Raw genomic sequence first — 72,089 nt, 5'->3', positions numbered from 1 at the left:
AAAATGCTCACTGTTGTAATTTGTAAAATTCGCATATCAAGCTAGGGTGTATGAAATTGAAAAGTAGAAGGTCAACTAAACTTGAGGTGGAATTGGTTTAGAAAATTTTGAGGAGCCTGCATCACACATGTTTTACTGCAACAGCAACCATCCTGTGTTTCCCCTTAGCTACCCATGAAAAATTGTTCAGATAATCAAGATTGTAAAGAACAATATCTATGTCTTTCCACACTACTCTTATCTTCCCTGAGCAGTGAGCACGATAATGGGGGCAGGGTGGGAGGGAATTGATGGGATAAACATGGCAAAAAAGAACTAAATCAGGCTTCATGGAAATATGGAATAATGAAGCAATTATCACCCTGATGTTTTGGGACAAAAAAGACATGTAACGGTAAGAACTAAGAACGAAAACAAAAGTGAATGATGAAACTGAGTATTGCAGAACTTCCATATATTGAAAATTTGAAATCTTTGCTTTGGTATCGTACACTTATCACTGGGTTTCATGTACGGAGTATTAAGATAATATATTGGGAAGTTTATATTGCTAGGAAGTAGTTTGGTCAAAGGAAGCACTCGTGTAACAGACCTTAGAAAGATTAATAATATGACATTTTTCTATTACCTCAATTTCTTTTTTTTTTTTTTTTTTTTTTTTTTTTTTTTTTTTTTTGGAAATTATCAATGGCACACCCAAGGTTCGGGCTTTTATCAATGGTACATCAACTTAGTTTTTGTTTATCAGCGGTACACCCAAGGTTTCACACGATTATCAACTATACACTTAACGTTAAACAAACGTTAAGTAAAGGTTAAGTTGGGGTTTAATTCGATTTTTTTAACTTAAAAAATTCCCTCCCTTTTTTCCCCTCTTCATTTTTCCCTCCTTTATGTACTCTACCCTACCCACCCCCTCTTCCTCTATATATAGTTTCCCTCCTTTCTGATTTTCCCTTTTCACACACAAACATACATATATCTACTCAAACACACCCAATTCGAATTATTTGTGCAAAAAAAACAACAATAAAGCAACAAATAATAATCACAGGCTCATTGTGCATAATTTAAACCATAATTCGCTAACAATTGTACATGGAAACCAAAATTCAACCATTTAAACAAAAAATTCATATACTACCAAAACTAAGCGAAAGTCAAAAAATCAAAAACTCAGATGAAAACTTACCTTAAGCGATCAACAATGAAGTGCAGAATTTGCTAGAATTTTGTTCAATTCGCCCGTCGATTACGGAACCTCACAGTAGCAAAAAAAGGGGAGAGAGTGAGAAGGAAGAAGAAGATGAACGATCTTCTGAATTAGGAATTTTTAATATAGGTAGTTGAGGTTTGAAAGGAGCGATTTAATGTATTTTGAGTAGGGGGGCAAATTAGTCATTTCATTTTAAGTGGATTAACCTAAAATTAACCTTTAATTAACGTTTGATTAACGTTAGGGTTATTGTAGATGAGTGTATTAAACCTTGGGTGTACCAGTACCGCTGATAAACAAAAACTAAGTTGGTGTACCATTGATAAAAGCCCGAACCTTGGGTGTACCATTGATAATTTCCCTTTTTTTTTAAAAAACGAGAGTAGACAACCCTGATTCCTTGTATCTTTTCTTCAGAAGGGAAAAAAAAACCAACTGCTTGATTTTTTTTTTGAGGGAACCAATTGCTTGATTATCTTTTCAATAAATTATTAAAGAAGAATAATAGGATATCTCCCAAAAAAAAAGAAAAAAAAAAAAGAGAGAGAGAGAGTTTGATAATGCTTTATAAATTATCCTAGAGTCATAAAGCAGAGGACACAGTCTAATCATGGGTATAAAATAATGTTAAGTTCCAACCCTTTTATCATAAATTATTAGGAAAGATATGATAATATCTTTATGATATATTATTTGATTATGCAAGATATATTTTCTAGTTTATCTTAGGAAAAGATAATTTGTTTCCTAAGCTAGATAAGATTTGATTTTCCTTGTTGCTCATAATATACGCAAGACACCACAATCGCGATAACACACATTTGATTATATTGGTGTGACTTCGTATATTACAAGCTAGATAACAATATACGCAAGACACCACAATCGCGAAGTCACACATTTGAGGAAATCGTCCCACATACATAACGCCTGTGTCTGTCTTGCCGAACCATCGACTCTGATACCACTTGTTCAACCTAGGTCACCCACCTTGATGAGTCGCACGCATACTCCACTCCATATTAGTATAATATTGCCCGCTTCGGGCCTTACCTGCACGGATTTGTTTTTTGACACCTTCCCAAAAGGCCTTATACTAATAGAGTGTGCACTCACTGATAAAGAGCTCTTCATCTCCTTACACCTTCCATGTGAGACTTGGGATGAACTACCCCAACACATCCAACATAAAACGCCAAATAATCCATATAAAAGCAACATTGTACAAAACGACCGACATACTACGTACATGTAAATCAGTAAGTTCAATAATGCAAATCCTCTAATGTTACATAAAAACCCATTCAAATGTAAAACGAAATTATGCTAGACTATGGAATTATCATACTTCATATGTGACAAATTCTATAATGTATAAATGATATCTTATCACAAGCATGGTGATGGTGCTACGAATATTGTCAATTTGTCATAATGTGTAGGAATTCAGAAAAAACTAAACTCTCTTTCAAAAGACATAAGCCACGTAAACTCTTGGTAGGGATGTTAACATATATAGTGCATAAATTGGACCCTCAATTTCCTAATAATCCAATAAATATAATCACACTATACCATAGATAAAGAATTTTAAGACATAATTAAAAAAAAAAAAAAAAAAACAAAGGCTACTACCCCATCCATGCAAGATTACAAATGCGTATAACAATATAGTCCATAGGGAAATTTGAAACAGTTTATACACCACAAACTTGAAAAATCTCTATCTCCATATTAGTCGCAACACTATAATCTGTATAGTATTTTACTATTTTAAATATTTTGATAAACCAGATATCTTATTAAGTGATTGTTTATTATAGGATATTTTGTTTGATGAATTTTTTTTAATTGAATTGGCTTCATATTCTTTAAAGTTTTATAGACTACTACTCCTAAATAAAGTGGTTCCATAATAAGTGAGAGAAATAATTACAAACTTTAAGACTCATATTTTTAATAGAAATGTTGTAAGTAATTTAGGATCATTTTATTATAAGAAAAGTAATGCAAGTAATTTGGAACAAAAATAATACTCCCTTCGTTTTTTAAGAATCGCTCCATTAGCACTTTTTGCACTAATTAGTTGTTTGGGCTACTTTGACTAGACTTATACATAAAAAATATATATAATCTTGTGGGTATTTGTTGAAACTGTCTCAACGAAAAAATTATTAACTTTCAATTATTATAATTTATAGTTATTGATAATTAAAAAATTTATTGGTCAAATATTTACATTGACATATGTTCCTAGGCCGAAAAAATGGAGCATTTATTAAAATAAAATAAAATAAAATTGAAGAATGTTTTCTCATAATATCTCCCCTTTCCCTATTTAGCAAAAAATATCAGCCCTTACCACTAAATCTCCTTACTATATATAGAGATAGCTTTACACTAGTTTAAGTGCATATTTTCTCAACAAAACAACCCTCAACTCAAACAATCATACAAAATGTATCATCTTAAAACCCTTGTATTCATCTTTCTCATGCTCAACATGCTACTTACCCCATCTCTAGCTCGCCATAATGCCGCCTTCGGCGAAAGCAAAGGACAGAAAATGGAGAAAATAGCGATAATAATATCATTACCACCCTCCTCACCCTCACCATCACCCTCACCTTCAGCAGAAGCAGCTGACACTCAACTCAATGAGGAGACAACAACTGGCGCCACGGGCTCGGGTCATGGCCAGAACTGGTCTTACGGGTGGGGCTGGACATCCGGGCCTACTAGTGGTTCCGGATACGGTTATGGTTCAGCCCAATCCCCTAGTGAATCCAAATATTCACCTGGTGCTGGGTCTGGGTCCGGGTCAGGGTCTGGTTCTGGGTCAGGATCTGGATCAGGATCCGGGTCAGGGTCTGGTTCTGGATCGGGTTCAGGTTCCGGGTCTGGATCAGGGTCAGGGTCTAGGCCTGGTCCAGTCCCTAGTTCTAGAAACTAATATGGGAATCGGTCACGACTAATGGGCGGTTGTGCGGGTGGAGGCGGTGAAGTGGCGGAGGAGATGGGTATGAAATGGAACCCTTTCAAGTTTCAAAGTTGAAATCTTGGCTATATGGATAAATCATAATATTGTATGCATGCACTCAATTTAAATACCAAGTACTGTATGTATTATGCATGTCACTTGAGTGCTTTCGTGCATCATCAATAAATCATGATATTGTATTAAATTTTTACATGTACTCTTTTCTGTAAATTCAAGTTGAATTTGAACGTATGTATTTCCTATTATATTGTTTAATGGTAAGTCTTGCAACACTTTCTATTTTTATATTTACCAACAAATAGTTTAACAATAATTAATTTGTATCCTTGCTAATGCACTTTAGCTTGGAGATTATAAAAGTATATAACTACGGAGTATTGAATTTATATATTTTCAGTTTATTAATATTTTCTTTTTACTAATAGCAATGTTGTAGTTCATAAATCATAATGGTCAAAAATTAAATATAATATTTTTCAATTTGGTTTTAAAATTAAAATTAAATTTCTTCTATCTCGAACTCGCTTTTAAATTCTTAGATATTTATTAATATATTACTAGGTTAGTCCCGTGTAATGCACGGTTTTAACCACAGGCGGATGCATTTGGCTTCTAAGGGGAGCACTTGCATGCATCCCATTTTGCAAAAATTAAATGAAATTTATGGCTAAAATATAATATGCAATTTGTATTCCAATAGTTTTTGCTCACCCATTTCCATAACATGATCTTCTAAACGACAAAAGGCATGTTCACATTTACTGAACTAAGCTGAACTGAACTTAACTTAACTGAACTGATTGAAGCTGAACTGAACTGATTGAAGCTGAACTGAACTGATTGGAGCTGAACTAAACTAACTGAACTGAACTGAACTAGCTTATTGGAGTCGAACTGAACTGAACTAAAATTAAGCTGAAGTGAATATGTCCACACCTAGCAATAAAAATAAATTTCAAATATTTAGGCCCTGCTATTTTCATCTTATTTTATTTTGCTAAACTTATATTATTCTTATTGAATTAAAATTAACACAACCTTCGTAATTTCTACAAAAATCAACATTTGATAAATATTTTATCCATATAACATAAATTATAGTACTCCCTCCGCTTCGGATTACTCGCAACACTTTCTTTAAATGGGTGCTTCACATTACTTGCAACAACTTCTTTTTTTCCTTTTTTAGTAGGTTTTTTCCTACAAATTGACATATTTACCCTTACTTTTTATTATAACTCCATCTTATTACTCTTAATCTAAATTTAGGAGAATTAACCTAACTTTAGTTTTCTTAACCATTCCCACCATATTTACCCAAATTTTTTTAAAAATTACAATTTCCCAACTACCTTTTCATTCAATGAATCAACATTCAATTGAAGATGAATGTGGTTGGATGAATTAAATTCTGGGTTTGAAACTTCCAAAACTCACACTCAACCCTAGTTCTTCCTATACCCCCAATCTCTCTCTCTCTCTCTCTCTCTCTCTCTCTCTCTCTCTCTCTCTCTCTCTTTCTCTCTCCCAATGCTCTCTCTCTCTCTACTTCTACTGAGTTTTCACCTTTCTCTCTCCTCATTTCTTCGTATTCTTCTCTCTCTGTATCAACCTCTCACTAAAATGGCTTCCTCATATGATGAAAACCCAGATCTGATGGGGTACGAGTCCCTTTCTGCTGCTATTAAAAGGTTGAATCCTCGTCCTTCTTTTGCTACGACTTACATCCCCCGTCGGGGTATTGGTGTGATGAAACCACTACGCCGCGCTTCCATAATTGCGCGTAGGAGGATCATCGGTGCTAAATTGGCTGAGTTCTCCAACGACGAGGAGGAGAAACCAGTGGCTACTTCTAGATCTAAAAGGCCCGCTCCACCTTCTGCCGTTGAAGATCTAGGCCCAAAACTTATCGCCGTCGTTCTTCCTGTTGAAAAACCTGTCGGAGATGATGTTTCTGTTGCCGTTGTACCTGATGCTGGGGTTCCAGCCACCGGATCTGAGACTGGGGAGTCTGAACTCGTTGAATTAACTGCTGAGGAGATTTTCTGGCCACCTGAGTCACACCCCATGATGAATGTGATAGATACTGGGCCTAGTTCCGATGCAAAGCGCATAAGGTCTGGGCTCCCTGCTGGTTTGGAGCCGGACGACGTTTACACGGCTTATCACCAGATCTACTATCCCCAGTACTCCAATCCCCATAACTAATTGGGCAGCGTAATCTCTTAAACCCTAAATTCAATTTATTTGCAGATATTCATTTGTTTGAGTTTGATAAGTGGCTACATTGCTGGGTGATAATTGGCTATGTATGTTGTTTGAGTCCTTTTTTGGTATGTGATTAGATTTTGGAGTTCATTTGTTATAATCCTGTTTCATTTGATTAAGCTGTTCACAGGACACTGCTCCTCTGTATGTTGTGTCTGTTGTGTCGGTTTGGTGTATTACCCTCTGTTTGTTGGATTGATGATGTGATGGTAATTCCTATTGTTGTTGGTTGTGTTGATTCTCACCTTAGTTGGATGTGTTGGCTTTGTTGGTTGATACTTTACTTGGCTGTGTTGGCTATGTTGATTCTTACCTTTGTTGGTTGTGTTAGTTTTTACCTTAGTTGGCTGTTGATATGTCCATTTTATATAGTGTTTTACCCCCGTCCCTTGGTCGTTATTAGTAGTGTTTTTGGCTCTTTAGGGCCACTTTTATTACTAATTTGTGTGTTCTAGTGTTTTCGTAGTTTTAGTTGTATTTTATAGGAAATTGCACTCTTGGAGCATTTTCTCGGGCTTTATGGATCAACTACGGAAGCTAGAAGGACACGACCACTTTTGGAGACCAGGATCGGTGAGAGCCGGTGATTAAGGGCTCGGTAATTGGGATCCCGAGGCATTTGGACCAAGTATTCGAGACCCGAGAGGAAATCCGGATAGGGCCGAGAAATCTAGCCCAATCGAAGTCCAAGCCTCAAGGAGAAGCAACCGCTCGATCGGGTTACCCCTAGCACGATCGGGCGCGACATGACTATTAGGCTGAGCGTGCTGAGGCGCGCCCGATCGTGCGAGCTTCTAGCACGATCGGGCGAGGCTGCTTGGGAAGAACGCGAAGAAAAAGGCGCGCCCGATCGGGCGGCCCTTCGCCCGATCGGGCGCGCGTTTTTAGAAGACCTGATGATGTTTAGTTTTAATTCTTGTTTTAGAAAACGTTTAAATACGATTTTGTACGGAATTATTAGGACGACTTCTTCTACCTTCTTTCTTAGACTTTCTCTCTCTACTTAGGATCTTTTCTCTCTCTTAACTCTTCTCTCAACTCTGTTCTTGATTAATTCCATTAATACAGATTAGTTTGGTAACGATTTCTCTTCTCTTAATCTTATTTCCTTTCATCATGACTTATTTTATTGCTTTGATTTGTTTAGTTTTTAATATGTGTGAGTAGTTCTATTTCTAGGGTTTGTAGGGATCCATAAATAATATGAAGGGGTAATTTATTGTTGTTGATTATCAATGCTAGATTAATTTCCTATTGATATGATTGATTTAATGCTCTGTGACTAGATTTGCGCAGATCTTTTATGCATGAGTTTAACAATATTGATTCGAGATTCGACAGATGAGAATTGATGTTTAGGTCTAGTTTCAATAGGCAGGTTACTTTATAAATGGTTAAGTCGAGATTCGAGAGATGAGATTTAATACCGGTAAATTAATTGTGTGATTGTAATACGTAGCGAAAGCCGTTTACAATCTGGTTAATTGATGCATTGATGATTGACTATTATTGATTATTGGTATTGCATGATAATTTCTTATTGAATTGTTTTAACGTTTTACAATTGCGGCTTGTAAAAGTATAGCAATATTAAATTGATGAATCGAGCAGATGTTAATTTGATATTAAAGGCTATTTTCAATAAGAACTTAGATCTAGTAAATTGCGAGAGCCTGTGAGATCTATGTTGATTAATAAATTGCGAGAGCCTGTTAATCGTGTTATTTATGCAATGTCAATGATTGATTACTATGTTTTACCCTGGAGTATTATTTATTGGTAAACCTATGCCCTAGATCCTTTTATTCATTGTTTTCTCCCTACTCTTAATCTTCGTAGTTTAGTTTCTTTTAATTACAATATATTGGTTACTTTATAATCTGGATGATTTTAATTAATTAGGAATAGAAAGACTCGTTTCTCTGTGGATTCGACCCTACTTCCCTATCTACGTTAGTTAGAGGATTTAGGAATTACTTTTGATTAGGGGATACGACTTTACCCTGTCAGCTGTGTTGGTTCTTACCTTAATTGGCTGGACTGATTTAGGGTGGATTGTTGTTTATATGGGCTACTTGTGGACTGTTGATTTTAGTGGGTGTTCTTGTGGTTGCCTGATATGTGTATGTATGTGTATTGGCATATGAGTCCCTAAATAGGCCCCTTAGATGCATTGAGTCCCAAAACATATGCAATGCATCACTGACACTTACCTCCAAATGATAAAGGGACTCAACTGATAGCTCATTGTTCAGTGTGAATGCTCTAGTGACTTCTTTTTGAAGTTGTTGTTGAGGTACCCACTGTCAAGATTGCTTTGAGTGACAAATAACCCTGTTGTAACACCCCCGATTTACTAGCTAATAATAAACAATAAATAAATGAAAAATAGACAACATTTAAATAAAATTACGGAAGCATACACCTAAATCGGAGGTATTACCGCCACACTTAACAACCTGTCAAGTGTTAAGGCTTACAAAAATCCCAATAATTACAACCCAATAAATCTAAGTGAGCTATTTATACAACTTTACAAACTTGTTATAACAAACTAATCGAAACACTTGAGCTTCTTTAGCTACGACCACTTGATCAACCTGCTTAGACAAACTTGACTGCTCACCATTAAGGACAAATTCCAAAATAGATCGTCACAGGGCCACCATGAGAAAAAGACATGACCGCAAACACAAGTAGCACAACAAAACAACACACACGTCAGCAAAAGCTGAGTAATCACCACATACCAGAATATAGAGTATAATATAATAATTAACATTACTAGATCAATTAAACAATGTAGTTCGAAACTACATTACACATTGTACTCTGAAAATAACCTTTAACAACTCAACCTCGAATAATAATATGAACCTTTACTCAACTCATAACCAATAGTGTGCCATGCTCTTTGTTTTATACCTAGCCTTGGACATGGGTAATTCGAATAAAACCAACAAGTATAAAAACTTGAATACTCCCAATAATTAGAAAACACCTTGAACCAGGCCACATACGGGCCAATTCCCACTGTAGGGGACCATAGAAAAATAAATAAAGATTGTACCTCATTCTTAACTCATGATTACCATCTCCTTACCAACATGCCAAGGATTAAGGTATATAACGCCGAACCTCAAACCAAGAACAAAATAATAATCTCAGCCTTTTTGATCTCATACATCGATCAAATAATCAAAAACTTGATAATAAATAGTATCTCAATAATGGCACGAGTTCCCAAATTACAAGACAATTCGATTTATAATATCTCAACTCTTACAAAAATACTAATAACCCAAATATAATCAAATCTCAACCCAAAAACAATACTCCGTATTAACAACCCTAAAACCTCGATAAAACAATACTCTCTATAACAACAACATTAAAAACCCTAACATATTTATACGAGTCATCATATACAACAATAATAACAAGACATTAAATCTGATCAAATCATGAAATTGTATACATTAATCATACATATAAATTAAAGCATATGAACAATTAATCATTCAATAATAATATAAAACAATTATATAAACAACTCTAAAGTTGATACGTGTGATTACCTTTCCGATGAATACCAAAACAATGATACACAATTGAGAACGAAATATGAAATAAATACTCCAACACTTCAAGTAGAATGACACAAAAATTCCACAGCGAGTGATGAGCAAAATAATTGAATAAAATAGTTGTACGCCACTCGAAACTCACGTCCAACAATTAATGTGTAAATAAAAGGCTTGATGACACACAAATTCCACAGTGAGTGATAAATCATGATGATAATCAATTAATCACTATAGCTTGAGGTATTGCTTGATAATAAAATCAAGATTCAATGTTCAAAAGTGACGAGATGAGCAAGCACCAAAAAAGAAGAACAAAAGTGACGAGCAACGGCAAAAGAATAAAAACAAAATAATAAGGGTTTATTAATATAAATAGGTGTTAATAAAAGAGTCTATTTAAACTATAAAGGGTTTTAAAACTTTCCGAACTCTAAAATAAAAAATATGAGATTAGGAAAGTTATTTAATAAATAAAAATAACTTTTTTTTTATTATAAAATATAATATATAAAATCATTAAATATCCGGGTATTACACATGTCTGATGGACTTGATTAATTTTTTCATTCATTCAAAAGATTGTTTTACTTACAAAAGTTAGGACAATAGTCTTTTGAGCCCTAATACATGACTGCCTATAAAAGGAGGACTAAGTATTTACCAAAATACACATAGCCAACTGTAGACACCCATTTGTGTCTCCCCAAAACCAAACCCGGTGATGAGTACCTTTCGTGTCGAATCATAATCAGTGTTGCGGATAGTTTTAATTTCTTTTCTCTTCTCTCTGTTTTTGAAAACTTATTTTAAGAAAACAACCAATCCAGTTTGGTTGGTCCATGATATGGGTCCAATAGTAGTGTAGTTGGATGGGGCTTGACAAGAGCTTTCCAACGATATATTATAAGCCCAATTCCGATGAATATTAAGGAAGTTATGGCCAATTTACTAAACTGGGCCCGGTTTGAGTCTTATATGCGGCCCAATGATCTAGGGGAGGGCCTAATATGATTTATCATTCCTAATGCAATTAGGAATGGTTTTAGTCTTCTAGATTCTTCTAGAAGGTTCTTTTTATTCCTAATTCAATTAGCATTGATAAATTGACTTTTGTTGACTTTTCAGAGTTTTAATTAAGATCAAAGAGCATTTTTGAGGAAAAATACGATTTTATCCTCTTGTACGGCAATTTTTATCCGATTTTAAGAAAACGCGTGAATTTCCAGATCAGCGCCAAACGTCAGCTGTAGCGCCTGGCGCTAGCATTGGCGCCTGGCGATAGTGTTGGCGTCTGGCGCCAATAGCCAGCGTTGGCGCTAATTCAATTTTGTGTGCGCCAGAACTCTGTTTTGATATTTTATCTTTTTGGCTGATTTTATTTATAAATAACATCATAAAAACTCCGTTTTCGATAACCAGTTTTCACCTACAATCATCAATTCTTATTCTTTCTAATTCTTTCTTATACCAACTCTCATCAAGATTCTCTTGATTACTTACTCTCTCTCTCTCTCTCTCTCTCTTTTTCTAAACTAGCTTCTCTCAAATATAAAAATTCCGCATTCATTAGATCTGGATACACCTAGCCATATTCGAAGTTGCCTTCGCCCTAGACGTGAAAGGTTTAATTTCTGAGGGTTTCGTCCCAAATCTCTCTTTCAATTATTTAATTTAATTTTTGTTTATTATTTTCCTTGAAGTTACTAACGCGTGTACTTTGTTATTAGAAAGAGGTACGAGGCATCAAAGTAAGTACTTTAATGTTTTTTATTGATATTATGATGTAGAGATCATGCTTAGGTTGTTATTATAATTCCTAGTATCATGTCTAGGGTAACTTTAATACTAAGTATGATTGCTATGATTCCTTTTATGTTCTTCCTAATATTTATTCATGTTAGTATCATGTTAGGGTTAAAGCTTTGATTTTTATTTCTTAGTGATATGCTAGGGTTTGTTATTAATCTTGTTAGTATCATGCCTAGGACCTTGCTATTATTACGCTTTAACATAATTCATGATTATTTTTATAATTGTTTTGATATTGATTATTATTATAATTTTATGATTATTATTATGATCATATATTATGTTGCTTGATTAAATTTATTGTTATTGCTTGATCACACCTTTTATGCATGTTTAAAGGGAATTTGTACTTGTAATCACGCTTAATAAGATAATTAATAATCTTGTTTAGGGTAATTTGATTATAACTCAAGTGATCGCCAATAATAGATTTATTTGTGCATTAAATTCAACCAACATAGATAAACAAGTTAGGGTTAATCTTATTGATTGCATGTTAATCAGAAAGCGCACATGAATACGATCTGAATAAAGTAGAGGCCTATTATTAGGGCAGGTTCAATCTCTTTTAGGTTGGATTTGTACCATCATCCCCGAACCCTATTTGGTTCAAGACCTTATGGAGTTGACGATCTCTTGGATCGTTAAGGGGTGTAACCTTCACCCTGTGAACGGTTTACAAGTTCCTAAAAAAAACTTGTTGGCGACTCTTTTTGCTCTATCTTCTTTCCCTTTGGACGCCACCGTACTTTAGTGTATGGTCACAGTGGGGTTCAAGCTAGGGGATTAACGCTTGAAATATTCCCTACACCAACACTTAAACTAAAACAAAAAACAGAGTTTAGGGTACTATGGTTATGTGTGGCAGTCTATGAGTCCCAAAAGCATCTTCATTGTTCCAAGTTTGCCTAGTCTGCATCCACTTCCATGTTGGCTTCTTCATGATGGTTGCTATTTGTTTTTGCCACTTCTATTGTGTCCAAATACTGTACCACTGTGTTCAAAAGCTCCTTGTCTACCTGTAGCAAGTCTGGAAGTAGGCCTAGCCTGTCCAAGTGTCTTTTTTTCATGTGTGGGGGGGGGGAGAAGTTGTTGTTACTCTTCCTTGCTAGAATTTCAAGCATGACAGACTGTAGGTTAATCCATGTATACTTGTACACTGTTGGATCAAATTCCTCCCATGCTTCTTTCACTTTTTGAAGTAATTCATCAATGTTTGTAGGGAATGATTGATATTGAATTGACTGTATCACCTTAAACAAGCCTAAATCTAACACATTTAAGTCTGAACTTTGTGCTGGTTGATACACAAAATTGATATTGAACCCATATGCTTCACATGCTGCTTTAAATTCTGCATCTTTAGGTACTTGATGTGGCCTAGAATTGTCCCATTGGATGATGATATCCTTTGGTAATTGGGGGGGGGGAATTTCTCATGTATAGTTGGAATAACATGATTGAGGAGCATGTCCCTTATAGCATCCTTGTTAACACACTGGACTGCCTTTGTTTCTAGTGTTCCCTTGTCTCTGTTCTTGCTTTTTTTCTTTGCTATTTCATACTTGACAAAAGGGAACAACCCATACTTCCCATCATGCAAAAGGTTCTTGTTGTTATCATACAGTGGTTTCCCTACCATACCCATGAACATAGCCTTAAGTTTAAATCTCTTAGATTGTTGTGCTCTGTATGGATCTTGTTCATTTGGTAGCAAATAAAAGGTTCTGGTTTCTGGGTTAAAGTAGAACCATTTCTCATCTATGTGGATTGTGTACTCCATGTCTCTAAATGTTGGGTCCCCTGCAGCTGGAATAAGGTTCACAAAGCTTAGAACCCACTTCAATCTAGCAAATTTGTGATTGTCTGTCAGGGCAGGGTGATTGGTTGAAGTGTGTGTTCTAAGCCTACCCTTTTTTTAACCTATGAATAACTGAGGAAGACACATAAAGGGCAGCAACATAGCTCCTTTCAGTTCCTCTTATACAATGGGATAGAGACCAACCACTCATCTGAATAGACTTTGGGTTAAGGGCCTGTTTTGCCAAGTTTTTTTGGTCCTAACATCAATAACAATCCCCTCCCCTAAGTGTTTCTTAATTACCTGGAACCATCTTGTTGTTGTGGATCTGTGAACTTTGTGTTTCTTGGCCAACTTGGATAAAAATCCAAAAGGCAGTGAGTCACCCTCCATGTTCACCAAGATTTCATCAACAAGTTGCCTCTTTTCATCTAGTGACATTTCTTTGTTGACCCTTCTATGACCTTGTTGTTCTTGTGGAGTCCCATCCTCTTGTTCTTCCCCTGTATCACCATCATCTGTTTGTGCATCATCATCATCTGCATCATAACCAATATCTAAATTTTCATTGTGTACTTGCTGGTTTACTATGTCTGATTCATCATGGTATGTTTCATTATGAAGTCCCATGCTGTAATAATCCCAATACTGTTGTTCCTCTTCATACAGTCGATGCATTCCAAAAAAAATTAGATTCAAATAATTCCACGAGTCCTTTTTTTTTTTCCAGAGCAGGTGAAGGTGATGAAATGGAGGTTGTAGGTTTTTTTTGCGGTCTTCAATGGAGCCTAATTTCAGTACATATGGTTGCTGCTGGTTCTAACAGAGCACTTAGAAATTAGTATTATTAACAACTAATTATAGGGAAATGTAATTTACTAGGGTTGCTTGTATCTTTTGAAGAAATATTGTGTTGGTTTTTTTGGATACTCTTTGAATTCCCCCCCCCCCCCCCACCCACCCAGGTATTGTGTTTGAAAATGAACAAAAAAAATGGGTTCATTTCAAGGGAAGACCACCTTATAAAGGGGTCATTTTGGCTGGAAATTATGAATACTTTTGAATTTGGGTGAATTTGGCAAAAGTTTTGAAATTTCATGTAAAAATAAGGGAGGGAAAAATTTACCATCCAAAAAACTCACATTCCCTTTCGTGGGAAGCAGAGTTACGGTGGGATATTTGCCACTAAAAAAGATTCCCCCCCCCCCCCCACATGGGTGTTAAAGCTAAATATGGGATCACTACTTTTCCCACCAATTTATCTCTCCTAATACTATACCCCTCACCTTAATTAATCTACTTTCAATCTTTTGCCCCGGCCCCCGCAAACATGTCCTTTGTTGCGATTCCCTACTTTATAAATATTGCTATGTTTGAACTTTTGACACTATTCATACAATCTTTTATAACCACAAATTGTGATTTATACGTAAATGAAAATATAGTCATTGAGGCTTTTTTTTTAAAAAGATTCGTATCAATATATTTTTATACAAAACGGGGCGAGAATGTATGTAGATAAAATAAGAACTAGCAAGTAAAAACATTCACATTATGAAAACATTAATAATATATATCAATCAATGAACATCTAATTTTGCACCCCCATTTTGAAATTTCTAGATCCACCACAGATTTTAGCAATAAAAATTTTGCACTTATATATGTAATATAAATAATTTAAGAAAAACATAGTAAATAATGATCTCTCTTGTTAGATAAATTGAGCTATAAAATGATGTTAAATATTACCTCCGTTACACATTATTTGCAATGATTTGACATAAAGTAGAGAGGGAAAATGTCTAATCGTTGCAAATAATATGTAACGGAGGTAATATTCATAATTAAAATAAAATATATGAAATGCTTGTTAGCATTATATCAACTTAGTTAATAAATTTAGTCATAAAATCTTTTAGGAAATTTTATAATTAATTTACCATCTCCAAACACTAGCTTTATCTTGAAAAAAAAAATTATGTCTTTTAAAAGTTTGGAGGGAAATTTTTTAAATAAGAACGAAGGTGACTGATAAGTCTATTTTATATATATTTTTATCCTTTGTCTCACGGTCATATTTGAGCTTATTTGAGTTCTGCGGAGCTATTTTTATTACTAATATATATTTTCTAGTGTTTTTGTAGAGTTGGTATTATTTTGTAGGAATTTGCAGATTTATGTCAATTTTCGAGCTTATTGAGCCGCTACAAAGATATTAGAGATAATCGTACCTTATGACGAGTATTTGAATCCCAAGGTCAAGCTAATTAAATTTGATTCGGTGATTAAGGGTTCGTTTCATTTGGAGTATCACTTTTGTTGCAAGTCCAAGATAAATTAAGAGGAAGGAAATTTCGGCCCAAGTGGAGAAGAGGCCAACTTTACAAATACTCTTGCTGGGCGAAAGTTCCGTATGCTATGAACTAACTTGGGTTTGTGAAGTTGGGCCAGTTGTTTTGGGCATCGTCGATTTGGGTAGATTATACCCAACTCACGGAGCTTTCACGCAATTCCTTCTTGATGTAATTTGTTTCTCTAGTCCTAGTTTGAGTGGGATTAAAGTTGACATTGAGTAAACTACCTTTTTGTTTTCCTATTTAAGAGGAGTAGCAGTAGGGCGTAAGGAGAAGTTTTTCTTAGTTTAGGGCTTGTTTGGCATCATTTTTGGTTTTTAGTTTCTTGTTTTTTTGAAAACTAAAAATCAAAAACAGGAAACAAGAAAAAGGTGTTTCCACTTTTTTGTTGTTAGTTTTCAAAATTATTATGATTTTAATAACTTTAAATAATTTTTTATTCATTATGTGACATATATAATATATTTTTATAAAACAAAAAACCAAAAAACAGAAAACCACAGCAATGCCAAACGAACCCTTAATTTAAAGTTTTCATTAGTTTAGTTTTAGTTTTATTAATTAGTTTTAGTTTTAGTTTTCTTTTTTTTTTCTCTCTCTAACTTTTCTCTCTCTTTCTCCTCTTAATTAAACTCTAAGTATTACTTTCTCTCTTGTTTCTCTCTCTAAACTCTTAATTTATGCAATTTTATATTTCCGTCTTTTGGTACTATCTCTTCTCTCCTTTATCACTTATTTTCTTTGCTTTGATCTTAATCATGTCTCCTTTAATTGCTTTGTTTAGTTTATCTTTAATTATGTCTGGGTAGTTTCCTTTCTAGGGTTTTGGGGAATCCATAATTAATATGAAGGGATAATTTGTTATTGTTAATTATTGATATTGCATGATAATTTCTTATTGAATTGTTTTAACGCTTTACAACCAGATTATGAATCGAGCAGATGTGATTTGTTTGTAAAAGTATAGCAATATTGAATTGATGAATCGAGCAGATGTTAATTTGATAATAAAAGCTATTTTCAATAGGAACTTAGATCTAGTAAATTGCGAGAGCCTGTTAGATCTATGTTGATTAATAAATTGCGAGAGCCTGTTAATCATGTTACTTATGCAATGTTAATTATTGGTTGTTATGTTTTATCCCGGAATATTAATTATTGGTGAACCTATGACCCTAGGCCTTTTATTATTGATTTCTCCCTACTCTTAATCTCCTTAGTTTAGTTTCTTTTTAATAACTACAATTTTGGTTACTTGATAATCTAGATTATATTAATTAATTAGGAATAGAAAGACTTGTTTCCCTATGGATTCGACCCTACTTCCCTATCTACATTAGTTAGAGGACTTAGGTAATACTTTTGATTAGGTGATACGACTTTAGCCTGTCAGTGACACATAACAATGGTGATGTCGGCGGTAATTATTTTAGTATTAGTTATAGAATATAGGTTTGCTAATTAGTTTTTTTTATTGGAATTGTTAAAGTATTATGTGGTATGTATAACTATTGACAAAAAAATAGTATTGATATTAAGGAGAAATATTTATTATTTTTTTTTAATAAAAAATTATATTTTATTTTACTTTTGAGATTCTGATGCCATTTTTTATTGTCTCTTGGTAGTAATTATAGTCTCTACCTTATGTTTTATAATTTTTTTTATGTCTTCTTTTTTTAAAATGTCATGATTTTATATGTTTGTTGGTTTAAAATGGAAAATCTAGTGGCTTCATTATTTAGAAAAATATTAATGACTTACAACATGGTCAACATCACAATTTACAAATTAAACTAACATATTATCATATTAATATATATTATTAATGAGAAGGTATTCGTCAGTCCGGAGTGACAAAATGCAGATTTTTGATATCCTCAATTGGCGGGATGATATTCTCTATTGACTGGATGTTATCCTCTATTGACAGGATGATATCCTATACTAAATGGATAATATCCTTTATTGGCTATATGATTTTCTTTATTGGTTGGATGATATTTCTACTAGCTAGATGATATCCTTTATTGGCTGGATGATATTCTCTACCAACTGGATGATATCCTTTATTGTCTATATGATATCCTTTATTGACTGGACGATGATATTTCTACTAGCTGGATGATATCCTCTATTGGTTGGATGATATCTTTTATTGACTATATAGTATCCTTTATTAACTGGATGATAATTCTACTAGCTAGATGATATCACCTATTAGTTGGATGATATCCTTTATTGGCTATATGATATCCAACCAATAAAAGATGTCATAGACACAATCATAAACGATATCATATAACTAATAGAGGATATCATCCAACCATGATATCATATAGCCAATAAAGGATATCATCCAGCCAATAAAAGATATCATACACACAATCATAAACGATATCCTATAACTAATAGAGGATATCATATATCATCCAACTATGATATCATTTAGACAATAGAGGATATCATCCAACCAATGGAGGATATGTATATACTAGCTTAGTATAACTTGTTTGAAGAGATGTATAATTTGTTTGATAATATGTATAACAATGATGGAACCTCGATTGAAGTGCTCGTACTAAGGTCATGAGCATAACATAATTTGCTCATTTCTCAACCAAAATACATGCATATGTTATCAAAATGCTCACAATGCAACATACAATCATATGGGACAATCAATTTCAACCATTATACATCATATAAGAAAGCCCCAATTTGATTTTTGGGCATTCTTCAAAAAATCCTAGAAAATATAAATATTCTGTTCTAGATAAATATATAAATAATTGAATAAATAAAAATCGTTACTCATGTCCACTAATAATTTAGTTGGATTAAATTAGTGTATGTATCTTCCAATGGCATAAGTGAAAACATTAGGAAAAATTTCTTTGACATTCTATCTATATACATTATGTGTTATACATCTAAGTACTACAAATAGGTCTCTTAATTACTAATTAGATTATACTTCCTCTGTTTCTTTTTAATTGACACGTTTCTTTAGTCACATTTGTCAATGCACATATTCAGCCATTAATATCTTTAGTTACCGATAAACAAAAATTATAAAAAGTTGATATTTTGAAAATATATATCGTGAGGAACTAACAAGATCCCTAATTCACATATGACTATATTTTTCACTACGTATAAAGCGCAAATATGGTCAAAAGGGAGTGTGAATAATGCAAAAGTCAAAATGTGTCAACTAAAAAAAACGGAGGTAGTATATTTTAATCATTAGTCCTTTCTTTCGAGGGAGCCCCAGTTGATCTCAGAGATTAACAATCTAATTTATCCCGTCTCACAACTTTATGTGTTGAAATCTGTGCCACTTTATTATTTTACTATTATCATTTAAAAAATAAAAGAAAATGAATATATTGTGAGAGGAGATTTATTCACATCATTTATCTAAGAGATTAACTTGAATTTACCCCTTTCTTTTGTTTATTAATGTTGAAGTATAACTTTTATTTGTAATGGTATGCCGACATCAAATGCAATATTCCAATTTTGAACACCTTTATCTTTTCATTGTAATTTATGTGAATGTTATAAGTGATGTCTTTTTAAGGCAAGATATGATATGAATTGTGTTTAGAGAAAAAGAGATCAAGATAGAAAATTATTTTATATTTACGCAGATAAGTTATAGTAATGAATTAATGATGATAATTGTTCGTTTTGTGTGCGGCTGGTCACACTGTGTGACCACTTGTAAAATAACAAAGTAACCCCTATACTACTAATTGAGTAACCCCTTTAACACTGACCGAGTAACTTCTATAACATTGATGAAGTAATTCCTGTAACACTGAACAATTAACATCCATAACACTGACGAAGTAACCTCATGGTGGCTGGCCAAACACATATAAGAATTTGTGTGATGCTAAATAGTATTTCCCAGTTCATAAATGCAATGAACTTTTTTTTATTCAATTGAATCAATTTATAATGATAATGTTTACTAAGAGAATAAAGGTATATTCGTAATAATACAGATCAATGTATATTCAGTAGGATAATGATAATCCGTGATTCAATTTCAAGATTTTCTATGTATATTCATAATAATTCAGACCTATGTATACTTTATTTTAAGTCCATGGATCACCTTTGAAGCTCACAATTACAGCTAAGAGGATCATCATATTCCTCAAGATTTCTCCTCCATTGATGCAAATTCTAAGAACGCTCCGACAAATCGGCATAATGATCCTCAAGATTTCTCCTCCCTTATACATATTCTAAGAATGCTCCAAAAACTAGTTTTTAATATTCATCTTTAATCAACCAAACTCCACCATCCAATTTTATATTCACTTTCCTAAATCGTGTACAAAATGCAAATGAGACTTATTTTTGGGGACATAGTGTAAAACACACTTATGAGACGCAAAGCAAATCACGAGTAAAGACATACCAAACAAACTATCTACATTATGATATACATTTTACATTTCTTGCATTTTGATGCATTGGTTCAGAGGGGAAAACATGCTCTGATGATTCTCATACAATCAAAATAGTCCTTTCTTCCTAACAAAGGCCTTTCAAGAAGGCAATTTCAGACATCACCTGCCAAAGTGTGAATAAATCTTAGGATCTGCATGCTGTATTGTTAGGATTGTTTCAGGCGATCCAATTCCTTCTCCCACTTGATGCCAAACATTTGGCGACCAAAAGGCACAACTAAGTTATAGCGAAATACCTGTGCATTCCACAAACAATTTACTGGCCAAGCACGAGTAAATTTAATGAATAAAATAGCAGTTGGAAATCAAACATGGATATGATGATACTAAGTATGATACAGGATGCCCAGGATCTTAAAAACCAACCTTGTTATTAATAGCACTCATTCCAGCCTTTAAAGTATCTGAGCATTCAGTCCATTTAGCAACATTTCCATTGACCGTGTATGCCCATGCTTTCTTTAATGCTGACCGCCATTCAGCAGCATCACTCCTTATCTGCTTGTTGAGTTCCACCCACTCTGGTGCACACCCATTCTTTGAGAGAACTCGATATAGTGTGTTCTCATCAGGAGCTGCATGAGGATTGGTACTAAGATCGAGAGGTTTTCCCTTGCCAGGTAATTTCTCGAAATGGCCTTCTTCCATGGATTGCCATATTCTTTTCTCAACAATGTTAACTATGTCGGTTTCTGATCTGCACAACTCAGCCCAAGTCAAAAAGGTTTGTCACGAAACATGCATGCATATTAGTCAAAAAAGATCATTGGAAAGATTTTTTGCCAGTTGCCACTGTCAACGAGTGCCAAAATGATAAGAACAAGGAAAGGGAGGCATGAAATAAAAGTACATTTAAAAAAATCTTATAATTTTGTATGAATCTGAAAGGTAACGTGACTAAGTGAATTTGAAAGGTCAATCAAGGTTCAGGTGGAAGTTGGTTTAAATGAATTTAGAAAATTTAGTGAACAGCTACATGAGTCATGAGCCATCCTGTGCTATCCCTTAACTATACACAAATAAAAAAATCAAGGTAGTGAAGAACAATTGGTGCCTTTCCACACAGATTTTCCTATCTCCTTTCAAAAGTATGGCGGCTATGAAGCAAAATATCAAACAAAAAAAGAAAGATAATGAACAGAAGTGCAAAATAAAACAGGTTAAAATCAAGAGCTCGTGAAGCATACATGAAATCAAAGGTGAAGGGAAAATTCTCGACACCATAAAAAAGGGAATATGTGCTAAGAAATTGAGACCTTTAGTGCAGTACAATACATTAATCAAAGATCTTCATCATATATATAATCCCTTCTAAAGGATATGATGACTATAATGCAGTATAGAAGAAATTACAATAAGATTGGCAAGTCCAAATAGCTAGTTAAATGTATTATCAAAGAAGCGAAACAACTGTCAAAAGAGACTCATTGAAAAACTTCTATGATACTCATACAAAGACTCAATGGACGACTACAGCAAGTACAAAGTTCATTTACCCCTGAATTCCACTTGATTTAAGATTAACAGGATTACTTTGCATGAGATGAAATTTCCACATTTTATAGAGGTTAATATATCAAGGTAGTCAAATCATTTATGCAGGGAAAAAATTTAACTAGAACACGTATAGTACACATAAAGTTCCTTTGCTACTTTTATATACCAAATCTTCAATCCTACTTACAAATTGTCATTGTATAAAAAACTCACCAAAAGAGTAATAATTTGTTTGCAGTATTACAAAAATAAATTAGACCTGTTAATGATTAAGCATAGCTGCACAAGAAGACTAGAAAGTCAAAAATGCTTTCATATTTTTTTCTCACCTCAGCAATACATACTCCATTAATATAATCTGACCTTCTTAACTAACCTTTTCTTTTCAAATATTATACTTCCTCCGTTCCCTAAATATTGCAACATGGGGGGAGGACATGGAATTTAAGAAGAAGAGAGAGATAGAAATAAAGATAGGGACCAATGTGATGAGGAGAGCGAAAGAGAGAAAATATGTATACACAAGAAAATGTTGCAATATTTGTGAAACTTAATAAAATGATAATTGTTGCAATATTAGAGGAACAAAATAAGTACCACTCAAAATATCAATGTAATACAAACAACTATGCAAACACTTGTACCTCCTACTGGAATGAAGAGATAATACAGTAACTAGCACTCGTAGTTTCTCTTAAATGTTGAATAAATTTATACCAAAACCTTGATGGATCAATTTGATTCTTGCATTTTACATACTATGAATGGCAAACCCCATCATGAAAATGTCAACAAGACAGTTTCCAGGTTCCTTTAATTGCATAAGTAAATGGCATCTAGCCTTCTTCTAGAGCAATATAGTAAACTTAGATGGAACACACAAAATGGGGGGGGGGGGGGGGATTATGTAGGAACTAGTGTTCCCAAATTTTGCGGAAATTAAAACATGGAACAAAATAAAGAGATGCAAAGATATTTTACGGGGAAACTCCTTGTGCCCAACAAGGAGAAAAACCACGACCACTTGGAATTTTTGAACTCGACTTCACTAAAGAGGGCTACTACTCCGTAACAACCTATAAGGAACTTGAAAAAACTTAAGTTCCACTAAGAACCTAAGCCAACCCCAAATGCTCACTCTATCTTCTATTCCGAAGCCTACAGTTAAGACTTATCACTAAGCCTTTACAAGGATCACTCAACCCTTTCCCAAATTACAACACAGTAATTTGAACTCTACGTGTTTAGATGATCTTACAATAGTTGGAACAAAGGAAACTCTCACTGACACAAATATAATTCTAACTCAAATATTGTAGTGTTTAGGAACTTAAATCCCTTTTTATATTGATCTAACATCCTAACCACCTTCCTCACATCCTCCGTTACTTAATGAAAATATTTGTAAATAGCAAAAGAAAAAATATGAATAAATAATAAATAGGATTAAATAAAATTTAAAAAAAAAACGAAAAGTTACGAGCTTACGGCAGACTACAACAATCCCACTTACCTCCTCCATTATATTTACAAGGCCACTAAATATCTTCTTCCCCAATATACTACTTTTACGCCTTTTCTTATTATTCCTCCTCGATAACTAGAACCTTCACCAATGGCAAGAACAAGCCACAACACCCCACTCCCTCACCAAACCAGAAAAAAAAACCTCGTACTTCATCACCCTCCACGGAATCCCCAACGCATCTGCATTTTTACCACCACAAAAAGCCACTCTCGAACCAAAATCTGAAAATTAGCCAGAAATACTAAACCCCAATCAATTGAACCTAGCTTTTCACCCACTTATAATACGCACAAAATAAAGAGACGCAAGCTCAAAGGTGGTGGTCCATCAAAGGGGGAAGCAATGGAGCATTTAAAAACCCTACACTCAAAGCCGACCAAGTACTCGCTCGGGGTTTTGCTATATAGTTGGATGGTGAATACTGAATTACTTAACATACTAGAATTTCAAGTATGGGTTCAATTGTTAAATGTACATGCAAAGAAACCCTTGGTTTCGGATGCTATGAATGAATTTGTGATAAATTTTGGTTGTGTGAATGGTGTTTGTTCCAGTCAAGTAAATGGTACTGCCTTTTCTTTTGATGCAACTTATCTAACAAAGTTGTTTGGAGTTCCTAATGTTTGATATTCTGATTATTTTAAGCATAAATACACTGTGCAAATTGGTGAAGAAACACATGATCAAATCGTGAAGTATGTTGGTGGTAGTGCATGTGATGCTAATATGACAATACAATTTCTCACCTTTGGGAATATTGTTATTTAGCATAGTTAGAAAGGGAGTGATTCCTAGTCCTCGAAAGAGATATGAGGCGGGTTTGCTTGATTGAGGTTTGATTTATTGTCTTGGCAATAATTTGAAAATCAATTTCCCATCGATCATATACAACACCTTAGCCATTGTATCCCTAAATAAACGGTTGGTTATGGTACTTTACTTAACACAGTATTTGAAAGCTTTGGTGTAGATTTAAGTGTCTTTGATCTCTTGGTATGCAAGCTACAACCATCCTACAATATAATTCTTTAACTGCATTTGGCTTGATTGTGGCAGATGGAAAGACTTTTTTTATTCAACCTGAGATTGGAGAGGTTGTTAAGAAGAAAAAAAAAAAGGAACAGTGGAGAGCGAGAAAGAAGATAGTGCCTAAAAAACACAAAAGTAGGAAAAGCTTGTTAGTAAACCAAAACAAATAGGTGGAATACGGAGAAAGAGCATGAGGGTGGCTAACCTACCTAAATTGATAAAACCACCCACATTTGTTGATGTAAGCGAAGACAGTGAGAAAGTGAGGATAGTGAAAGTAAGAGTGAGCCAAAACACCTTTAGCCTATGGTGGGGCAGAGTGATAAACAAAAACAGGGGAGTACAAGCTTTGATGTCATTCCTCATGTTCCTACAAGGAACAAACCTTCCTTTTGTACTATTAGCAGTAGGTTTTGGTAATCTCCAACAGTCTTCTTCTGGTGAGCCTTAGATGCAAACTATGGCTGACATGTTGCAGCAAACTTAAGTTTTGTCGAGTTCCTTATAAGTAGAGATAAGCAAACTATTCATCATTCTCGAGAACATCTTCAAAAGCAACATCCTCTAAGCGTTTGGAGAACTATGTTCTGAGCGTGGGTGATATTTTGTCTATGAGCTTTAGTCACAATTTGAAGCTCGTGGACCGATCCTTTCAAGGCTCCAATTGTAGCTTGAAGTGACATGAGTTTGGTGCTAATTTGATCCTATTTGGACATATTTGCTGCATCATGTCAACCGTGGTTTGCATCTAAGGCTCACCACCAAAAGATCCTACTATTGGAGAACACCAAGAGCTATTGCCAATAGTGCCAAGTGAGGTGTGCTCCTTGTAGGAACATGAGGATGACATCAAAGCTAGTACTCTCCTGTTTTGGTTTATCACTCTGCCCTACCATAGGCTCAAGGTGATTTGGCTCACTCTCACTTTCCTCACTATCCTAACTTTTGTTACTATCCTCACTTTTCTCACCGTCTTCACTTACATCAAAAAATGTAGGTGGGTCTTATCAATTTAGGTAGGCTAGCCACCCTCATGCTCTTTCTCCTTCTTCCACCTATTTGTTTTGGTTTACTAACAACTTCTTCCTACTTTTGTGTTTTGGAGGTACTCTCTTCTTTCTCACTCTCCCCTACTCCCTCTTTTTTCTTCTTAACAACCTGTGTGGAATAAAACAAGTCTTTCCATTCACCATAGTCAAGTCAAGCCAAGTGCAGTCAAAGATTTATATTGTAGAATGGTTTTAGCTTGCATACCAAGAGAATCAAAGAAACTTAAATCTACACCAAAGATTTCAAATACCCGTAGTAAGTTAAGTACCATAACAAACCGTGCATTTAGGGATATAATGGCTAAGATGTTTTATCATGATCAATGGGAAATTGATTTTCAAATTATTGCCAATATAATAAATCAAAGTACAATCAAGCAAACCCGCCTCATATCTCTTTCGAGGACTAGGAATCACTCCCTTTCTAACTATGTTAAATAAAAATATTACCAAAGGTGAGAAATTGTATAGCCATATTAGCATCACATGCACTACCACCAACCAGGGTATTAAAATGCGGCCGCATCAACACGTACCGGGCGAATCGTAATGGATTTCAATTTACCGAACCGAGTTTTAGCGTTTTGGCGCGGTTTCTTAAAATGCAACGCGTTTTCGTTCTGAATCGCCCGATACAACCGATACAATCATGACTCAGCCAGATAACATGCGAATCGGGGTTTTTTCAGAAAATTTGCGACATTTTAGGTACTTTCCCGACGAGCTTTTGACTTCTCCATGAAAGTCGATTGTTTGCAGCATAACATAATATTTTTTTAAAAAAATCTTATGTGGGTTGGGACTTGGGAGTGAACTGTTTGACAGCTGAAAGGGGGTTACTTTTACTTTTGCTTTGAAATTTGCGTATTTGACTGACCCCACCACTATTATAAAATAACATGTGGCTTCCACCCTCACTCTTCTTCTTTCTTTTTATCCTTCCCACGTGACCCACCCCCTTTTATCCCCCTACGTAATTAGTACCATAGAGATTTTAATTTTTAAATGCATAAAATAGTACTCCATTAATATTTAGTAATAACAAGGGCTATTACGGAATAGTAAAAAGAGTTTTTTTTTTTTTTTTTTTTTTTTTTTTTTTTTTTTTTTTTTTTTAAACATAGTAAAAAGAGTTATAGTGTTTAATAACCATAAATTTTTCAAATATTATGAGAAAATTCATTATAATCTTATTCTTAAAAACCATAAAAGAAATCCGTATGAAAACGGGCCTGTGGGGTGTTGTGGCTTGTTCTTGCCATTGGTGAAGGTTCTAGTTATTGAGGAGGAAGAATAAGAAAACGGGTAAAAGTAGTTTATTGGGGAAGAAGATAGTTAGTGGCTTGGTAAATATAATGGAGGAAGTTAGTGGGATTTGGGTTTCTTTGTGATGTAGTGTACAACTTTTTTTTTAAAGATTGGAACATTTAAAAGAAAATATAATATAAAAATTTGAAAAGGTCATTTGCAATTTTTATAGAATAATTTTTTAAGAGGATAAATGAAAAAATTTGTTAACTAAGATGGAACGCGCAAGAAGGGGTATGAATTGTGTAGGAACTAGTGTTCCCAAATTTTGCGGAAATTAGAAATGTAGAACGAAATAAAGAGATGCAAAGAGATTTTTACGTGGAAACTCTTTATGCCCAACAAGGATTACAACCACGACCACTTGGAATTTTCGAACTCAACTTCACTAAATAGGGCAAATATTCTATTACAACCTATAAGGAACTCAACAAAACTTAAGTTCCACTAAGAACCTAAGCCAACCCTAAATGCTCTCTCTAGCAACCCTTTCATAAATTACAACTCAGTAATTTGAACTCTACGTGTTTAGATGATCTTACAATAGTTGGAACAAAAGAATACTCTCACTGACATAGATATATTTCTTACTCAGTTGTCAAGATCCCTTAAAACTTTAACTTAACACCCTTTTTACACCGATCTAACATCCCAACCACCTTCTCGCATCCTCCATTTCTTAGCTAGTGTTCCTGAAAATAAGGAACTGACTCAAACAGTGGAGATAAGTCAAGAAGAAGGGTTGTTCTACAGAACGTGGGTAGAGAGTTGAATAAATCTTTCCTTGGAGCATAATTTAAGGATTATTTAAAATCACTTTATAGAAAATATATTTATTTTGTTAAAAAGAAAATATCTAATCACAAAAAATATATTTTTATACTTTTAACCAAAACAAAAAATAAGATAAAATTTTCGTTAAATAAAATCCAATTTTATACTAAAACTAATCGTTTCAATTTTTAATTCCAATTAGCTCCCATATTCTTTTTGTTCCAACCAATCATAAAATATTAAACACTTACATAAAACCTAAATAATAATAACTCATACTTTTTAGTTTTCAAGTAATACTCACTACTTTATACGATATCCCAATTAAACCTTTGATAACTCTATCTTTCCGAAAGAAACATCCCAGCATAAAACCTTCTTTGCTTTCTTCATTTCAAAATATCCACAATGTATGCCATATGTAGATTAAAGACTCCTCTTTGTTCCAACCCTAGAACTTTATTCTTAACATAGAATTTGTCTAAACAACCTTCACAGTTTATACACCCTTATCAGATCGAGTTTGCTTGTCATCACCGAGTTTGCTTGTCATCACCAAAATTAATCGAGGTCAATAGATAATTAGATATACAGAACATGGCAAACTCAATAGCTTTCTAGATAGCTCAAGCAATATCCTAGACAATACATAGTCTTTAAGTGACTCCGACAAAGTAGATAGTTCTACATCATGGCAAAGACAAAATTTTGTAAGTAGATTTTTATACCCCAATTAGTGAAGCTTGATTAATCATTCTTCTTTCCAAGATACTTCAGAAAAGTTTGGACCAACACATATCAAATCTTTCCTTGGCTCGAAACACGGCATAGGCTGAGACAAACATGGTTTACTTGCTAATTATGAGTCAAAGAAACTCCAAACATGATGACAGCAATACCAAAAAGAATTTAGAATGAACATCTCAACTTATCAAGCCAATTGACATCACGCAATTCAATTATGTAAATGTAGTGTATAATTTTGAGAGTTGAGACCTTCAATTAGACATGGCACAAGTGTACAACATCTTGCAATTGCATTAATGCATTAATAAACATTGCAGCAAAGTACAATTTTGTTATGTTACACATACACGGCTTTGACGGGTCCGATACGAGTACGTCTCCAAGTGTCAAACACTACCCGACAAGTCTGAGTGTCGAGTATTCAACACGGGTATCTAATACGATAAGTCTGATTAACATAACATAATAGCTTTTAAGTTTTAACATTGTTCTACATGTATAAAAGGAAGAAAATGAGTTGGAGAAAGAGAGAAAACCTGACATTATTGCGTTGGCCTCGAAGTTCAGGAGGAAGTTTGCGATCATTAGCAGCATCAATAACAGCAGATAATCGATCAGTTTGATTACTCTTCTTCGTCTTTCGATTCGAAGATGATGCATAATCAGCCGACGCAGGTGACGATGATGATGAAAAGCTAGGGTTTAGAAAATCGAATATATGGTAGTGAACAGCGATTATAAGGGAAATTGATGAAGCTACAGTCATGGCGGTGCGAGTCGCCATTGCCATGGCTGCTTGGAAAGCTTCTTCAGCTCGATTTTTCTCTATTCGAATGAATTGGGTGATTGATATATTTTTTTTTTTTTTTTTCAATTGAGTTGGCGGTTGAGTACACGCGGGTGACGCGGCTCTTTGAGGTTTGTTTATTTAGACAGTGACTCTAGCAATTAGTACTATGAGTACCTAGAGGTGTAAATAAGTCGAGTTGAGTAATGCCTTATTCATGTTCACTTCATTTAACTTAGACAAATTCGAGCACGATCCCGATGTTTCAAGCGAGCTCAAAAATCTGTTCAAGTTCGACTCATTTAGTACAATGTATGTTCACAAATAGTTCATGAACAACTCGATTATTAAACGAGTTGATAAATGAGTGATTCATGAACGAGCTTAATAATAAACGAACTTTATAATAAACGAGATTAGTACTTTTGCCATTTGAAAATCTCAAAAGTAGAATAATAATTAAATCTTAATCACACCGTATAAACTTAATAATAAAATTAAAAAATGTGAATAAATCAATAATTTATGAACATAAACAAACCAGTAGTTCGTGAAAATAAAACGAGTTGTTATGAACACATTTGAACGAGCATATCTATATTCGTGTCCAGGCTCATTTATTAAACGAGGTTCAAAATTTTCTCAAACTCAGCTCGTTTATTAAATACACGAACGAGTTTTAACCGAGCTCGAACTCGAGTAGTTTATTGATTGACTTGGTTCATTTACACCCCTAGGAGTATCCAGTATTGTAATCCATGGCCCAAGCCCAACCTAATAAATGGGATTAAAATCTGGCATATTCTTACATGCATAAATATGCATGTAGAAATAGATGCAACATGGGTAAAACGCATGCCTTTATTCTTTAAACGCAGCCCATCTCAAATCATGACTTCGGCTCTAATGTTTCTTCCTGCCTCCATTTTTGGATTCCTTTTTTAATTTTCTGGTTTCCTTATTCCAATTCTCTCTCTTCTCTTTTTTTTTTTCCCCTAATTCTCATCAAACTTTTTAATCAAAAATTTTATTACAATTTTTTCTTCTCTATTTTTTTTCTCCTTCCTTCTTTAACTTCTCTCTCCTCTGTTTTTCTATTTTTCTCTTTTTTTTTCAATATGGAACTGGTTGTTCTTCCTGATAAGATCGTCAATGCAAGTTAGTGGCTTGTTTTGCGATTTGTAATCAGGTTTTTTTAGGTTAGTTTCAATTGTAATTGTTTTTGTTTGATTTTTGGTTAGCTTCTATCAAATTCGATTTATTATGTTTCACTTGTAATTGTTTCAATTTATGTATGAATTTCAGTTTGTTATTTGGTGAATTTGTGCTTAATTCCGATTGATTATGTTTTATCTGGTATTTTGAAATCATATGAATTGAATTTTGTTAGCTTCGATCAATTTCATCTGTGTAGGAATTTCACCTGATTTTCTGCACTTTTTTTTATCAATGAACATAATCATGCAAAATATGAACATATGCATAGGTTCCCTTATATGTGAACATTAGCTTTTCAAAAAGTGAACATAGGCATAAAAAATATGAACATATGCATTTAAGAAAAAGAACATGTGCATAAACAGACTTAATGAGAATATTTCATGAACAACACATATTTACATCATAAATATTTGAAATTATCTATGAACATATAAAATATTATTATGAATATAAAGCATCTAATTATGAACATAAAAACTGAAGAAATAATAAAAAAAAAATAATATGATTAAGAAACGTATGCATTATAAGTATGAAAAATATGTACATATTAAAAAAATGTGAATATATAAATTCCAGAAAAAGAACATAAATCATGCAAAATATGAACATTTTCATAGGTTCCCTTAAATGTGAATATTAGCTTTTCAGAGAGTAAATATAGGCATAAAAAAATATGAACATATGCATTTTTAGAAAGTGAACATAATCATTCAAAAGATGAACATAAGCGTTGGTTTCCTAATGCGATTATGAAACAAAACATTCAAACAGAGAATCGAAAAATTCAGACAAAAATTAACGACGAAAATCAGTAATATTCATAAAAATTTAAATAAATTTGGACAAAAATCAGAGAAAATTCACCTTTTTTTTAGGATAATCCATTTAATTTTGCATCTCTTCTCGTATATTGTTGATTTTTCAATTTTTAGTGAAGTAAAATCATGTAGAGGAGAGAGAATGGAGTTTGGAGAGAGAAAATCAGATAAATTAATTGTAGAAATTTATTTTTGAAAAATTAATGAGAAGTAAAATGTTTTTTTTAAAAAATAATAATAATAAATCGAAAAACAAAATATGGATTTGGTGTGGGTCGCGTTTGGGAAGTGAAGGTTTGGGTTGGGTTGTGCTTTCATTTTGGGGCCTTTGGGCGAGTTTAGCAACTAGGCTGCTTCTTTATTGGGTTGGTGTTGCATGTATCCTTGCTACATAAAAATGCATGTAAGACCAATTGATATTACCTACATATATAATAGAAAGTTGGATGAAAAAAAATCAAATCATTTCAGCTCTACTCCACTACTTTCACTTTATCCCTCTCAATTTAAACTAAACCTGCAAATTTCTTCAATGTTGTCCTTTGAAGGCCAAAGTCAACTTCAAGATCATGTCCAAAAACAACATAAATTACCGAAATGCACATCAACAGAAGTAAGTATTTGTAATACCCCATATTTTCATACGTATTTTCTAATTAATTAATTAAGAATTATTTTATAAAAAGGGTATTTAAGTAAATTCATCATTTGGAGCCAAAATAATATTTGAATTTTGGCGTCAAATATAAGTATTTAATCATTTGAATAATTAATTATTTTCGGATTTCTAAATTAATAATATAGGTTTAATTAGTTTTTTTAAGGTCGGTCCATACTTTATTATACTAACTAATTCAAGAGAAATATCTAATATACATTATGTATTTAAATAATTATGATATTATCTAAAATATTTATTTATTCAATTATTTTATTATGATTTTCGTTTTTATTTAAAAAAAAGAAAAAAAAAACAGAAATTTTTGCGAACGTGAGCTTATCATGTTTTTAGGAGTGATTTTATCACCTTAGTTTGTTTATAATTATTTAACTTAACCTCTAATTCTCTATCTCATTTTGTTCCTATCTTCCTTCTCCCAACCATATGTGTATCCATTTAATTTTTTAACCAACCTACTAATCTAGACCAAATGTTACTCAAACTCATTCAACAAACTTAAACTTATCATGTTCTTATTCTAATCTTATTCCTAGAACCTTAATTCTTCCCACTTATTCACACCAATTCTCTACTTTTCTTCTCCTCTTTTTACACAAATCATCCCGTTTATCTTTGAAGCCAATTTTCGGGCAGTTCTGGTCGGTTTTGGGTATTGACATTTCACAGAATATTGTTCCTCTCAAAAAATCCTTGAGGTTAGGCTCAAGAATCATCCAATTATGAGTTATATCGAAGGAGTTTTAGCCTCTGCAAGTTCTGCCTATTCTTTCCAACGCAAATCCAATTCTTCTCTTTTCCTTGATTGGTTTCTTATCTTTTCTTATTCTCTTCTCTTATTCAACTATTATTATTATTATTATTATTATTATTATTATTATTATTATTATTATTATTATTATTATTATTATTATTATTATTATTATTATTATTATTATTATTATTATTATTATTATTATGATGAGGGATTTATAAATAATTATTATAAGTAGTTTTAATTATATAAAATCAGATTTTTAATAATGTTTATGTTGAAAGGTTCATGTACATATAGTTGGGAGGTTTTAATTTAATTATTTGTGATTATTTGTTAACCTTATATTGATTAAGGTTATATTTATTTGTAGGGCGTGCTCAATCAAGGTTTTTGAGGTTCTTTTTGTGTGGTTTTTCTAGCAAGGATCAAGGTACGTTTAGGTGGCTAGATACCTTTGAAAGTAATTGGTTTGAATAACATGTTTTACATGATTTGATTGGTGATTGAATTAAATTAATTTTGAAATAAATTATGTTTGAAGGTATTTATTTTAATAAAAGTATTCGAATGATTGATTTTTAAATCATGTTTTGAATGGTTTGGATTACTTATCGTGTTTAAATAATATTGGAAAGTATTGGATATTAAAAGGATTTATTGAACCATTGAATATTATTATTAATGCTTTCTAAGCATGTTAGTAATCCCACTATGCGGATTTGGTTTATTGATAAGGCCTTGGACTTTGTATGACCGGGTCTTTTCTCAAGAATAGCCTTGTAATATAAGGAGACTAGCTTGGGGGGTGTGCACACTTGGGTGAGGAATTGGATTAAAATGAATTGGTTCTTAATAAAGGAATTGGTTTTATTAACTATTATTTTGAATATTGAATCATTGGAATCGGTTTTGGAATAATGAGTTTTGAATTTATTGGATTAATTATTGGAATTGGTTTTAAAAGCATGTTTGCAAATAAATTTAGTTTACACTATCTTGCACTTATCGTACTTAGCATATTTTGCTAATCCGTAATTCTTATTTGTTTTGGTTCGCCCTGTTTACCGTAATGGTAAACAGTGTTGATTATTTTCATGTGGAGTCATGAATGAGCATATGTGAGTCCAGGGATTTGCTTCACCTAGTATAGGAATGTAGGTCTTGTCTTTATTTTTTGAGCACGCATAACAATGTTACTATTTTTATAAGTATTAATAAAGGAAAATTGAGTTTCCGCTGCAAGTTTTGTAGTTAAGTACTTTGAGTAGCCTTGCGTAATCACGCGGTGGTAATACGCCACGCCCAAGTCTATCTCTATGGTATAATTATACGTATTATACTAGTATTTTTGTAGAGGGAGATTTGGGGGTGTCACAGTATTTGCTTAATTTTTTTTATAAATTATTTCCCAATCGTACATTTATAACATGAAATTTGCAATTAAAACAAGCAAGTATGGTAAACCAATTAAATGATAATAATGAAATACTAAATGAAAGAATTGCATATCAAAAAAACAATAATTATGAATAAGTTGTTATTATTTTGATCAATTTTGTTTATAGGCTTGTGTTATTCAGCATTGAATATTATGTTATTTTGATTGTGAAGTCAGATCTATATTCCTAAACTGTGTTTTGTTATTATTTTCTTTAAATTATGTTATTTACTTAATATCTAATGTTATTTTACTTAAAGGCTAATGTTATTTTGGGTTAATCATCACGTGTTGTTTTATTCGTTGGAAGTAGATTAGTTTTGGCAGAATTATTTCATGTTTTCTAAAACACCATATTTTAATTTGTTTCATAAATGATGATAGTTTGTTTTAAGTCTAATGTTACTTATTTTTATCATGTGTTATTTTAATGAAATCCTAACTTTGTATTGTTTTGTTATTTTAATGTATCCTTTTATTATTCTACTTAACCTTTGAGTTAAGTTATTGTTATTTTATTTAATATTTTATGTTATTTTTAGTAGAAGTTTAAGTTAATCGGTTATCAAGTTATGTGTTATTTTAGGTAAAATTTTGTGTTACTTCGTATACAAATTGATGTTATTTTATTTAAATTCTATTGTTATTTTGTTTTAAACATGTGATATTCAAATAAACCATATCTTATGTTCTTCTATTTTAAATTAGTGTTGTTTTTAATTTACAAAAGTTGCAATTGGAAGAAAGAATTGATTGAATTCATATAAATTTAAAGAAAATAGAGGAAACAAAGTATAGCAGGAAGAAAAAGGGGGGAAACAGGGAAGAAGAAAGTGATAACAAAACAACGTCATTTGACCCTGGAGTCACTACTACAAAAAACCCCTAATAAGTCGGACTTTTAGAGTCACCTGTACATAAGGTGCGACTTATAAACCTATCGAGTCGCCTCATATTTATTAGGCGGCTTGTTAAGTTGGGGTTAAAATCAACAAAGCACCTAATGAGTCGCCTAATATATATGAGGTGACTTGATAAGTTAACAAGTCGCCTCATATATGCATGCGACTCTATAATCCGACTTATTTGGTGGTTTAAATTAGATTTTCAAGGTCACCTGTACATAAGGTGCGACTCGAAACCCTGTCGAGTCACCTTATAAATATTAGGCGACTCAATAGGTTAGTTTTCATATCTACGACTCTCACCTAATGAGTCGCCTGATATTTATAAGGCGACTCGATAGGTTAAAAAGTCGCACCTTATATACAGGCGACTTTAAAAATCTAATTTAAGCCACCTAATAAGTCGGGTTATAGAGTCACATGCATATATGATGCGACTTGTAAACCTATCAAGTCACCTCATGTATATTAGGCGACTCATTAGGTGATTTGTTGATTTTAACCCCAACATAACAAGTCACCTAATAAGTATGAGGCGACTAGATATGTTCACAAGTCGCACCTTATATATAGGAGACTCTAAAAGTCCGACTTGTTAGGTGCTTTATTATATGACCACTACCTAATAAGTCGCCTAATACGTAAGACGCGACTCGATAGGTTAATTCTAAAAATGCATATAAAATAGTTACAATATCATATATATATATATATATATATATATATATATATATATATAAGTAACTTTGGCATAATGGCAAGAACTTCAACCTTCCATGCAAAGAACCAGAGATCAAGCATGCTGAGTGTCATAAACACTAACATTATATGAGCTAATAAAAATAGTTGGAAAAAATGTTGATTTTTTACGTGTCGCCTCTTTCAACACAAGCGACACAATAGATTAACCTATGGAGTCGCCTCTTTCAACACAAGCGACACAATAGCTTAACAAATAGAGTCGCCTAACAACTAATAGGCGACTTATATAAAAGCTATCAAGTCGCCTCAGAGGCGACTCCTAAAGTTGGAAGCTATTGTGTCGGTGGCTGTGGAGTCGCCTTTAAAGCGACTCGTTAGGTCATTTACAGGCGACTCGATAAGGGTTTTTAGTAGTAGTGAGTATCATACTCACAGTGCTTCAGGAGTAGGGTAGTCCAGATTGTAGAGTTCACTTCATGTGCCCGTTGGGCCATTGATAAAAGTTCTGAAATACCCTCTTCGTATTTTATTACTTGCTCCATTTCTCTATGTGTGATTGTGCAGAGGAGTTTTAGGAGGTAATAGTAAAAATACTACTCCCACCGTCTCATAATACAATGCCACTTTGGGTTTTTACGCGGGAATTAAAAAAGTTGAAAATTCCTTAAAACTAATTAGAACATGTGGGTTAGAGAAAGATAGTGAGAACAAAAAAATGTAGTTGGGAATAATTAAAGCGATAGTTGTAGAGAGAAAATGTTGGAAATTAATTAAAGACATTGCATTTTGGGCTATCCAAAAATGAAAAGAGACATTGTATTATGAGACGGACAGAGTAATAAAATATGATGGAAGTGAGGTTGGTTTAATATAAAAGATCTTTAAAAGCAAAAGTGAGTATAGGTGGGAAAAGAGAATGAGAAAATATTAAACATGATGTGAAGGGACCATTAGTAGGGAGGAAAACAATAAACTATTGTTAAAAGTTTGATATGTCCATTTTATATACTAATTTACCCCCGTCCCTTGGTCATAATTAGTAGTTTTTTTTGGCTCTTTCGAGCCACTTTTATTACTAATTTGTGTTTTCTAGTGTTGTCGTAGTCTTTGTTGAGTTTTGTAGGAAATTGCGCCTTTGGAGCATTTTCTCGGGTTTTTCATGGAGCGACTATGGGAATTAGAAGTGCACGACCATCTTTGAAGCCCAAGGCCGGTTAGAGTCATCGAGCCGGTGATTAAGGGCTCGGTAATTGGGATCCCGAGGTATTTGGACCGAGTATTCAAGACCCGAAGAGGAAATCCGGATTGGGCCGAGAAATCAAGCCCAATCGAAGTCTGAGCCTCAAAGTGAAGCAAGGGCCCGATCGGGCAAGTATTAGCACGATCGGGCGCGGCATGCTTAGTGCTGGGCGTGGCTTATAGCGCGCCCGATCGTGCGAGCGTCTAGCACGATCGGGCGATGCTGCTGAGAAGGAGCGCCAGGAAAAAGGCGGGCCCGATCGGGCGCGTGTTTTCTCAGGACCTGATTAGTTTAGTTCTAATTTTTGTTTTAGGGAACGTTTAAGTACGAGATTTGTACGTAATTTTGATTACCTTCTTTCTTAGACTTTCTCTCTCTACTTAGAATATTTCTCTCTCCTAAATTCTCTCTCAACTTTTGTTCTTAATTATTTCCATTAATCCAGATTTCTTTTTGGTAACAATTCCTTCTCTTTTAATTTCAGCTATTTTACTTACTTATTTGATTATGCTTTTATTTATTTATTTGATTAGTTTAGTTATGATGATGCATGAGTAGTTTTATTTCTAGGGTTTATGGGGATCTAATAAATGATATGAAGGGGTAATTTTGTGATTGTCAATTATCAATGCTTGGTTGATTTCCTATTGATTGATTTAATGCTATGCAATTAGGTTTGGCCAGATTTAATTGTATGAGTTTAGCAATATTAATTCGAGATTCGACAGATGAGAATTGATGTTTAGGCTTAGTTTCAATAGGCGGATTAATTTATAAATGGTTAAGTCGAGATTCGACAGATGAGATTTAATACCGGTAAATTAACTCTGTGATTATAATACGTAGCGAAAGCCCTTTATAATCTGATTAACCAATGCTTGATGATTACTTATTATGATTTGCCCTGGATTATTGTTTATTAGTGAACCTATGCCCTAGGCCTTTTAATATTTGATTTTCTCCCTACTTTATTTCTTTTGACCTTATTCTCCGTAGTTTAGATTTTATTTACAAAAATATTGGTTACTTAGATAATTTAGACTTTAATAATTAATTAGGAATAGAAAGACTTGTTTCCCTGTGGAGTTCGACCCTACTTCCCTATCTACTTTAGTTAGAGGACTTAGGTAATTATTTTTATTAGGGGATACGACTTTACCCTGTCAAAGTTCTAAAAAAACAGGAAATGAAGCAAGCAATAAAATACTACTACAAAAAGAAAGTGAAGCAAGTAATAAAATACGGAGTGAGTACTAGTGAAGTTTACGCGTCAAATCTAGCCATGTCCGAGAGTTATTTTGATTTAATCTTATGTCACAAATTTTGTTTATCCCAGCGATTAACCGGGACTTTCTTAGTTTAAAAAAAAAGTCAAATAAGGGCGTGTTCTCTTCAGATTATTTTCAGTTCAGTTCAGTTCAGTTCACTTCTTAATTTCCTTCTCTCATAAAATATTCAGTTCAGTCAATCAGAATAGGCTCTAACATTAATGAGGGAAAATACGTAAACAAGCATTGTTAAGGGGTATAAATGTCCGTATACTATTCTTAAGAATTTTCTCAACTTTTTAGAAGCTAGGGATTTGTACCCTTCGTCTACGACAATTAACACGCTTAAACTTCATATACCCAAACATTTGTTATGTCAATAAACTAGTTTAATTATTAAACTATAATTTCCTTGAGTAATATTATTGTGTTACTTGAGGTTAACACGTGTCCACCGACATTAGGTAATATACAGTGATTCTAATTTTAACATAGTGAGATTAGTGACCTTCAATAAAACTAGAGGTGATCAGTGAGCGAGACAGGCCACCTTTGATAAACTCTAAATAAAACTTATGTGGACCTAGTTTATGTATGGGGTAATATTATGTTGTACCTGAGGTCTACATGTGCCAACATATGTTATGTTAAAAGTTTTGTTTTTGGTGCAAATATGTTACGTTGAATATAGTGACCTTAATTTCAACATAGTGATCTTTATTATATATATTAACCAGTGTGTTAAAAGTCTCATTATAAATAAATAGATCTAAAATAATGACTTTTATTTAACATAATAACCTTCATTTAACATAGTGACCTGTTTTATTACTATAACGACCTTTATTTTATAATAACAACATTTAAACATGTGACCCTAATATTTAAGGTTTTAGCTAAGTATTTGTATATAGTTTTTGTCAATAAATAATAAAACCTTGTAGGAAAATTGAAAAATTGGAACAACGTAGGGTTAAGTCTAAAAACCCTAATTGTCAATCCAATGTTAGGTGCCCATACATTCGTAATTGTGTTCTTAAATGCCTCAACATTGTATGATCTTTTCGTGAGAATCTTACCAATCAGCATTAACTCTAGATTACTATCCTTTACACTAAGATTAACTGCACCTAAGTCTATCGTTGTTCCCTCCTCCTCGAGAATTTGTAGCGCAAGAGATTTGCTAGTGGGGAGTACGACCGGAATCCGGTAGAAAAGCTATTAAAAAATAGGGAAATTCTCAATGGTACTCTTGTACTTATTTTTTTTCTCAACGGTAAACACTAACTTTTTTTTTTTATCTATGGTAATCAATAATTAGCTAAACTAATTCAATGGAATGGTAACTTGAGTTAAGCATTTTAGGTGAAATTAACTGTGGTTTATGTTTAAATGGGAGGGAAAAGATAAAATGACTTAAATACCCCCATTTATTATACTCAACCAACTGTGTCTTGTCAAAGGTCTGACTAAAACCTTAGAACTTCATCATCTTCATTCGAGTTCTTCATTGCTTCATCTGCAAATTCGATTCTTCCCAAAATTTGTGTCTCCAAAATCTAGGGGTGAGCAAAAATTCAGGGTACCCTGATATGGAACCGGAACCTGTTCGGAACCGCAGGTTCCAAACCCGGAACCTGTTGATCAGGTTCCGGTTCCGGGTAATAAAATTAGGAACCTGTTGCAACAGGTTCCGGTTCCGGGTAATAAAATTTTGGATCTAGAACCTGTAGGGTACCCTGTTAGTACAAGTTCTCTATAGGGTACATGAAACCGGAACCTATATGGTATTAAAAATTCTAGACAATTAGTGTTGGTTTGTTATATTTGAAGTACTATATTAAAGTTGTAAGCTTTTATTGTGATCATCTATTTTAAAAAAAATAAATTTGTCACAATTTATCAAGTAACTATTAAACTTACTTTGACAGACAGGGTACCCTGTTTAGGAACCGGAACCTGCAGGTTCCGGTTCCGGTTCTCAATTCTTAGGAACCTGTTGCAACAGGTTCCGGTTCCGGTTCCTATTTTTAGGAACCTGTTGCAACAGGTTCCGGTTTCGGGTCCTAATATTTTTACAAGGTACCCTGCTACGCTCACCCCTACCAAAATCTTTGAAAAATTTAGGTTATTATCAACGATTATTTAGTCGCAATTAAATTAGGGTTTTTTATGAGGTTTGCGAATTATTGAGGGGGATCTGGATTGTGCTATTGACGTTTAAATTGTGTGAATTTGGAGGAGAATTTGATTCGAAGAGGTTGCGATTGTCAGCAAGGTTCGATCTTTGGGAGAATTATACCATTTGAGGTGCGATTCTAAGTCAGGTATGTATTTATTTCGATTTAATTTGTTGTATGCTCTGTTTTTGTAAATGTGTAGGGTATTAGTGAATTACTACTATTGTTGTTGTTGTTTTATTGATTAATTTTTCAGAATTAATGTTGTGATGTGTATGGTGTTAATTATAGGGGTTGTATTGTTAGAATTACTTGATTATTGAACTTGATGTTGTAGGGTATTATGCTTATACATGTTTTTCTTAAATTTGCTGCAGAATGGGTGATAATGTTGTGTTACAATTTCAATATATGGGTAAAGATGCGTCTGTTGTTGTTGAGGACATTGATAAGGCAAATTTGATTGATCTTATTATAGAGTACTGGGAGAAAGCAACTAAGGGCAATATGGAAACTCCAAAACACCCTACATTTGCATATGTGCGTGTTTAAAATGAAGCATGTTAGTCTTTTAAGTGATGCTGAATTAATGAAAATGTTTAGTAATTTGCCTGAGAAGAAGGAGATATACATATGGGTAGGAACAGTTTGTAAGGATACTAAGGTGGTCCAAGCTGCTAGGTCACTTATGTTAGGGAAGTCACCAACTGCTGTTGAACCTGCTATGGCTATCAGTAAATGTAAACTCACACCTAGGAAAGGAAAGCCTAGTGTACCTGAGTTAGTGGAGGCTGAGGTTGTGTCTAAAGAAGACTTTGAGAGGCAAATGATTTTTGTAGGTAAACTTCCAATGGATGACTATGATTTAGAGCAAACTGACCATGCCATTAATCAATGTATAGATGATAAAATCAATTACATTTTGGATTCACCTCATAGAGAGAATGAGAGTGATAGGGAACCTAATACTCAATTAGGGACTACAACTGGAAGAGGCAAAGGAAGAGGTAGGGGAACTGGTAGAGGGAAAGAGAGGGGTAATGCTAGAGGGAGAGGCAGGGGAGCTGGGAGAGGCAGAGGTAGGGGGCTAACATTGAGACAGGTAGAGGGAGAGGGAGAGGGAGGGTAAGAAGTAGAGGTGGGGTTGGTGCAATTGACTATTGGTTTAAAATTTCTCCCACTCCATGGGATCCAAACCAACCTATTGAAGAACAGGACACACCTATACCATCTGAGTTGTTTACACAACAAACACAGCCACCTCACCCATCAACCCAATCACTGTTGCAACCTATTAAAAACATAGGAGAGTTTGCTAGGACTAGTAAAACTTCACATGAAAGAGAGTCTGCTAAATCTTCTAGAGTGTCAGTATTTTTTAAGAGGAGAGTTCCTAGGACTACTGCTAAGAGACATGAAGTTGTTACTAGTAGCAGTGCAAGTGGCAGTGAGCATAATGCATCTTCTGGGGTTGTTAGCAGTAGAGGGAGTTTGGCCATTAGCCTTAGGGATGATAATGACTAGACCTTGAGTGTGCAAGATGATGAAGGGTACAACCCACCTGAGGCTGAAGATGAAGACACTGATGAGAGTGTGGTTACAGAAGATGAGAATGAGGGAGATGATTATGGTCCTTTGATTGAGGATGACTTTGATCCATTTGAGGAGCTTGTGTTTGAATGTGAAAATGAGCAGGACAACTATTTTGCAAAGTTGTACAACAATGGGGAAGTTGTAGGGAATAATTTCAAGCCTTTAAAATCCCACTAGCTTGAACCCCACTGTGATCATACACTAAAGTACGGTGGCGTCCAAAAGGGAAGAAGATAGAGCAAAAGAGTCGCCAACAAGTTTTTAAGGAACTTGTAAACCGTTCATAGAATGAAGGTTACACCCCTTAACGATCCAAGAGATTGTCAACTCCATAAGGTCATGAACCAAATAAGGGTTCGGGGATGAAGGTACAAATCCAACCTAAAAGAGATTGAACTTGCCCTAATAATAGGCCTCTACTTTACTCTGCTCGTATTCATGTGCGCTTTTTGACTAACATACAATCAATAGGATTAACCCTAAACCTGTTTAATCTATGTTGGTTGAATTTAATGCACAAATAAACTATTATTGGCGATCACTTGAATTATAATCAAATTAACCCTAACAAGATTATTAATATCTTATTAAGCGTGATTACAAGTACCAAATTCCCTTTAAACATGCATGAAAGGTGTGATCAAGCAATAACAATAAATATAATCAAGCAACATAATAAATAATCAACATCATGAATAATAATTATAAATAAAATGATCATCATCAAAATAATAATAATAATAATATTCACAATCATCATAAATTATAACGATTATAATCATAATCATGTTCATGTTAATATTCAAGCATAATAAAAATAGCAAGATCCTAGGCATGATACTAACAAGATTAATAACAAACCCTAGCATGTCACTAAGCAATAAAAATCAAATCTTTAGCCCTAACATGATACTAACATGAATAAATATTAGGAAGAACGTAGGAAGCATCGTAACAATCATAATAAGCATATTTGATATTATAACCTTTTCCCTAAACATGATACTAGGAATCATAATAACAATATAAACATGATCATAACATCAATTAATCAATTAAAGTACTTACTTGGATGCCTCGTACCTCTTTCTAATAACAAAATACACACGTTAGTAACTTCAAGGAAAATAATAATCAAAACAATTAAATTAAATAATCGAAATAGAGATTTGGGACCAAACCCTAAGAAATTAAACCTTTCACGCCTAGGGCGAAGGCAACTTCGAATATGGCTAGGTGTTTCTAGATCTTGTGAATGCTGAATTTTGTATGAAAAAGCAAGAAAGAATTGAATGCTAAAAGAATTAATGTTTATTGAGAATTGATGAAAGATGATGAATGAATTGTAGATGAATACTTAAGAATGAGGAGAATTGGTGAATTGGTGAATGTAGATGATGAATGATGATTGAAAACGGAGTTTTTGATACGATATTTATAGAGAAAATCAGCCAAAAAAGATAATTTAACAAAACAGAGTCTAACGATCACAAAACAGTATTGGCGCCAACCCTGGCTAGCTGGCGCCAGGCACCAGTGGCTAGCGCCAGGCGCCAATGGCTAGCGTTTGGCGCCAAGGCCTGGGGTTGGACGCCAAACTGGATTTCAACGCGTTTTCGAAAATCTGATAAATTTACCATACTAGAAGATAAAATAATATAATTTCTTCGAAAAATGCTATTTGATCTTGATTAAAACTCTAAAAAGTCAACTTATCAATGCTAATTGAATTAGGAATTAAAAGAACCTTCTAGAAGATTCTAGAAGACTAAAACCATTCCTAATTGCATTAGGAATGATAAATCATATTAGGCCCTCCCCTAGATCATTGGGCCGTACATAAAACTCAAACCGGGCCCAGTTTAGTAAATTGGCCATAACTTCCTCAATATTCATCGGAATTGGGCTTATATATCGTTGGAAAGGTCTTTGCAAGCCCCATCCAACTACACCACTATTGGACCATATCATGGACCAACCAAACTGGATTGGCTATTTTCTTAAAATAAAGTTTTTCAAAACAGGGAGAAGAGAAAAGAAATAAAACTTTCCGCAACACTAGACCTTTCCACACTTTCGTTTTATTCGATTATGATTCAACGTGAAAGGTACTCATCACTGGGTTTGGTTTTGGGGAGACATAAATGGGTGTCTACAGAAGTATACAAGGATGAGGGCTTTGGTAAAATTGTTTTGAAGCCATGGCAGTTGTTCACAGATAAGCAGCATTTGAGAGATGTTGTTAGGGACTATTGCATACAATGTGGTTTTGCTGTGATTGTGGACTATGCAAGCAACTTTAGGTACTCAGTCTCATGCTCAGATATGAGTTGTAGTTGGAGATTACATGCATCCCTACTGCCAGATGGAACAACATGGGCTATTAAGTCCATAGAGAATTCAGAGCACACTTGCCAAGGTGTTGAGATCAGAAATTCCATGGTGAATTGCAAATGGGCAAAGAGAGTCTTATTAGATGACATCAGAGCAAATAATGACATCCCTGCAAATTCATTGAATGACCTACTGTTCCAGAGATATGGGGTCAATATGGCTCAGTCCAGTTTATACAAAGTGAGAACACAAGCACTTGAGGAGATCCATGGCAGGCATGATGTGTCATACAAAGACCCGCCATGTATTGTGATGTGATCAAAGAGTTAAACCCGGGGTCTTTGGCATTCTGTGCCTGGAATGATGCAAACCGTCCTGAAAAGTCTTTGGCTTTTAGTAGTATATTTATTGCATTCAAAGCCTCTTTAGATGGGCTAAAAGCTGGCTGCAGAAGTCTCATAGGGGTGGATGGAGCTCATCTCAAAGGGCATTATGGTGGAGTGCTCCTTTCAGCTATGGCTCTGGATGGTAATAATGAGATCTTTCCAATTGCTTGGGCAATTGTGGGAAGAGAGGATGCTGAAACTTGGAAGTTCTTTTTATGGCATATGAAGAATGCTTTACAAGATAGTGGGAGAGGAGATGAGTGGTGTATAATCTTTGACAGGCAGAAGGTAATGAGTTTTGTCCATTAGTGTTCATTTTATGCATATATTTCATACAAAGTAATGTAAACTAACTTGTGTCTACTATATATTATTGTTAGGGAATTGAGGCTGCAATTCAAGACTTATGGCCTAAAGTGGGTAGGAGGTACTGCTGTAAACATTTGTTGAAAAACTTCAAGCCACAGTTCCCTGGTTTGTTAATGTTCTCACTGTTCTGGTTGGCTTGTGGGGCATTTAACCCTTTCACCTTTAGAAAGGCTATGGGACGTTTGAAAAAGGCTAATCCATTGGCTTTGGAGTAGTTTGCTAAACTTGGACCATAGTCAGTCTGGTCTAAACATGCATTTAATCCATCCATAAAGTCAGATGTCAACAAATCAAATTTTGTTGAAAGTTTCAACTCAACATTAAGCCTTGATTGGTGTAAACCTGTTATGACATTGCTTGAAGGTAGTATATGCTTACTTTCTTTGGTTTAGTGCTTTTACTTGTATGCTTTCACTTGTAAACTCATCATGCACTTGCATATTATGCTACAACAGGTGTGAGGAGACTCACCATGGTGAGGATGGCTACTAGAAGAGAGGCATGTGAAAAATGGAGAGGTGATATATGTCCAAACATAGTCAGAAGACTCCAAGTCATTAGCCAAGAATCAAGATCATGCAAGTGTTTGGTAAGTGGAGAAGGTGAATATGAGGTGTTGGATGGGAGATCAGTGCTGCCTGTAAATTTGAGGGCAGGGACATGTGTTTGTAATGCATGACAGTTGACTAGCTTGCCATGTAAGCATGCCATGAGGGCTATCTCACACTCAAATGATGACCCTCATAAGTATGTCAGTGATTGGTATTCCATCACCAAGTACAAGCTGACTTATGGAAACACCATCAAGGCAATCCCTGATGTGAAGAAATGGTCACAAAGTCAGTACCCTGAGATTCTCCCACCCAAGATGAAGAAAGGAATAGGCGGACCAGCAAGAAACAGAAGGAGAGAGGAGGGTGAGCTAGCCAAAGGCAAAAGATCTAAAATTGTAAGGTGCAGCAAATGCCAAACCTTTGGCCACAATGCACAGACATGTCAAGGTGGAATGACAGGAAAAGAGAAGGTTGGTTTGACAGCAACAACAGCAGAATCAAAGAAAAAGGAAGCCCCTAAGAGAAAAGGTGTTTCTGTAAGCCAACCAGATCCAACACCTGCATCTTCTTCTCAACCATTAAGAACATCTCCAAGAGTAAAGAAGGCTAAGACTGGTGTGTCTGCATCCCAGCCTGTTCCTTAGTTCCAGCATTCAAAACCATGTTTTTGGTTTTATTTTGAACATATTTAGTTAATGATATCAACTTATGTATGCTGACATGTTTTTTGGACAACAATTAGTTAATGATGACATTGTTGTATGACAATTTGATGTTTTTGGATAACATTAGTTAATATGCTAATTTTGGTATCTTTCTGATACTTTGAATGTAATCAAATCAGGTCATTCACATATGTGTTATATAGCATGCAATATCTGTAATTTCAATGTTGTGTATGCAAAACAAATAGAATGCAAAATAGGGGAAATTATTGAACTTTTATTCAATATGAAAGTAGTACATAATTAGGGAATACATAAACACCTAATTGACTGAAACTAGGGATATAACAATTACCCCTAATTACATCTTCCTAATTTCGATTTGCAACAATAACTAGCATAATAAAGTACATAATCAGACCAATATTAACAATTCCCTTAACATACTTCACCAATCCATCCACCTTTTCATTCAAAGCAACAATGGGACACTGTTCAACCTCTAATTCTTCCCCCGACCTAATTACATCTTCCTCCTTCAGCCACGCAAAAAAATCGCAAGACCTGCACTTGTAAAACAGCCTTCGTGGGGTTCTTTGTCGTTTCAGAAACCATGACAGCAACCACCTGAGATGGTTTGCAGTAGCAATGGACATGCTTCACCCAATCAAGCTTCTCATCAATGGTGATACCCCTAACAGAAGAAGAACGACAGAATTTCATTGAGAAACTTAGCTTAATTGCAAAGAATTGAAATACAGGGGAAATTTGATTTGGGGATTTCCGTTTCTAGCGTTTATAAAGAAAAGAATTGGGGATTTTGGTTTAGGAGGGAAAAGGGCAATTTGATTTGGAGGGAAAAGTGATTTTTAAGGGTAAATTAGTCTTTTTTACTTAAGTTAACTACAGTTAGGCTAATATTAAAGGGTTAATGTCATATATTTACCATTTAATTAGTTTAGCTTATTATTGATTACCATAGGCAAAAAAAAAGTTAGAGTTTACCGTTGAGAAAAAAAATAAGTACAAGAGTACCATTGAGAATTTCCCAAAAAAATATAGGGTTTTATACTTTTTCTAAGAGAGAATCGTTTCTTTTAGAAAGGTTTTTTTTTTTTTTTTTTTTTTTAATTTATTTAACTCAGCATAATCTAGTTTCGAGAAAATTGAACAACTAATTTGTGTGTTTTTCTAAATTGCAAATAATAAATTTCGCAATAAGAATCAAGTAGAGGTTAATACGGGCGGAATTGTCATCCTAATTCAATTTCATACCACCATCCTCAAATCCTTCTGTATTATATGACGTTAGCATGCAAATGTCACGAAGTGTGAGTAGGGTGTAACCTTCACGAATTAAATCATGGTTATCTTATAAACTAATAAGTAGGAGTGTCAAAAACTCACCCGACCCGAAAGGTTCATCTAAAACCGAACTGTTTTCGAACTGGTTTAACCCGCGAATTTTTTATCCGAATTCGATCTGGAGTCTACCCGAAGTTAACTCATAACCGACTTCACCTGGTAATATATGGTCCAAACCCAACTTGGAATCGACTCATAGTTAATCCGAAACTATTAAGACCCGATAATTCAAGATCCGAATTCGATCTAATCCGAAACAAAATCTACCCGAAACCATTTTGACCCTAAAAGTATCTCTTTTTACCCGATCTATGTATTACCCGACCTCTATTTACCCGACTTGAAACATCCTTTGACCCAACTTAACCCGACCCAAAACTACTCATGATTAATTTTTACCCGACCCTTTTAATTAACTTAATCCAAAATTTTTCATGACCATCCTCTCCAACCATTTTAAGTTGTGGGGTTCAAGCTTAGTTATAATTAGGAAAAGTGAGACATACACTATCACATTTACTTATATATCCTTTGCATTCGTCTAACTAAGCTAACAAACTATAATTACATCCAAGAGCCCATGATTTCACACATCTAAATATTCTACATTTCTACAACATTGCAAACTAAAAGCTCATGGATGACCAAAAATGGAGTGGAAATAAATTGATATATTGTTAATATAAGGAAAACTGTGCTGCAAAGAAATGGCAATGTTGAATGGAGGCAACATATTAGGGACAATATAAATGTACAAATTGTCATTGATTGATATTAGTGCATGGATTAGGGACGGTACAATGATCATTGATTGATATATTTAGACAATTAGTCTATGATTTTGCACTCTAAAGTCAAACAATCCAATATTATCATTATACCATGAAATATACTTCCTAAAATGTATAAAATTTGAAGTTTATGACATTAAATATGTATATATGTTATATTAATGTGATTAGGTGTATTATATTCACGATTTTGATGAATCTGAATTTATCTGAATTTATTTCAACTTAATTGAACTTATCTGAATTTATTTCAACATATGTTACATATATGGATTTATCTGAATGTATCTGAAATAATCTGAATTTAATTATTTGAATTTATCTTAACTAATCTTAATATATCAAAACTTATCTAAACTTATATGATATTATCTGAACTTATTACACAAAGTCTTATATGTGGTTGGTCACATCGTGTGGCTGAGGTTACTTTATTAGTGTAATCACGGTTACTTGATCAGTGTTAAAGGGGTTACTTGATCAGTGTTAAAGGGGTTACTTCGTCAGTGTTATAGGGTTACTAAGTTGTATTACATGGGTTACTAAGTTTGTATTACAGGGGTTACTTGGTCAGTTCATTTTATATGGGTTCCTTTTTTTTTTTAAATAAGTGGTTACTTGGTGTGGCTGGCCACACACAAGACGGGCTGCTAAACCTATAGTCTTTTAATAAGAGAAAATAATAAGGCGAGTTGAACAAACCCTTATCTGAACGGACTCTAACATATTAGGGCTTATTTAGCTTATTTTAGTTATAATTTATTTGAATTTGGATATTAGACAGTGTACTGTGTTTATTTCATCTGATTGTCACTAATCTTATCTTATTGCCATATTGGCCTAGTTTAAGGTTTGCATTGCATAAAGTTGTAAGAAAATTACAAGGTATGGTCCAAATTGAGAATTTTATAATATAAAGTGTAGTTAGTGGAAATATAATTAATTGTTAATATGAGTAAGAAATAATAAAATATTTTTGTTAGTAGGATTAATGAGGAGAAGTAATAAAGTATTCGTAGTAACGTGTCTTTACTGAATAAGATGTTAGAATTATTATGAAACCAACGTAAAATAAATATGTGTTGCGATTATTACAAAATGGAGGGGTATAACTTCATTAACAATAACAAAATCAAACGTTACTAAAATATGAAAAATCTTGTATTCTTAATCACGAGTTAGTTGCTAATATACAATAGACAATCTTGATACTTCTAATAATCGAGTAGCCAATGAATTGGCGATGATAAATAGCCACAAAGACGATGATAAACCAAAACGTAAGGAAACATTTTATAATATGTGATAATCACCTAATCAAGGAGATAAATAATCATTTTAATTTCTTTAATAACTTGAGTTGTCAATCTTATATCAATTCTTATAAGCCAATACAAAAACTTAAACGAACTATATGAATAAAATCTCCAACAACAAAAATGACATGACTATTCTAATATAGCTAAAAGCCGAGTTGAACCGAGATTGACCCGAATTCAAATTATTCGACCCAAAAGAATGAGCTAACTATCGAAGTAACGAGATTCAATTTTTTGCCGGAACTGAATTGATTTGAACCGAGATCTAATCGAATACGAAATGACCCGACCCAAAGTTAAATAAATCCATTTTAACCCAAATAAACCCGATAAAATCCGGACCCGAGTTCTTCTGAACTCGTTATGACTCGACCCGAATTTGATTTGGGCCTAGTTTGATTTGTATCCGACCATGCTTGAACTCAACTTTAACCCGAATCTGAATAAGCTCAACCTGATTTGATTTGGTTTGTTAAGTTAAAATGACCCATCATTACCCGATCCAAACATCCCGACCCGTCGTGGGTCAACCCAAACTCCATCTGGGTATTTGACACCTCTACTAATAAGACTTGTTGACGATTGCCCTTGTCTCACTTAATGTCAATTTCACATGTGCTACAATAGGCCGACTCCTACCTACAAGTATCACATGTTCTTTAGTTCTCGGATCGATTTGGGTCACTTCAAGTATTGAATGACATCTTTTCAATTTGGTTGCATTTCAATCCAAATTATTTGATGGTTGGATTAGATTTCGTTTGAGTTTGGTGATCTAGTACCTTTGTAATGTCAATTATTTAAACACTAGAAAGGGTCCAACGACAGCGTCCAAGGAATCGAAATGTCATCCCCTTGGATGGCTAGTAGGTTGTCGAACAATGACAGAAAGAATGAGAACGTCATGTTTGCCCTTGGCTCGAGGCCACTTGAGCACTTCTAGGCATGCCCAAGGTTCACACTGTAATGCCGGCATGCCGCCACGGAAGCAGCTACATACTTGCCTCCTCCATGGAAAGTATAGGATTGGTCGAACCCCGTAACTGCCTAGCCTATGCCAGCCCTTGTCGTCTTCTTATCTCATGATTCATCAACCTGCAAAATGAAGGTAGAATAACCATCTTCCTGTCTTCCTAGGTGCACACGATTGAAGCCTGGCGGTAACAGTGGCTCATCACTTTGCTCATTGGCTGTATTATACTGCAGCCCCGGTCATCTGATTGAACACTTCATATGTTTACTAGTATGGAGTCATAAGTATTTAGTTTGGGGATTTTAGAAGTCATTTTGGACATTAATTAACTTATCAAAAAATATTTGTTGAATCCATTGTCGAACTGGTACACATACAATTTCGATTCCAAAGACCCCAAAAGCTAAAGTTCCAGCAATAGTAGACAGAGTCCCTTTTACTAGAGATATTTCATAGCCACTTTCTAATTGCATTTCATCTGTGTTCTCAATTGGATATATCCTCCTTAAAGCTAAGAACACAGACATGAAAATTATGCAGCCAATAACCCAACTGAGAGATTTCACTGTTCGACTCACTAAATTACATATAGCCTCAAAAAGAACTAGACCGAATAAGTTATGGTACAAAATATAAAATCGGTATAAAATCAACTCTCACTGGTGGTATCGTTTATAGTTCCACTTCTTCATAATAAACCGCACTCTTGAAACCTCAAACTAAACCAGCTTCCTTAAGAGCTGCTTCAAAGTCTGCCTCACTTCTAAAATCAGGCACCTGCACGAGGTAACACGACATGTAAGTAAATGCCTCAATACTTCAACGTAACGAAATAAAACTAATTCACCATAGATAGAAGTTGAAAAGACAGGGAAGGGAGGGGTGTGTGCAAAGCCAGCCACCTCTTGCTCTTATATGAAGAAAGTGTTAATGTACAAGTAGAATAGATAGCATACATCATCCATAACAAGGAGAGAATTTCCACATTAATTATGTTTTACAGCGTGTAAATGGGATTAGTAATAAAAGGATACCATCAACATCATTATTTCCCAATTTAAAAAATGAATATAAATCACCCTTAATATATGAGCACTTGCCATCCATGCCAAGTAGCAGTGTAGCACCATTAGAGATACCGAGATATGTATACAGATACAAATAGGGACAAAAAAAAAGGGCAAAATCAAGATTTTAATGTACGGCATGAATATTTCCAACTAAAAAATGAAATTACATACTTGATAACACACATTACTACCAATCTAATAAGACCCCATTTGATACTACCTACGTTTCAAATTAAATGACACGTATTCCTTTTTGGGAAATTCCTTTTGAAATGACACAAAAATTTCCATGTATATTAATAATTATGGTTTGTGAACTTGAAATATTGTGAAAACATTGGAGCAAAATTTCAACCAAAATCTTGAATACAAAAATATAAAAGATGATATTATAATTACCTCAACTACTTTAGTTCCAAAATGATTCTCAATCTTCTCCATAATCATATTGTCTGTTTCATTACAAATCAAATTGAATACTGCGCCTGCAATATAGATAAAATAATAGCCATATGCTTTGAATTAGCCCCATAGTTAAATCAATATCCAACCAGAAGTTTCACACCATATGCTTTGAATTAGCCCCATAGTTAAATCAATATCCAACCAGAAGTTTCACACCATATCCATCACAAGTGGAAGATGGTATAAATATGACCACAGTAACAATTATACATCCAACAATCAACAGGATTTATTTTGCTGTGACAAATTGAACCTTATTAAATCCATACATAATAAGACTGCACATTAAAGAAAATAAGCTCATACACAAAACCCTGAAAAATAACAATAGAGACACAAGTACATTTAAAGCAATGAAGGAGCAATGAGGAAAAACAGATTACAAACGTACCTTTACGCCCAAAACGTCCTGCTCGTCCTACTCTATGCAAATATACCTCACAGTCAGGCTCTTTCTGATCATCATATTTCACTGGAAGATCATAGTTAACCACCAAGTTGACCTACACCATGGAATAAATAAGAACCCTACATGACATGGTGCATAAAGACAACAAAATATAAGATAAATATATATAACACCACTCACCTGTGACTGGTCAAAGCCTCTAGCAAGAACATCAGTGGATATCAGCACTTTAGTTAACCCGTCTTTGAACTCTTTCACTATTTTATCTCTGTCTTCGTGAATAAGAGCACCTTGAATTGTAGTAACTTCGTAACCCAAATCCACAAGCGCCTTATGAAGATAGCTGGCACTGTTTCTTGTACGCACAAATATAATGGTCTGGCCAACCTTTTGACCCAACTCCAATATTTTCTCACGAACAACCTGAATTTTTTCCAGTTCACCCGGGCAGCGAACCTTAAACTGCTTCACTGACTCCAGCGATAGTTCTTCCTTCTTGACAAAAAGCTGATTGTAATCTGAAATTGCTCTTGTAACAAACTGCTTCACCAATTCACTAAAAGTGGCAGAAAACAGCAACACCTTGAAGGAAAAATTTGTCATTGTGGAAGAAAATAGTCAACACATAGTTACATGTATTTTAATTATTATATAGAAAATAAAAGAATGTGGATACAATTACAACATGAAAGCCAAACAATTATCCCTAGAATTAGCATATTTAAGCAACATTTGATAAAAAGAAAAAAAAAAAAAAAATTCCCAGCTCCACCAAGCTTAACAAAGCTTTTAAATTTCTTGTTTGAGCTTGACTAATTAAAGCTTTTTTGCTGTTCGAGACTGTCGAACGAGTAGCTCATTACAAATCCAAGTTCCAGATCAAACGAAACAAGCTTTTAATACGATAAATGAGCAACATAGAATTCAATGTCCAAACAAATGAATGATATGACCTCAAATCAAGACTCAATGATACAATTTAGTATTTTTGGGAAAGGGTTTTAACATCTCATACTATTACGAACCCAAGGACGGATCCACGGTGGCTAAAAGAGGCCATCGCCCGCCTCATGATCCAAAAAATATATAAAATACTACCTCCGTTTCATATTATTTGCAACGATTAGACATTTTTCCTCTCTACTTTATGTCAAATCATTGCAAATAATATGAAACGGAGGTAATGGTTGAGATGCAATGTCTATTAAATAATTTTTTTAAAATAAAAAGTCGAAATTAAAGAAAGATAACTTGGCTAAGTTGGTTTCAGCATACATTATTAATGACTAGGTCTAAATTTGACACCAGCAAGTACAGTAGTAACCTACTTAGTTTATTGCTCATTTTAAAAAAATGTCTTCTATTCCTTTTGATGGTCATCTTTTTGTTTTTTCTTTTGCCCTTTTTTAGTAGTTAAAGGAGTTATAAATATTTTTATCTCTCATTTTTATTCTCTGCTGTAAAATCAAAAGTTATTTTAAGGATTTTTTTTATTCATGTTCTTTGTCGTAAAAATCAAATCAAAAGTTAACTTTTGGACAAGGTTTATGGATTCAGCCCGGTCTATATCAGATTCCTAGATCCGTCATTGACTAACCAATATTCTCAAAATTTTGAAACATTTCATTTTTTTTACACTACTCATATACTACTTTTATCATTAATATCATTTTACTTGTATTTTGACAAAATTATAACAAGTTGGTGTTATAAAATATGATCAAGATCAACCCAACAATAATTAAATTAATGACATTTATTTTTACACATGATTATTTGTCAAATACCTTATTCCAAAAATATGTAAGAAAAATACATAATATGTCATGTAATATTGTTTCGTGATGAAACACCTTATGTCATAGCACCACTCCTCTTTGGAATTACATAGTGCTTAGTTGGCACTAGTTAGGTAACAATTAGGCTACTTTTTTTGGCAACAATCAGAATCCCAAGTTTTGTTAGTACCAATAAGCTCTTTTTAATTACTCGACACTTAATGGTACCGACAAAGCCCTAACAAAACAGTGTCAAGATATAAGGTGTATTTACATAGAACGGTACATAAAAAGTGTTATTTTTAACAGTATTTTGAACATATAAGATATTTCTATAACAAAAAGGTCCTTAATATATTATAGGTACTAAATTAAGGTCAAAGGCATACATGAATAATGCAAAAAAAGTCAAATGTTACATGAATTGAGAGATGCAGGTTAGTATTGTCATTATTAATGTCATTTATTTTCATTTTTCCTACCCTAAAAGCCCTAAATCTAGGATTTTCTATGCATAATACTTCCTTCTGTTTTATAGATACGTCACTTTTTACACTCCTAACAATTTTGAAGTAGAGAAATAGTGAGAAAAAATAAAGAGGGCCCATGTGATATAAGAGAGAATTTATCAGCTAAAAAGGAAAGTGATGCACCTAAATTGAAACTTCTATTTATAGATTGTGATACATCTAAAAAAAGGGAGAAAGTATGTACATTGGGTATACTGGTGATATTTACTATAACATATTATTCCTAACAAAAATAAAATAATGGCAATTATTCTATTTTTAATTTTTAAAGTTTTGAGCTTGAACGAGACTTTAAAGGGTTTATAAACAAACCGAACAAGTGCATAGTCAAACACAATCAAGTTGTTCACGAGCCTAGTCGAGCACATGGTTTTTCAAGTTAGGCTTGTTTATTAATTAAGCCTAAAATTTTTGTTCACCCTCGTTTGTTTACTTAGTGAATGAGCTTTGACCAGACTTGTTCATAGGTCATCAATAGAATCAATATTATCATGAAAATAGTCAACTAAATCAAACAAAGCACATAATATTATACAGCCCCTGCAGAACAAAAACCCTCAAAAGGCTTAAGATGAACTTTGACATAGTCAGCTAATCCAAAAAAAAAGAAAAAGAAGTAAGACAGAGGTGGATACCCATTTCACAATAAGAAGAAAAAAATTAAAGATAAAGTTAGTTACTGTGGAGTGTGGACACAAATGATTTCCAAAAATAAAAAGTTACAGTGGACACAATCAGCTTTGCTAAGTGAAAATTAGTCTAAAGCAATTCTTATAACAAGTAAACTCAATAACAGCATGCAAAAAAAAATCAAATCAGGTTTAATTGGTAGCAAACTAACAATAATTAATTAGACAAAAATTAAATATAGAGAAAAAAGAGAGCAAACTATCGCCTACAGAATTCACCCTTCCCCCTTGAACATTTCACTGCTTGCACAACAATTATAAATTTAAAATCTTGAATAGATCACTGCTTGCACAACAATTACAAATTTATAATCTTGAATAGACCATACTTTCATTAACTTGTAATACTACATCACCCACAAGATTAAAGATAAAGAAAACATCAGAAGCAAGAGAACAGTAAATTATCGTCAACAAACCTGACATTTAGGAGCACTTTTCTTGATATCAGACATAATTCTTAGAGAATCATCCTTGAAGCCATCCTGAAAAGGCAGCAAACACCATCAATCACCACAAGGTTAAAGCATGCAGGTTACATACATCTTGAGGCCTCGACAAAATCTATTCACTTGCATAAATCAGATGATCCTATATGATCAACAAAATGGAGTCCCCTGTTGCCTATTTTATAAGCAGGAATACAGCCTACACTGAATTCTCTTGCTCCTTTTTACTTCATTAAATTTCATTTTTTGGATTCTGGTAGAAGTGAATTAACTCATGTTTCTAAAAGTGAAAATACAAATATTATCCACAGTAAATTCTACTCCCTCCGTCCCCGAAAGAACGACCCATTTGGGTTGATTTCGCGGGCATTAAGAAAGTTAAATAAAAAGAAGTAAAAGTATATTGGAAAGATAAGTTTTGTAAAAAAGTAAGAGAGAGAAAGTAATAAAAGTACATAGGGAAACAAAATTTTATATGGGGAAGCTAATTTTGCACAAATATTGTTGCAAATTGGTGGGGATTTTAATGCAAATGGGTCATTCTTTTTGGGACTAAAATTAGGCCAAATGGGTCGTTCTTTCGGAGACGGAGGTAGTAAACTATGCATGAAGAAATTAACCCACCTGATTTTCACTCCACATAAAAGAACACTAAGCTTATAGTCAAGACAAATATACAAATCCAAACCCAGTACACTGCCATGGTCTTGAACCAGTAAATAACAAAATCAAGACAATCAAGTACTAACAACCTGCACGCTCTCCATGTTCTCTTTGCAACTCAGAGTTCCTTAGAGGAGCATCTCTAGTAACCTACCTTGTCCTATTAATGGAAAATTTTCAACAAAACTACACATATGACAAGTCTTAGCTGTTCAACCCTGCAAACTGTCAAAAAATGAATAAAAGAAGGGTGCGGTTAACTAGAAAGCTTATTTCATAACTCTATATTTCAATCCAAGAAACAATATTGGGCTGTTTCATATGGAAACACTATCACCTTTCAAACTCTTTCATCTTATATGATGTCAGGTAGTGTGTACTCTACAGCTTTAGAGGTAGGCTTTGTCCTCTTCACCTAACAAGCCTTCACAGAATTAAGGGACATAAAGAGAACTTATCTGAGCTTCACTTTCTTATTCAGAACCTCAACAAATAATAACATAAAGCCATAATTCATGTGCAAGAAGGTCAAGCACATCAAATCAAAAGGTTTAACACCCATTGGATGATCATCACTACAAGTAGTTTACCAGGATAACAGAAATATGTTCATAAAAAACAATAAAAAAGAATTACCGCAGCTAACATGTGATCAGCTTCATCAAACACCAGGATCTTCATATAAGATAAAGACAATTTTCTTAATGAAATCCACTTTTTAATTGTACCAGGCGTCCCAATTATCACTTGGGTTGTTATTGGAGGCCGCTTATTAATCGGAGTATGTGTTGGATTATCCAAATTTTCAGGGATTGCTCTCTCTGCAGTAATTCCGGTATACTTCCCCATCTTTTGCAGCACCTCTAGGTTCTGTCATCCAACCAAGCAATTTTCAGCAAAAGAAAAAACGCAATCAACAAAAAATATACGGAAGATGATTTTAAATGCTTTAATTAACATAAACTTCCCCTTATTACTACGTCACTCACCAGTTTTTTTATATATCCTTTTAGATTGATAACTTGAATTTGACCATAACAATCAATATATGAGTTGATAGATTAATCATCAAAATGACATAAACAGCACAAACAAACTATTACCTCCGTTACATATTATGTGCAACTTTTGAACGGAGGTATTATATAAAAATGAAAATATACTCTACATACATCCGATTAAAAGACCCCTTTTCCTGCTCTACTCTCTTTAATGTGAAAAGAACCATTTTTACCAACAGTAATTAGTTGAAAGGCTGTGCCCACTGCCCAGCAAATAAAACTGATCGAAAGCACGATGTCAAAATTTGAGGTTATATTTTCTGCAAGTAGAGAATTTACATTCTATTTCAATTCAATTACACCACATGTTTTCTTTAACAATGAATACAAACAATGTGCAAACCCTTTAACTAAACTAAAAACATGAAAGAAAACCAAAATGAAAGCATCAAACATTAAAGCGATTCGGACCGACCTGAATAACCAATTCTCTGGTGGGGCAAATACAGAGAGCTTGAGGAGCTTGCTGCTTAGGATCAACACGACTCAACATTCCCAAAACAAAGCAGGTAGTTTTTCCAGATCCATTATGAGCTTGAGCAATCAAATTTCTGTGCGGTGGTGTCAAAATCATAGGCAAAGTAATAGATTGAACTTTACTCGGCCTTTCGAATCGCATCTCAACATACAAACCCTTGAGTAATTCCTCAGACAAATTCAAATCTTCAAATTTTTTCGCTGATGTATACGGTGTATCTCCCGTTGTAACCTAATCCACAACAATTTTACAATAAAAAACCCTAATTTCAATTTTACCCAAAAAAACAAAAATAAAAAAACCCTAATAAGATCAAATCCGGAGTGATATACCGCTTTAATGTTGGAATCTTCAGGCTCATCCAAGTCTTGGTTCTCTTTGATTGAAAGCTGATCGACGGCTAATTCTTCGTCGTCAACTTCGTCGCCCCAAGAACGTTTAACTTCTGCCGGCTTGATTTCCGGCGGGATTGTGGTGTCGGAAGAAGTTTCCGGTGGAGCTGAAGTGGCGGAAGAACTTTCCGACGCTTCATTTGTGGATGTTGTTTTGATGGTGGTTTCTGTTGAATCCGCCATTGATGAGTTCGAAGAAGCTTAAAAGGAGAGAGATGGAAATCAGAATTGAATGGAGAGAGAAAGAGTGAGGTGGAAAAATAAGGGAGGCGTATATATAGTGCGTTTGCCGCGCTGCTTTTTAACGCTAATGAAGATGATCTGTAGATGGAAATTCGAGATCGCTTACTTAACCCCGACTACAAGGGTGTGCAATAGTTTGCTTGTCAGGCCTTGTTTAGGCCCCGTTCTTTTGAACTTCTAACAAGGCAGAACAGAGCAAATTTCAACATTACTATTAATACTATTATTAATATTACTATTATTAATGTTGTTATTGTTAGTGCGGAATTCTCATGACGCGTCTCGAAGTTCCTACGTCAACTAGCGGTGCGAGTCAAGGGTAGTAACTGACGTCTCTATAAATCAGGAGTCCGTTTGACTAGGAATATATATCCGATTGGTTTCATCATTTGAAAAAGATCTGTTGTTCAAGTCAGGAGGAAAGGGTCAAACAACTGACTTCCTAGAATCGCGGAAGATAATCATTGAGCTTCAACGGATAACTACGGATCAGAGAAGGTTAATTGCTTATAAATAGATACTCTTGTAACCTGAGAAAGGCAGTTCAATACTTAGCAATCTCTTAGCCATTAAAACACATTGTAACATTCAATCTTTCATAGTGCAATCGGTGGATTACTCACACCCGCAGTTTTTCCCTCTATATTGGGTTTTCTGCGTCAACAAAATATCGTTGTGCTCAATCTTTGTTCATTACATTTGATTATCAATAGCTTGATTTGTCTAGCCGTCGACGTCCCAGCCTAACGTTGTCCCGTGACGATTTTTGGCATTAACAATTTGGCGCCCACCGTGGGGCCGACGACTAGATCTCATTCATAAAACCTCAAAAAACACTTCCCCTTCAACAAAAGATCCTTTTTTGCCAACATGGTTTCTTCAGGAGATGTGATGTTGGAGCAGTTAATGCAAGAAGTCCGTAGGACTCAGGAAGACCTTGCAAAGCAAAAGGCTGAGAACGAGCTCTGGCATCTAAGAGTTAAAAGACCGTAGACTCCCTACGCAAGGAGTTAGAGTCCGTCAAGAGCAAGGCCCCGAAAAAGCACCGCAACACTCACGACATTTCATCCATGATGAATCTAGACTCAGAGGATGATAGCGATGACAAGGGTGATGACGAGGGAGCAGGAGAGGACGACAACACCTTCAACGATGGAGACGAAGTCGACCCGACGGCCCAGAAGCTGAAGCAGATTGAAGCCCAGAACGCTAAGCTGCTGCGCCTGCTGAAGAAGCTGCCCGGAGCACCAGTCCCAACCGTGACAGAAGAGCCAGATGGTTATGCCGCGTCGCCGTTCGTGGACGAGATCTCTATGGCAGACATCCCTCGAAGACTCAATATCCCTCCACCGGCAAAGCTCTATGACGGAAGCTCTTGTCCATTAGAGCACGTCAACCATTACAAGCAGCGGATGTGGCAATATTCCATCCCGCGCGACATGCTCGAGCCCGTCCTTTGCAAATCTTTTGGAGCAACTCTTACTGGCCCTTCTTTAGAATGGATGTGCGACCTGAAAAGAGGGTCTATTACTAATTTTCAAACTTTGTGCAACAGGTTTTATTCGAAATTCAACAATAGTTGCAAAGTGGAGAAGCAAACCAGTGACCTGTACCGCGTCATACAGCGCAATGGAGAAACAATCAAATCCTACTTTGGACGTTTCAACAAAGAAATGATCGGGATCAAGAATTATGACGTCCGTACAGCCATTGAGGCCTTCAAGAGGGGACTATTCCCTGACTTAGAGCTTTATAAAGAATTGACCAAGTATCCATGCATGTCGTTCGAAGAGGTCAGAACAAGGGCTTTAGCTCAGATGCGGTTGGAAGATGATCTGGCAGCCAGGAAAGGCGTCAACAGCCTCAGTAGCCTCAACCCATCCAGTAGCGACAGGGTCGACAGACGACCTTCTAACCCCAAGAAAAGTTGGCATCGCAAGCCCTATGACAGGCCTAATCAAGTAAACAACGTCGATAATGTTACTGATGCTAACCCTATGCCATTAGATGCAGATGACAGGTCTGACGTCGAGTCGTATCCCGACGTAGAAGAGTATGGCTTCTGTGTCGACATTGGGGGAGTGGTAAATGCCCTTCATTCATTAGGGCCCGCAGCCAGATGGCCCAGGAAGAGTGACAAACCTGACGAAGAAAAAGACAAGTCTAAGTGGTGTGATTACCATAGCGATCATGGTCACAAGACCGAGGAATGCAATGGCTTAAGACGCGAGGTGGCGTATATAATGAAGAAAGGCTACCTGAAGGAGCTGTTGGGCAAGGGCAAATCAATTAAAAAAGACGCGACCGACCAGCAACCCCCGAAGGGGCCGACTGTGACCAAGGTAATTCACGTCATCTCTGGTGGATCAGATATATGTGGACTAACGTATTCTGCAGCAAAAAAAGCGGCCAGAAGAGACATGTCAGAAGATTCCATTCCCGAATACGTCAGGTCGAACCAGGACAAAGCCTTGGAAGCCATGACAATCTCCTTCGACGACTGCGACCTCGGAGACCGCCGCGAAGAGCATCATGATGGACTAGTCATTTCTTTAACTATAGGCAACTGCTTGCTCAATAGGGTCCTGGTAGATGGAGGAAGCTCAGCTAACGTCCTCTTCAAAGATACACTGGAAGACATGGGCATAGACGCAAGAGACGTGGTCAGAAGATCCACGGTACTGGTAGGTTTCAGTGGTGAGGCACTTAATACTAGTGGAGAAATTGTTTTGCCTACTTTTGCAGGAGGAATCAACCTTCAAACCAAATTCAACGTCGTGGATTGCTCGTCAGCATACAACGCCATCATAGGACGCCCTTGGATCCACAAGATGAAAGCCGTCCCATCAACCTATCATCAGAGTTTAAAATTCCCTACGAGATGGGGAGTCCAAGAGATCAAAGGAGAGCCTAAAGAAGCCAGAATTTGCTACAACTCTACTTTAAAGCCAAGCAAGAGGACGGCGTAGCAATTACAGCATGGACCAGCATCGGATGAGCCAGATGATCAATCCATCGACGAAATAGCGCTGGATCCTAGCAAGCCTGAGCAAACCGTCAGATTCGGAGCTTCCTTGGACTCAGGTATGAGAGAAGACCTCATTTCGTTTCTTAAAGCTAATGCAGATTGTTTTTCTTGGACACATGAAGATATGACAGGTATAAGTCCCGACGTCATTACGCATAAATTGAACGTCGACCCAAGCCACCGTCCAGTAAAGCAGAAGCGCAGAAAGTTTGCACCAGAGAGAAACCAGATTATCAACGAGGAGGTGCAGAAGTTAATCGAAATAGGGAAAATCAGGGAAGTAAAGTACCCTGACTGGTTAGCAAACGTCGTCGTAGTGAGCAAGAAAAACGGCAAGTGGAGAGTGTGCATCGACTTCACCGACCTCAATAAAGCATGTCCCAAAGACCCATTCCCTCTGCCTCACATCGACGCGATGGTCGACGCCACTGCAGGACATGAGTTGCTTACGTTCATGGACGCCTACTCAGGATACAACCAAATACTGGAAGATCAGGAAAAAACAGCGTTCATGACGGACAAAGGTATATACTGTTATAAAGTTATGCCCTTTGGACTAAAAAATGCAGGTGCAACCTACCAAAGACTCGTGAACAAGATGTTCAAGAACCAGCTAGGAGACACAATGGAAGTATACATCGACGACATGCTGGTCAAATCCAAAAAGGCGTCAGACCACATCTCCCACCTTAAACAGTCTTTCGACGTCCTGCGTCAATACGGTATGAAACTCAACCCTACTAAATGTTCCTTTGGAGTATCTGCAGGAAATTTTTTAGGGTACATTGTGACGCAACGAGGAATCGAAGCAAGCCCTGACCAAATTAAAGCAATAATCAACATTCAATCTCCGAGGAACGTCAAGGAAACGCAAAAATTAACAGGACGCGTCGCCACGCTGAGCCGCTTCATTTCCAAATCTTCAGACAAATGTCACTTGTTTTATGACGTCCTCAGAAAAAATAAAGGATTCGAATGGACTGAGCAGCATGAAAAGGCTTTGCAAGACTTAAAATCTTACATGATGACTCCTCCGTTGCTGTCGAAGCCAAAACTGAATGAAACGCTGGAATTGTACCTAGCCGTCAGCACAGTAGCCGTCAGTGCCGTCCTCGCAAGAGAAGATCAAGGGCAACAACTGCCCATTTATTACATAAGTAAGTCTCTGCTCGACGCAGAGACCAGGTATTCCTCCCTCGAGAAACTCATACTTGCTTTATATACAGCCGTCAAAAAATTGCGTCATTATTTTGAAGCTCACCCGGTGGCGGTGAGGACTAACTTTCCCATTAAGTCTGTGTTGCGTAGGCCGGAATTAACAGGTAGACTCGACAAATGGAGCATATACCTCAGTACATACAACATCACCTACCAACCCAGAACCGCTATCAAATCCCAGGCACTTGCTGATTTTGTGGCAGACTTCAGCCCGGAACTCGAGACGTCGGCAGCCAAGGAATTGGATGAAATGAACAGCGTCAGCAAGCAAACTATCTGGACTATGTTCTACGACGGATCGTCTAACCAGCGAGGAGCAGGATTAGGAGTCGTGCTAAAGTCGCCACAGGGGGTGTTAATAGTGCAATCCATCAGCTGCGACTTCAAGGCAACGAATAACGAAGCAGAGTACGAAGCCTTAATAGCGGGGATGAAGATAGCACAAGACTTGCAAGCTACAGGGCTCAACATCTTCAGCGACTCGTTACTAATCGCCAGTCAATTAAATGGAGAATTCGCCGCAATATATTCCAAGATGATAGCATACCTCGAAAAAGCAAAAACCCTAGCAAAGGCATTCAATCCATTCACTATCAAGCAAATCCCCAGAGATAAAAATACCCAGGCTGACGCCTTGGCTAACCTAGGATCGGCCCTCAGAAAATCACCCTTCTCCAGTATACCCCTCGTCCACCTAACGGCACCATCAATTGACGCTGCATCGACACCAGATATCATGGAGATAGCAGCCGAAGACAATTGGACGACGCCTATCCTAAAATATTTAAGAGACGACATCCTCCCTGACGATCCCCTGGAAGCAAGGAAAATAAGGTACAAAGCATCCCGATACACCATTTTACATAACGTATTGTTTAAAATGTCTTCCACAGGTCTCCTCCAAAGATGTTTAGTAGGCGACGAACAATGGGAAGCGCTACAAGAGCACCACGATGGTGAATGCGGTAACCACGCCGGAGCTAGAGGATTAGCAACCAAACTACTCAGGATGGGCTATTTTTAGCCAACCTTAAGAAAAGACGCAGAAAAATACGTTACAAAATGCGATAGCTGTCAACGTCACGCAGGAGTGTCACATCAACCCCCGGAAGAATTGCGCCCCACGCTGTGTCCTTGGCCGTTCATGAAATGGGGAATGGACATTGTGGGCAAGCTACCTCAAGCTCCAGGGCAAAAAGTCTTCATGTTAGCCATGGCGGATTATTTTTCAAAATGGATCGAGGCCGACTCATTCACTCAGGTACGCGACAAAGAAGTTATATCTTTTATATGGCGCAACATTATATGCAGGTTTGGCATCCCATCCGAAATCGTGTGCGACAATGGATCACAATTCATTAGTGACAAGACAAGAAGATTTTGCGAAAGATGGAATATCAAGCTATGCACGTCTACCCCTAGATATCCGCAAGCTAATGGACAGGCGGAATCAAGCAACAAAACCATCATTGCATCACTAAAGAAAAGATTAAAAGAAGCTAAAGGAAAGTGGGCAGAAGAGTTGCCCTCTGTCTTATGGGCAAATAGGACAACCCCAAGGACGTCAACAGGGCAAACACCTTTCTCCTTGGTATATGGATGCGAGTCAGTACTCCCGTCAGAAGTCCGCATCCTAACAGCAAGGTATGGCCTCATGACGATAGAGCAAAATGATGAAGAGATGGTCACCAACTTGGACTCTAGTGAAGAGCTACGAGAAGCAGCGTTCATAAGAATGGCGGCACAACAACAGGTAGTATCAAGATGCTTCAATAAAAAAGTCAAGGCGAAAGTTTTCAGAATCGGCGACTGGGTGTTAAGGAGAGTCTTCCAGAACACCAAAAATCCCGCAGATGGTAAGCTCGGCCCAACATGGGAAGGTCCCTACCAGATCGTCGACATCGCAGGTAAGGGAGCGTATAGACTCGTGTCTAAAGAAGGTAAGATCGTTCCACGCAGTTGGAACGCTACATATTTAAAAAGTTATCATTTTTAATTCAATATTACCGTTAAAATTTCAATTCCTTTTTAGTTCTTGAATAAAAATCACTATATTTTCTTTTATTTCGAATGCTGACTTTAGCATCGGAGGGCCGTTGGCAAAAACGCCAATGGCCAAGTCTAACGTATGTTTTGCAGTACACCTCAAGATGGACGCTAGAGCACATAAAATGTTCGATGCTGGAGCCAAGCATGGGCAATAACCTAGCGGCCTTGACGCCCAATTCGGCCTTAGACGCCAGTGGCCTTGACGCCAGATTCTTAAACGACCTTGACGCCAGATTCGGCCTTAGACGCCAGTGGCTTTGACGCCAGATTCTTAAACGGCCTTGACGCCAGATTCGGCCTTAGACGCCAGTGGCCTTGACGCCAGGTTTGGCTTTAAACGCCAGTGGCCTTGACGCCAGATTTGGCCTTAGACGCCAGTAGCCTTAATGCTAGTTTCTTGAACGGCTTTAACGCCAGATTCGGCCTTAGACGCCAGTGGCCTTGACACCAGACATGTAAATGGTTTTGTTACCGTCAAATCCTTAGCAAATATTGCTGTAATCATTTAAAACCTTCTCATATGTAATTCTTTTCTTTGCACCATTTCTTGCAAATATGTAATCACATATGGTTTACGATAATATGATAAAATCAAAGGCGTAAGTATTTTCTGGAATGCATGATAATGGAATATTGCAGGAAGCAAAAGCAGATTGTTCAAAATACAAAACGCCCAAAATACAAAGTACCAAAAGTTTGCTAGTTCAGAAATAAAAAAGTCAAGCATAAAATCAAAAGAAAGAGACATCTACGGTCAAGCATCACAAGCAGCATCCTTAACACCCTGATTTAGCCCAGTGGTGCAAATTGGAGCCTCGGCCAAGACATCAGACGTGTCCACAAAGGTCGGCATAGACTCAGCTGTAGACTTTGAATCCTCAGCATCTTTCTCTGTCTCCGACGCAAGATCAGCTTCAGTACCTAGTTGCGCGAGGAAGACGTCCACCTCTTTCTGAGCATCTTCCTTCGACAAACGACCAGCCAGGAAACGCCTCAGCACCTTGGCACGACCGGTCAGCTGGTCAAGACACTTGGAGTCCTTGGCGTCCTCCTGGACTTCAATTAGCTCTTTCTCCAGGTCGTTTGCGCTCTTAGTCAGGTCAGCTACTTTCTAATTTAATTCTTTGACGTCATCTTTTAATTTGGCAACCTCCTGGTTCTTCTCTTCCAAAACTTTCTGCGCAACCTCCAGCGAGCGTTTAGCTTTGGCTAGTTCCTCGTTGCTGGTACGAGTCTCCCCCCTAGCAGTGGTAAGCGTCGCTTTAATAGTACGCATCTCTTTTTCGTTAGAAATAAAATGGCCTATGATGGCCAACATATCCTGAAAAGACTGTAAAAAAAAATGACGTCATAATTCATACGTCGAGAAATGATAAGGTGAAAGAGAGCGGCGTTCTCACGTTCAATTGCATGTTAATAGCCTCACTCACTATCTCTGAAGCAGAAAACTAACTTAAACGCTTTGCAGAACCAAGAAAGAACAGCTTCTCTGTGGTAGGCCACAACGACGCAGCGTTAGGTTCCCCAGACAAGAAGCTAGCGGGAACCTTGACCTCATATTCTTCCTCTTTAACTTGTTTATCTTTGGCAGCAGAGCCTGAGCGAGCAGTAGGGATCTCCTTATCCACAAATTTCTTGTCCGCAGGTTTCCTCTCAGCAGGTTTTTTCTCAGGAACTTTGAAGTCGATAGGCTTGGTGTCTAGAATGATGTCAGCAGAAGGCGTCAACTTCTTTCTCTTTTTCATAGCCCTTTCCAACATCTCGGTATGGGGAATGGCGAGAGCCTTGCTCTTAGAAGAATGGGCAGCGTCTGACAGGAAGAAAGTCGAAAAGGAGTTAGAAGAGGGTACGCGAGTTCCTTCAAAGAAGTTTCACGGGATGCGACGTCACCTGAAACCATGGCTGTAGTCTCGTCGAGAAATCTCACGTCTTCCTCTGAATCTGAGCCAGATTGCTCTGAAGTGTCAGCGCCAGTACTAGGAAACATCCTGTCCTTCAAAGGGAACTTCAAAAAAACTCTTACTTTGCCGTCACTCTTATCCCCCGCAACAACGACGTTCACGTCAATCACTGCAAAATGAAGCATATAAGAAAAGGTGTCAACAACAAACATTAACAAACGACGGGGACAAAACAAAATGTACCTTTGCCACGCCATCCAGTCCTCATCCATTGGGCGTCCTCCCTAAGAGTTTCCTTGTCAACAAATACATAGCGCGTCTTCTATCCACGGTCATTGGCATTCACTTTCCCAACCAAAGGAGAGCGACCACGTCGCACATGGAGGGTACACCTGTTAGAAGCCTCGACGTGGATCTTGTACACATGAGCTAAATCGGAAAGATCGAACGGATCTTCCCAACTTTCAGTAACTTTCGCAATTACTTGCGTAACTCTCCAAACTAGGGGCATCACTTGCCCTGGGCTCAGATCGAGCACTTCCATAAAGGAGCGAGTCAAAGCATTAAATTGGAAGTTAAACCCCAACTTAAAGGGATATTCATAAAAGACGACGTGACCTTCAGGGCAGTCTTCAGGACGTTGGCACTACTACAAAAAACCCCTAATAAGTCGGACTTTTAGAGTCACCTGTACATAAGGTGCGACTTATAAACCTATCGAGTCGCCTCATATTTATTAGGCGACTTGTTAAGTTGGGGTTAAAATCAACAAAGCACCTAACAAGTCGCCTAATATATATGAGGTGACTTGATAAGTTAACAAGTCGCCTCATATATGCATGCGACTCTATAATCCGACTTATTTGGTGGTCCAAATTAGATTTTCAAAGTACCCTGTACATAAGGTGCGACTCGAAACCCTGTCGAGTCGCCTTATAAATATTAGGCGACTCAATAGGTGAGTTTTCTTATCTACGACTATCACCTAATGAGTCGCCTGATATTTATAAGGCGACTCGATAGGTTAAAAAGTCGCACCTTGTATACAGGTGACTTTAAAAATCTAATTTAAGCTACCTAATAAGTCGGGTTATAGAGTCACATGCATATATGGTGCGACTTGTAAACCTATCAAGTCACCTCATGTATATTAGGTGACTCATTAGGTGCTTTGTTGATTTTAACCCCAACATAACAAGTCGCCTAATAAGTATGAGGCGACTCAATATGTTTACAAGTCGCACCTTATATATAGGAGACTCTAAAAGTCCGACTTGTTAGGTGCTTTATTATATGACCACTACCTAATAAGTCGCCATGGTCATTGGAAGGGACTATCATCAGAGCACTCTCGGGGAAGCCCGCCATGGAAGAGAAGGATGGAAGTTCCCCTTCAGTAATTGTACTTGCAGGGTTCTCGTTCGTCGCCATGATCTCAACAGGTAAATCCCTAGATTTCTCCAAAATTCTAAGTTAAAACCTAGATCTAGTGCTCCCCCCCCCCCTTCATTTTGAAGCAAAAAATTGAAAAAGTTAAAAGATAAAGTCAAGGAAATTACCTGGACGCGAAGATCGAACCAGAACTATTCAAGGAGCTCAACCGGAATCCTTCGATTTAGAGTATTTGAGAATTTTTGAAAAAGTTTGAAAGTGAGTTGGAAAAATTAACTTCTCAATTAAATCAGCATTTATAATGAGTAGTTAGCAGTTATGTCATCAAAGAAAGTGGGAAAACGTGCAAAGGAATGGAAGTTGAAAAATCTGGACAAGCTAGAGTAACGGTCAGAAAATTCAGGGTTAGTGCGCTGTGTTGGCATTGTAAGATTGTTTCTTCGAATCTCGAGGAATCCAAAGCAACAATCCGGGGAAAATTGTTAGTGCGGAATTCTCATGACGCGTCTCGAAGTTCCTACGTCAACTAGCGGTGCGAGTCAAGGGTAGTAACTGACGTCCCTATAAATCAGGAGTTCGTTTGACTAGGAATACATATCCGATTGGTTTCATCATTTGAAAAAGATCTGTTGTTCAAGTCAAGAGGAAAGGGTCAAACAACTGACTTCCTAGAATCACGGAAGATAATCATTGGGCTTCAACGGATAACTACGGATCAGAGAAGGTTAATTGCTTATAAATAGATACTCTTGTAACCTGAGAAAGGCAGTTCAATACTTAGCAATCTCTTAGCCATTAAAACACATTGTAACATTCAATCTTTCATAGTGCAATCGGTGGATTACTCCCACCCGCAGTTTTTCCCTCTATATTGGGTTTTCTGCGTCAACAAAATATCGTTGTGCTCAATCTTTGTTCATTACATTTGATTATCAATAGCTTAATTTGTCTAGCCGTCGACGTCCCAGCCTAACGTCGTCCCGTGACGATTTTTGGCATTAATAGTTATTATTATTATTATTATTATTATTATTATTATTAAGTGTATATATCATTGATTTAAGTCTGTGAAAACATAAATAAATGTGTATCATGCGTAACATATGTTAATAGTAGAAACATAAAAGACAACAGTTTACTTATGTTCATTTCACAAAAATTTTAAAATAAAATGATTTAATGAGTAATAATGATTTACTTAAAAATATATCTTAATCATATATACTTGAAAACAACCTCTCTTTTTTGTTTAGGAAAATTTGATAATTACCACCATCTATTGTTGCCAAAATTAAAAATACCACCTCAAGTTTGTTTTTTTTTTTTTTTTTTTGTGAATTTAACCACCTAGTTTTTTTTTCCAAAAGTTCTAAAAATCCCACCACTTTATGAGGTGACGTCATTGTGGCCACAATTTCGTTTTCCCTCATTCTTCCCTCGATTTCCCCTGTTCTTCTACTCCCTTCTTTCAATTTCATCTCTGAAATTTGATGTCATTTACAAAAATTTCGCAAATTAGGTTATAATTTATATAATCTAACCTAAAACGAAGTGAATTGATTAGATTAATTAGGGTTTAGGTAAGTAATTTGGGGGGTTTTAATAAATTTGACAAATTAGGGTTTATGAAGTTAAAATTGAATGAATAAGTGGACAATTAAATAAGTAATTACCACGGATAAACCACTAATTTGTTGAATTTAGCAAAACCCCCAAATTGATTACCCAAACCCTAATTAAACTAATCAATTCAGTTCGTTGTAGGTTAGATTGTAGAAATTATAACCTAATTTGCGAAATTTGTGTAATTGAAATCAAATTTGAGAGATGAAATTGAAAGAAGGGAGTAGAAGAATAGGGGAAATCGAGGGAAAGAGAGGGAAAACGAAATTGTGGGTCCCACAATGACGTCATCTCACAAAGTGGTGGGATTTTTAAAACTTTTGGAAAAACTAGGTGGTAAAATTCAAAAAAAAAAAAAAAAAAAAAAAACTTGAGGTGGTATTTTCAATTTTGGCAAGAATAGATGGTGGTAATTATCAAAATTTCCTTTTTTTTTTAATTCATAAATTGTATGGAAAGATTTTGTTTGGGGTAATTTTACCCTGACACGTGGTCCAGTCAGAATGTGACACGTGTCACCTTAGGGTTAGTCCAAATAGGACCAATCCCTGTTTGACACGTGTCATCCCAAAGAAATGGGAAAAAGGCGGCCTTCATGGCCTAAATCCCAAGAAAGCCGCAATGTGGCGCAGCCCACCAATGATTAGGGCTTGATGACCTAATCAGGGGCACGATTCCTGAGGACCCTATAAATAAGGAGATTTCCTCATTTTGGAGACACGTTTTACCATTTATTACACATTTTACTCTTTGATAGAGACATCTTGAGCTTGGAATCCGAGAAGATCCCCACCTAAATTTCCTCACCTTTTTACTCCTATTCAAATTACTAACTTGATCGTCGAAGGCGGAGCTCCAATCACCCGGAGTCTCCGTTATTTTGCAGGTACAGCTCACGCGGGACCAGACTTTGTGACGAAACTCTCCCGAGGGACAAAAACACCCAAAACATTTGGCGCCGTCTGTGGGGAGAGTACCTCAAAGATGGTTCAAGAGTCTGTACCACCTCCTGATCCAAACAATCCTCAACCTATTACCCGACTGGGTAATACATGCATTTCTCAACCGGTAAATCAACCGGGTAGTTCAAGCGCTCCTCTTCTGGTACGTCAGCTGGAGGTCTTCACTGACCATGATGACGATGATGATGATGATGACATGGAGACGTATGTGGCCAAAGACGACTCATTCATCTCCAAATACACCCGTTCCAGAGATCAGCTGGAACGTGAAGAAAACCAGGCGGGTCGAGCCTGACCCACTGGGAGGCTAGAATGGGAAACCCGGAAGGCCAGAGGATCAGCTTCGGTCACCCGGGATGAGCTCATGACTTTCATGAACTCCTTCAAGGGTGAGATCAAGGAGATGATCAACAAAAACAAGGCCAGCACCAGCAAGGGTCAGTCGGCTAAGAAGACACCTCCATCTGGGAGGAAGAAGCCAGTCAAGGACAGGCAGCCTACTCCTCATCCCAAGGAGAAGGAGAAGGCAGCCGCAAGACTTGATTAGACCAAGATCCTTATGCCTAAGGGTCCTCAAAGGCACACCCATCAAGAACAGTCGGGGGCCACTAAAAAGACTATTTCTGATGCTCGACAGATCATTGAGCGAAGGAGACACCAACAGCTGTCTGAGTCAGCCTCCACCTCGGACTTTCCAGATAGCTTCAAATAGACTTCTGTTCGAAACTCACTCTCCATACATTAGAGTGGGACAGGCGACAAGTCCGTCAACACTGATCCTCAAATGATGATAGGATCTGGCCCGTTTGCACCTCAGGCGCAATACGGACAATATGGTTTTCCATACATGCAATCGTTTCCCTTTGGGGGACAGGTGGCAT

The 72,089-nt window shown here is 35.7% G+C and overlaps 3 protein-coding genes across 5 annotated transcripts; 1 reads left to right on the top strand and 2 right to left on the bottom strand.

Moving 5' to 3' along the window:
• Positions 1 to 20,459: 20,459 nt before the first annotated feature.
• On the bottom strand, positions 20,460 to 29,298 carry LOC145611613 (uncharacterized). Of its 3 annotated transcripts, none has more exons than XM_081666972.1 (3): positions 28,998 to 29,298; positions 20,896 to 21,226; positions 20,460 to 20,788 (listed from the first exon to the last, which is right to left on the bottom strand). In XM_081666972.1, the coding sequence occupies exons 1-3, from the start codon at positions 29,249 to 29,251 to the stop codon at positions 20,786 to 20,788; spliced, it is 588 nt and encodes a 195-aa protein (XP_081523098.1). In that variant the 5' UTR covers positions 29,252 to 29,298; the 3' UTR covers positions 20,460 to 20,785. The 3 variants fall into 3 exon arrangements, with proteins under 3 accessions (XP_081523098.1, XP_081523083.1, XP_081523091.1); XM_081666957.1 differs by having other exon boundaries at positions 20,460 to 20,765; XM_081666965.1 differs by having other exon boundaries at positions 20,460 to 20,782; positions 20,897 to 21,226.
• Positions 29,299 to 51,133: 21,835 nt separating this feature from the next.
• On the bottom strand, positions 51,134 to 59,093 carry LOC145623837 (DEAD-box ATP-dependent RNA helicase 38-like). The gene is made up of 8 exons (XM_081676716.1): positions 58,733 to 59,093; positions 58,338 to 58,631; positions 57,498 to 57,731; positions 56,169 to 56,234; positions 52,933 to 53,334; positions 52,735 to 52,846; positions 52,278 to 52,363; positions 51,134 to 51,585 (listed from the first exon to the last, which is right to left on the bottom strand). The coding sequence occupies exons 1-8, from the start codon at positions 58,973 to 58,975 to the stop codon at positions 51,523 to 51,525; spliced, it is 1,500 nt and encodes a 499-aa protein (XP_081532842.1). The 5' UTR covers positions 58,976 to 59,093; the 3' UTR covers positions 51,134 to 51,522.
• Positions 59,094 to 60,105: 1,012 nt separating this feature from the next.
• LOC145624843 (uncharacterized) lies at positions 60,106 to 62,004 on the top strand. The gene has a single exon (XM_081677931.1). It carries the CDS (start codon positions 60,106 to 60,108, stop codon positions 62,002 to 62,004), a length of 1,899 nt encoding a protein of 632 aa, XP_081534057.1.
• Positions 62,005 to 72,089: the final 10,085 nt, after the last annotated feature.

Source organism: Chenopodium album, chromosome 3, assembly GCF_948465745.1.
Source record: "Chenopodium album chromosome 3, dcCheAlbu1.1, whole genome shotgun sequence".
Classification (NCBI taxonomy): Eukaryota; Viridiplantae; Streptophyta; class Magnoliopsida; order Caryophyllales; family Amaranthaceae; genus Chenopodium; species Chenopodium album.
The sequence above is the reverse complement of the archived record's forward strand: the minus strand, read 5'-3'. Positions and strand labels throughout refer to the sequence as shown.

What these genes read in the sequence shown, in the direction of transcription:
- LOC145611613 (XM_081666957.1), bottom strand. Translation starts at nt 29,251, where the DNA reads ATGGCAATGGCGACTCGCACCGCCATGACTGTAGCTTCATCAATTTCC. An exon ending in GGCCAACGCAATAATGTCAG is followed by an intron (nt 21,227 to 28,997) that starts GTTTTCTCTCTT and finishes TGAGTTGTGCAG; the next exon opens with ATCAGAAACCGACATAGTTA. An exon ending in TGAGTGCTATTAATAACAAG is followed by an intron (nt 20,766 to 20,895) that starts GTTGGTTTTTAA and finishes TGGAATGCACAG; the next exon opens with GTATTTCGCTATAACTTAGT.
- LOC145623837 (XM_081676716.1), bottom strand. Translation starts at nt 58,975, where the DNA reads ATGGCGGATTCAACAGAAACCACCATCAAAACAACATCCACAAATGAA. An exon ending in AAGATTCCAACATTAAAGCG is followed by an intron (nt 58,632 to 58,732) that starts GTATATCACTCC and finishes GTTGTGGATTAG; the next exon opens with GTTACAACGGGAGATACACC. An exon ending in TTGGAACTAAAGTAGTTGAG is followed by an intron (nt 51,586 to 52,277) that starts GTAATTATAATA and finishes TACCTCGTGCAG; the next exon opens with GTGCCTGATTTTAGAAGTGA.
- LOC145624843 (XM_081677931.1), top strand. Translation starts at nt 60,106, where the DNA reads ATGATGAATCTAGACTCAGAGGATGATAGCGATGACAAGGGTGATGAC.